The sequence below is a fragment of the Dermochelys coriacea genome, chromosome 2, assembly GCF_009764565.3.
Source record: "Dermochelys coriacea isolate rDerCor1 chromosome 2, rDerCor1.pri.v4, whole genome shotgun sequence".
NCBI lineage: Eukaryota > Metazoa > Chordata > Testudines > Dermochelyidae > Dermochelys > Dermochelys coriacea.
In genome coordinates, this window is record NC_050069.1 from 212,515,790 (window position 1) to 212,587,878 (window position 72,089).

At 42.6% G+C, this 72,089-nt stretch overlaps 1 protein-coding gene across 1 annotated transcript; it reads left to right on the forward strand.

Moving 5' to 3' along the window:
- The first annotated feature begins 2,317 nt into the window (after positions 1-2,317).
- MACC1 (MET transcriptional regulator MACC1) lies at positions 2,318-59,144 on the forward strand. The gene is made up of 5 exons (XM_038390987.2): positions 2,318-2,512; positions 29,694-29,817; positions 31,576-33,620; positions 38,604-38,792; positions 53,044-59,144. Exons 2-5 carry the CDS (start codon positions 29,703-29,705, stop codon positions 53,254-53,256), a joined length of 2,562 nt encoding a protein of 853 aa, XP_038246915.1. The 5' UTR covers positions 2,318-2,512; positions 29,694-29,702; the 3' UTR covers positions 53,257-59,144.
- Positions 59,145-72,089: the final 12,945 nt, after the last annotated feature.

Consider the following 72,089-nt stretch of genomic DNA (forward strand, 5'->3'; position numbering starts at 1 on the left):
CATTAATAAACTATATGGCTGAGCTTATGTAGTTCCATAAGGTATTTAGCTGTCACCATGATGAATATGGCATTGGCAGATTCATTCCCTTCTAGGGCTCTATCTCAGTGTGACATTCTGAATGAGTGGGGTTGAAAAAGAAATGAGTGAGATTTTAAATGTCTCACTGGAAAATAGGAACATTTTTTTCTTTGCTGGAGGGAGACACTTTAAAAATACATTAAAGAAAACCCTAAATGAGGGAGTTACCCTCCCCGAGGGCCAAGTCTTCTGACCCATGTAAGTAGCCCATGAATGCAGTGGAATTGGTGCAGCTCTGCTGAGCGGGGAGGGGCAGGACACTAGTGCAAACTGTGCACTGTGCACCTATCACAGACGGGTGGAGGGGAACTTGTGGGAGGCAGCATGGTCATGGGATCTAGATGCAGTTTCAATAGCTAAATCCCTCTCCTCAACTGCTGTAGCAGACTCATTAGAGGAAGAATGGTTTTATGGTTAAGACAGTGGACTGGGACACAGATCTGGGTTCAATTTCTGGTTCTGTCGAGCGTTCCTGTGTGACGTTGGTGAGAAAGTATCCTTTTGTGTCTCCATTCCCCATCTGTGAAACAGTCAGAATGCTTCCTCTCTCTCTCACCCCCTTTGTGTCGTGTCTATTTATATTTTAGAACTTGGTGGCAGGGACTGCTGTGCCTAGTACATGAGGCTGTGATTGCACTAGGTGCTGCTGGAACACAAATAAAAAATCAGGATGGGAGATTTACCTCCTCTCTGATTCATGCCAAGAACCCCTGTTCAAAGACTATTTACTTGGGCTCTGGCCAGGTGCAGGATTTGGACCTGAGTGCACTGAAATATGGTAGGTACATTCTTCCAACTGTATGGTTGTGTGTTGTATCCAACGATGGCTTTGCAGCAACACGGGTTGATACATGAATGCCTGTACATAAAGTTTTAAGTTAGAATACCATTGCACACAGAGGCAATCTCACTCTCTCAGTTGCTGAAGTCAAAAACCAGTGACAGAAAAGGTCGCAATGACAGGAAACATCATTAGGTGCAACGGATAGCCATAGACATCTTTGTGCCTTGCCAAACTTTGTGTATGACACATAACATGGCTGCAGTGCTTTTCCATCTGTTGGACTAAAAGTTATCCTCTGCCTGGTTTGCCAAAGCACACCCTTGGAGTGTGGCCACTGCTGCATGCTAGCAGCTACTTGGAGCCACAGGTGAGAGCTGGGTGTGAAGTGAGGACTAATGAAAGAAAACCACTCAAGCGTGTGACTGCTCTGACTTTCAGTGGCACAATGTCTTCTTCTGAACACCATCACCCCAAGTTCTTCCAACCAGAGGGTGCGAAGAACTGATTTTTCAGTTTGTATCAATTAAAACATTTAAATTAATTTTGGGAAAACCTAACAAAGAATTTGTTTTAGAGATTTTTGGCAAATCAAACAGATGGTTTCTGATTAAACAAAATGTGTTTTGGTTTCAAGCTTTTCTTACATTAATTTTTTTTTTTAAACTATAAGGCTTAAGGAAATTTTGAAATGAAAAGTCATTGCAAATCAAAACATTTCATTCTGACTTTTTCAGAATTTTTGTTTTTTGTGACAAATAATGTGGCAAAATCACATGAATGTGTTAAATGTTGCAGTGCTGCCAAATGTGCATCTTTTACCAAAAAGAGTTTCAACTGAAACATTTTACTCATCTCCACATCTAATAAAGTCTCCATATATTAATTTGTTGCGATGTTGTATGAAATTTTACTCTTGGAATCTTTACATCTGTTTTGTCAAGGAACATGGGGTCAGAAAGGCTCCATTCTCTTTCCTGGAATATATTTCTGTATTTCCGCCTCAGTTGATGACTAAAGGTTTTGGAACCACCCTTAGTTGAGGTCATTCAGTAGCTGAGAGTGTATCTCGCACAGATAGACGCAGAAGCTGTTAGCAGGTTTGTGCTAGTTTGGATATTGTATTATTTGAAGCTAATTGTTTTAAAATTCAACAATAGCGCTTTATCCCAACACTCCCCTTATCTACCCCTTCCAGAGAGCTCTATATACCTTCAGCATGGCACAGGAGAGTAAAAAAAAATAGACAGAACGTCTTCCAAATGCACAAACTGAGCATACATTACTTTCCCTTTCCCACTTGCTTCTTTCTCTCCCTCCCTAAGGTGAGACTCCAGCAACCAGACCTGCTCTTCTGGTTTCAGGTATAATCAAAAATAAACTGAAAGCAATTATGGGTAATGTAGTTTCTGCTTTCCCCATATCTGTTTAAACAGGTGGTGCTAAGCAGCAGAAGGACTGCAAGTCCCAGAGGGCACTGCTCACAAGCCCTGAGATCCAAGGTGTGTGTGGTGCAGCTAACCTAACCCTGTTGTAGTGACATTCTTCAAAGCCAGCACGGAAATAGGCATGCTTTATACATTGCAAACCTCCCAAACAATGTCATAATTTGGACCTGAATGAAAGCAGTTGCTGCTTGCTTCCATAACTGTAAGTGTTTTGCTTTTTTAAAATTAACTTTGTTATTGTTATTTCTATTTTAAATGCTGTGAGGTGCTTGGATATTAGGGTGGGAAGATACTGAGAACCTAGAAAGGTGCATGAAAATATTGGGGGAAGATGGTACAATTTTATAAACCAATGTGTTATAGGAGGCTGTTTTGCCTTCATGAATCCGATGGAGTCAAGTCATTACTCAGTTGTTAGTCTTCTAATGGTCATAGCCAAAGTCTGTTGGAGTCAATTGAAAGACTCATGTTGGCTTTAACAGGCTTTGGATTAGAAGTGGTTTTCAAACTTTTTGTATTGGTGACCCCTCACACAGCAAGGCTGTAAGTGTGACCCCCCCCATATAAATTAAAAACGGAGGGGGGGATTTAATTTAATAGGGGCTTGGAGCTGTCAACCCCACAGAGTTGACAGCTTGCAACCCCCATGTAACCATTTTGCACCCCCCCCTCACATTTGAGAATCCCTAGTTACAAACCCGAGTCAATAAAGTTTGAAGAATCCCAGAATCATACTGATTAGAAACAAACAAAAAAAATCTCAGAGGCCAAAAGGACTGCAGTAAAGAAAATGTATAGATATGAACATTAAGGAAACGAAAAAATCTAAAAGCTAAATATCCTCAAGAGTAAAGAAGGAAACCACTGACAGAAAATGAAGGGATATTTGCATAACTAAAACATTATGAGTAGAGCTGGTCAAAGTTTCTGATTTCAATTAAAAAATGGGTGGGGGGAATCAATTTTTCCATAAAACATTTTTGAACAACTATAGAGCCTATCAAAAATTAATAACAAAGTTTGAATGTTGGTGAAAATACTAAATAAAATATGAAAATTTTGATTTTTTTACCAGCTGTTATTATGAAATATTGAACAGCAATATGCACTTGGCCTCCCAAATATTTCTAGAACTAAATACCCTATCTTTAGTGGTTTTTAGGAAGATAGTTTGTCCTTTACAACAGCCAATGCCAGATACTTCTGTAGAAGGTGTAAAACTCTCATGTTCTATCTACTTGCACAGCACTACACCATGGGGGAAGCATTGGGGGAGTTAATGGGATTTTAAGAGCTGGTAATCATTTTGCTTTAGGGTCTAAACTATTATTTACCTGAGCAACATTAAAAAATGGACTGGCACTGGCATTGTGGTTATTTACCACAATAATATCCTGTGGCACTGTGTTAACCAGGCTAATTATATATTGGATTCAAAATCCTATTATCTACTTAAATGTGTTGTCTTTTAAAGTTTAATGTTCTATTGTCCTTTTATTAATGGAAAACTAAATGGGAGCATTTGACTGACATTTTTCTCTGCCATTCACACTTCTGTATAATTCTCTGTCAGAACTCCTCTCAGTCCTTTTTCCACACCAAATAGTAGTTCAAATTCCCCGAAGGACTACATTGGCTTATCCAGGTATAAATTCTTGCCTTGATCTCTGTGGTCAAATCTCCACTCTTGAACTTCAAGGGCCCACAGGGTGGGGAAACATGAGCTCACCCAGTAACAAAAATGGATGTCACTGACTGAAAAGATGCTTGATCAGTCCTGAGCTGCCAGACAGTCCATCTAGTTAGCAGCTCTCCAGAGAATTTTTCATCAGCACAGCTCTTGTGGAGCACCAGTAAGAATTCAAGCTATTGCCCATAATGGAAAACACAGAGGGATGAGGGAGAAAACTCCCCCTCAACTCTGACAGTATATCTTCCTTGAGATGCATGGAGCTCTTACTGTCATGACTAAGGCTATGAGTACGTCACAGAGGTCACGGAAGTCACGGACCCCCTGCATCTCCCAGCCCTGCAGGGTAGGGGGGGGATACCCTCTCCCAGCTTGGCAGCTCCCACCCTGCAGGGCTGGGGAGACCTCCTGGAGCTCCCTAGCTGCCCCCAGTGGGAGACCCTGCAGATCCCAGCTGCAGCGGGAGACCCTGAGCTCTCAGCCCTGCAGAGCAGCCAGAAATCAGGTGTCCCTGTGGTCAGGTGTCCCTCACAGCCACTGGGCAGGAGCAGGGGGGCTGCAGCTCCCTGCCCTTACGTGCTGTGGGGCAGGGTGCTGGACCCTCCTTCCTTCCCATTTTGTCATGGATGTTTTTAGTAAAAGTCAGGGACAGGTCATGGCTTCTGTTAATTTTTGTTTATTGCCCATGATCTGTCTCTGACTTTTATTAAAAACATCCATGACAAAATTGTAGCCTTAGTCATGAAGAACTGTGTTCAATGTCTCTTTAAAACAGTGGTTCCCAAACTATGGGTGCCGCTTGTTTAGGGAAAGCCCCTGGCGGGCTGGGCCGGTTTGTTTACCTGCTGCATCTGCAAGTGCGGCCGATCGCGGCTCCCACTGGCTGTGGTTTGCCGCTCCAGGCCAATGGGGGCTGCAGGAAGGGCGGCCAGCACATCTCTCAGGCTGCATCACTTCCCGCAGCCTCCATTGGCTGAGAACGGCGAACTGAGGCCAGTGAGAGCTGCGATCGGCCGAACTTGCGGACGCGGCAGGTAAACAAACCAGCTCGGCCCGCCAGGGGCTTTCCCTGAACAAGTGGCACCCCTAGTTTGGGAACCACAGCTTTAAAATATCTTCTGATATGGAAACCTCCTCCCTCCACTCTCATCCTTTTTCTTATATGTTTCTGTATGTTTTCTGCTTTTGCTCTGTGTTTTCTGAAATGTCCTTCCCAGAAACTGAACTCTACAGTGAAATAGGGCTATACATCAATTTGTCTATAATGGCTCTATAATGTTTTCCTTATTATTTTTGTCCATTTTCTAATACAGCCTAACATCTTATTCACTTACACATTGAGCAAATACCCTCATTAAATTGCTCATAATGACATTTTGACTTTTCCTGAGATGTTACAGTTCATTCAGAATCCATCAGTGTGTATCAGTAATTTAATTTTGTTGCTTTCAAAAGTGCCTTTCTAAGCACTTATCTGCTGTGAATTTAATCTTCTGTGTTGCTCAGTTACCTAGTTGTGTTGGGCCCTTCTGAATTACTCACCTCTTTTTGAGCTTTAATTAACCTAAATAATTTGGGTCATCATTAAATATGACCATCTCACTTTTCTCCTTCTCTTCCAGAGTTTAAAAGTATATGTACATTCTGAATAGATGTAGATACATTGAGTAACAAGCCCAGGTGCTGGGGCATTCTACTGTCAATAGAATTTCTTAAGATAAAACAAGGCCCAGAATCATTAAATATCAGAAGTTTCCCCAAAATATCACTCCACTATAGGATCCTCTTAAAACACAAGGGCTGAATTCTCAGGTGAACTGGAACAGGTCCACCACCTCTCACATCCTAGATTCTAGGAGGAACTGAGCTTTGGATCAGCCCCTGGCACAAGTGGGAGCAGCCTTTGGCATAGCATAGTCAGCCTTAGCCTTTCCTACCCTATATATTGGGATGGAGGACATAATTGACTGTTCTGGCTCTATGCTAGCCTAAGGGTATGTCTACACTGCAATTAGACATCCACAGTGGGCCCATGCCAGCTGCCTCATGCTCAGGTTGTGGGGCTGTTTAATTGTGGTGTAGGCATTCAGGCTCAGGCTGCAGCCTGAGCTCTAGGACCCTCCCACCTTGCAGGGTCCCAGGGTTAACTGCAGTGTAGACATACCCTAAGATTCCCCAATAATAAGCCTGAGACATTGTTAGCTACCCCATTTAGGGCAGCTTTAACTTCAGAGGCATAAACAAGGCCCAGAACAGGTTAAGGGCCCTCTTCCTGATTCCAAAATCTACCACCCTCTACCTTCCACATAGCTCCAATCCAACTGCCAACCCCCTAGCTTCTGCCTAGCTCCTCTCTAGCCCCCAATCAAACCCCCTCCCTGCTCCTCCTGAATCCCCAGGTCAAGCCTAGCTACATCATAGTCCCAATCCAGCCCTCCCATCCACCAGCTCCCGACTTAGTCCTCTTTAGTTCTGCTCCAGCTGCCCCAACTCTCCCTCAACTCCTCTCTAGTCCTGTTCTGTCCAGCCTTCATCTCCCCCAGCCGCAATCTATTCACCTCCCTGAGGCTCTTTTAAGTCCCCTCCTGCTCCATTACTGCCCTGATCCACCCCTGTCAGCACTGTTTCAGGCCCCCACAAGCCCTCCCCCCGTTCCCCATCAGTCTCCTCCCGCTCTGCTCCAATCTCTCCCTTCCATCCCTATTCCCCCAGCTATGGAGCAAACTCCCACAAAGCTCCACTCCAACTCCCTTCCCCCGCCCTCAACACCTCCGATCCAAATCCCCAACTCTACCCAGTTCTGCTCCAACCCCCACAGTCACCCAGCTCTGATTTAGTCCCCTGCCAACCCTCCCTCTCCTCATACAAAGCAGCTGATACTTTTACCTTGTACTCCATCTCTATGGGTGCCCCCCACCCCTGCTCATCCCCCATTGCTGTGATCACCCTCCAGGCGTTCTCTGTGCATCTTTGCTGGCAACTCATGCCCAGGGCTGCCCTGGTTGGAGGGGGCCTCCATTCCCAGCCTCCCCCCTACCCTGGGGGACCAGTGAGCCCCACTCTTCCTGGCAGCCCCTCTGATAGGACCCCGATAACCTTGTGGTCTCTGGCATGACTGCACTACTTGCACCATTGTAGTTACACCACTGTTTAACTACCCCATGTACCACAGGAGAATTTCTCAGCCATTCTGTATAGTGAAGATAGATGAAAATAAATAATTCACGTTCTCTGTAGCCTCCATATCTTCACTGATTGTTCCCTACTCTCTGGTGGTCTAAAAGGTGCTGAAAGACTGTTGTACTTAAAAAATGGAGTTTTGCCTATCCGTAATTGAGAATCCCTCTTGCCTTCTTAATATCCATTTTACAGTGACCTATTGCTTCACTTGTGTGTGCTTCAGTTTCATTTTACAGTTTTTAAAATAAGGAACTTTTTTTTTTTAAAGTTCTTATGTGCCCCTCGCTACTGAGATATCCAAACACCTCACAAGCTTTAATGTATTTATCCTCACAACAGCACTGTGAGGCAGGGAAATGCTATCATCCCCATTTTATCCTGAAAGCAGGTAAAATGGAGATGGACTCCGGAGATTTTGGCTCAATTCCTGGCTCTGCCACAAATTTCCTGGTGACTCTGGGAAAGGTATTTAATCTCTGCATGCCTCAGTCCCGGGGAGTACATGAGCATATAATACTTTCCTGCCTGAAAGGGAAGACGAGGGCAAATTCATTAATGTTTGTGAGGGATTCAGGCACTTCAGTGATAGGAGTCTAATAAGTACTTACAAAGATACATTTTCTACGCTGCCTTGGTTTGCCTCAAACTCTGAATAAGGGATCATTTTTAGTTACATTTGTCTACTATCTTTTAGCTCACACTGTAAGCAACAGTGCCTGTCCACGAGGAACTGCATTGAGGCAACCAACTGATTTCATAGACCTCAGAACAGCTGCCACAACAGCTTGATCATTTAACACTTGGAAAAGCACTATATACACATGCAAATTATTAGCATTACTATATTATTAATATTTTGGGTCACTATTGATATGGGCTAGAATCAACTCTTCAATCTATCAATGACAAGCTCTATGTCCTCGTGACAGCCCCCTGACTCTCACAATACCAAACCTTTGGATATTTTTCAAGGGCAATAAATTTATATAAACATTCCAGCATCAGCAGCACTGAAGCCTCCACAAGATTATATAATTAAGGGGAAGCAGTTTCACCCATGGACTAATAATTTAGAGAAAAATTTGTTAAGGAGCACTTTTTTTTTAACATGATCTCCTCCAACACCAAACATCTGAGCATAAGAGAGGAGCAGGGTGGATGAACTCATCACAATATGTGCACCTATACCCCAGGATCCATTAGTCCCAATTTAATAGTATTTCCCTAAAGGCAGTTGTTGGACAAGGCTTAGAGTCTAGATTCCTCTATTTTATTCACAGAACTGGTGCAGTTCAGATGGCGCAAGCTGCCCTACATCATCCAGGGGTGAAAGTTCAGTGATCTGAAGGAGAACAGGGTTTAGTCTCTGTGCTCAGTCAATCCTCCTCCTCCCTACTGAGATTATTGAGTCTGCTTTTTTTAATGTCGACTCCTCACCTGGACTGGTGACCTGTTAGAAATGAGTTAGCGGTCTCAAACAGCCATCGTATTGAAACTGAAGTCAAGGCAGCCAGACAGATGTGAAAACCTTATTTCCAATTTCCCAAGCTGTCCAGTCCACTCACACAGTTACTCTAATAGAAGAGCTTTACAGCCATGTAATAGGAAACAAGCTCAGATTTTAATCTATTTTAAAAAATATCACCTGGCCTCCTATAGTAGGACAATTATGCTTTTGTCCAGGTTTTTTTTTGGGGGGGGGGGCAGTTGAGGGTTCCCTGCACCTTTAAATGAGCTCTGGTATTGCTGCTAGCTAAATTCAGGCAGAAGAGCCTGGCTACTTGGGAGGGGATAAGGAATTTCCTCTGTAAATCTACTCCCTGGAGATCCCCTCTATGTAGTGACTATCTACCATTCCCAATGAAGCCACAGGCCCTGTGATTGAGACAGGGTAGTAGCGAACGCTAAACTCAGCATTCAGTTTGCATGCCAATGGGAGGCACTGTTTTCTTAAAGAGTAAATTTTTGAATCAGATTTAGATTCCACTGGCCACACCTTAAAATCTATCGTTTATTTCAAAGGGAATTTTACACATGAATCAATAGTAACACATAACTACAAAGCAAAGAAGACCCACAGAATGACAACAAATTTAAGGCTGAACCATCCTCTTTGATAGGGAAGTTCTATACCCAGTTATCAAATATACTGTTTACAAGTCGCAAGAAATTCTCTTTAGTACAAGTTTCTTTTCTGTATGCTGCATTTTGCCTGAAACAAACAAGCGATCAGCAGGTTTAAGCTGAATTATGTATTCAAGCAAATGCATAAATACACAGATCCAACATCTTGATTGATTTGTCACTCCAAATCCCTTCCCCAAGCTTCTGTTATGTTTTCAAGCATGTATTGTATCTATTGAATCCTGCTTTATTCAAGTAGCACTGGCTACCTTCTTACAGAGTGCTGGTCACTGCAGAATTTAGGTGTCATACCATAGATATGTATGATACAAAGCAACACAATTGTAAGTTTGCTTTTAAAAATTGTCCATCTTCTTTTATTTTTAAATCAGTAGTGCTCAAAGTGCTTTACAAATTGGATTTTGTTTGCTAACTAGCACTGAAAATAGTCTGATTTTTTTTAAAAAGACTAGTTTTCATTGATTAGCAGCATTGAGTGGTAGTACAAATATGCTGGATTATATTCTCCATGGGATGTAATATGTAACAGCTCACCTAGACATGAATCATTAGAATTTGAAAGGCACTTCCAGGTTTAAAAAAAAGTAATTTTAAAAAATAAGTTTCCCAGTGATAACCACTTGAAGTAGCTTTTTCATTGATCCATTAGTCAAGTGCATGTGTGTTTGCTTGTATTTATTTTTTGGCAAAGCCTGTGCTAAGGCAGGGGGCTTGTTGATGTAGCAAAAGGCTGGTTTTATTTTAAAGCAATGTCGTTTTGAGTTTCCAACTGAAGCAATAGACTTAAGTTTAGCCTGCAGGTAATTGCCTGCTCTGGTAAATGTACATGCTAGCTTTGCTCAAGTTAGCATGTTAAATGTAGCATTGTGCCCATGGCAGTGAAGGTGGTGGCTTAAGCTAGTCATCTGAGTATGTATCCTGGTTATGAGGCAGGATTGTAGTGGTTACGGCTAGTCCAAGATGCCACCCACCCTGCCATGGGCACAGTGCTCTTATTAGCAAGCTAGCTCAAGCAGAGTTGGAGCATGTACCTCTCCCAGAGCTGGGAATTACATCTCTCAGTTGCCATGTAGCTACACCCTAAGACACAGTCCTGGCCTCAGTGAGTCTGCAAACTGCATGGATGAAAAGAAATGTTCTTCCACAGCACATTGGTAGGACTTGGGGGCGAAGGGTTGGGAGAAGATGTGGAATAGTGTCTTTCCTTTCTCTCTAGACAGGAAACATCAATCAAGATCAGCTGAATGTACCCCACACAATTAACTATTAGTAGCTCAGTGCTGTGTAGATGTACCTTTTGTATGTCTTTGTACAGGTCTCAGTGAGGACCTGATCCTGGTAGGAATGTTGTTCTTGGGGTTAAAGTACTGGACTGGACTCAAGAGAGCTGCTCTCAATTCTTAGCTCAGCCACAGATTTCCTGAGTGGTCTTTAAAAATCTGGCCCAAAATGACTTGTTCTAGTACTCAGCACCATTCTTCTCAGTTTAGGGGCTGTAGTAAAATAGCTACCCCAACACACCCCCTACTGGTTGGGGCACTGCAGCAACTTTTGCCTCTGTGCCCCCTACTGTCCTTCAGTCGTCTCCAGGCATAGGAGTGTTAAGGGATGTGGATAAAATGGAGAGAGTTCAGGGAAGAGTCACAAGAGTGATCAAAGGATTAGAAAATATGCCTTGTAGTGATAGACTCAAATATCTCAGTCTATTAGGTTTAACAAAGAGAAGGTTCAGGGGTAACTTTATTACAGTCTATAAGTATCAAGATGGGGAACAAGTAGTTAATAACGGCCTCTTCATTCTAGTAGAGAAAAGTATAACATGATCCAATGGCTGGAATTTGAATCTAGAAAAATTCAGACTGGAAATACAGTGTACATTTTTAACAGTCCAGAGTAATTAACTACTGGAACAATTTATGAAGGGTCGTGGTGTATCCATCGCTGACAATTTTAAAATCAAGATTGGATTTTTTTTTCTGGAAGATCTGCTCTAGGAATTATTTTGGGGAAGTTCTGTGGCCTGTGTTCTACAGGAGGTCAGACTAGATGATCATAACAGTGCCTTCTGGCCTTAGAATCCATGAAAACTCTCACTTTCCCCCTGTGCAGGTAATTCAGGCATAGGGTAGAAATTAAGCCTTAGAGATTTGGTACTGATCTCTGAATACCATTGAGATAAAAAGGTAATCTGTGTGCATGGACAGTGTTGATTCAGTGTACTGATTACTGAAAGAAACAGAGACAAGTTCTGCTCTCATTTACCACTGGTGAGTCTCCACTAACGTCAATGGAGTTCATGTGAATTTGCACCACTGTGACAGAACAGAATCTGACCGCATGTATCTAGTTCTGCATTTTCATGTTAAAATAAATTCAACAGTTAATCTTTTTGGCAAGATACTATGTGTATAAATAGGAATAACTGTAATGTAAAATAGCTTTGCAAACATATGTCTAGTCTAGATTAGCTGAAAGCATTATTAGTTGGCTTGTGTGTTTGCATTAAATAAGGACAAAGATATTTTTACATGGTGTCACTGATGCCTTGCTTACTTATGCTCCATGCTTCTGAAGCCAGTGGCCTAGTTATAACATGGTGACATAAAATATTAAATCAAGTTATAACTCAGAATATTACATACTCAACCTTTTATGGGTAGGGCTAAGTTTCTTTCACTGTATTGAAGCATCTAGATGGCCTATAGATATGTGATCTTAATAGCTTTACCACTTTAAGCAACGTCAGGCCTGGTCAATACTTGGATGAGAGACCTCCTAGGAAAATCCATGATTCTTCCAGAGTAAGAGTCCTGCCTAGCCTTCAGGTAGAGTAACTACATTCTGGCTGAGATTTCATTTTGACAGTGAGCTGAAGTGAGCTGTAGCTCACGAAAGCTTATGCTCTAATAAATTTGTTAGTCTCTAAGGTGCCACAAGTACTCCTTTTCTTTTTGTGAATACAGACTAACACGGCTGCTACTCTGAAACCTGTCATTTTGACAGTATTCTTCTTCACTGCTCATCTTAAAAAGTTGTGTAATGTTTGTGTGTGCTGTTATATAGTAATAGCTCTTCTGTCCTCCATCCACTGGAGGATCTTATGATTTACAAATATCCATCAGTTTAGCTTCATAGCTCCCCTGCAAGGTAGTAAAGACATGCCCATTTTAAGTGACTTGTCCATGATAATGAACTGTTACAGAGTGTCTGGCCCTTCCAAGGGAGATAAATCGGCTCACCTGTGATACAGCTGATTTGCCTCCCCAGGTGGACTGGAGAGAATGAAGCAAGTCATGTGACTAAACCAGGCCTCTGAGGGGGCTAAAAAGCAGATGCTGGTAGATAGGCAAAAAGGGTGGAACTGCTGAATGAAGCTGCTGGAAGAGTCTCCTGCAGAGGTTCCCCGAGAAAGGGAATTGTGGCTGGGGAAGATGCAGCTGAAAGTTTTTTGTTTTCTTTTTGGGAAGAAGGCAGAGCAGGCCTTGCATCTTCTCTAGCCGCTCAGAGAGCAGGAGGAGACAGTACCTTAGGAAGGAGTGATTGTGCCCAGTTTATGTCTGTATATGGAAGATTCTCTCTTTGTTTTGGAACTTTGTTTTAATAAATTCAGACCCCAAGAAGGGCTGTTATTGGAGTTGTGAAAGCTTTTTGTGTGCTCTTTTTTTTTTTTAAATAAATCAAGAGAGGAAACTGAGGCAGGGTGCTGCAGAACCTCCACTGGCCATCAGAGGGAGTGTATGTGAGAGGCAGCCAACCTTTTTACACACACATAGTCTGTGGCAAAGTCAGGGATACAACAGAAGACTCCTGACACTAAAGTTGCTTGGAAACCTTTTCAGTGGGACAGTTTTTGGTTGAAAACTACTGTTTTGTTCTGATGTCTAGATTAATTTTATATCAAAATATTAATTTTATTATTTGTATATATTATATTTAATATAATTAATATAAAAGTTTAAACAAACTGAAATGAAACATTTCAATGGTTCCAAATAAAAAAATGTTCAAAAGGTTTGTTTCTTGGGATATTTCAAAATTTTAGCTTTTCATTCTGACTGGGAACAATTGCTACCCCCCCCCACAACTGTTGGAATCTCCCACCGAACAGAAATTTTGAGTTCCCAACCAGCTCTTCCCAACATTGTTATTTTGGTGGGGATTAACCATTATACTGACCTTAAGTAGCTGCTGCATTTCACCCTAGAGCTGTTTGTGTCTGAGCTGGGTTACCTACCAGCAGAGTGTTTTGGGATTGTTCAGGCTGTGCTACACTGGTACTTTTATGGTGTAACAATAAACTAGTCCAGCCAAGGTGCTGCATCCTCTTCACAGACCTAACCTGCAAGATGCTGAGCACCTTCAATGCCTACTTCTTGCAAGAGGCCCCGAACTTGTTGAAGGATGAGGCCCCAAACATTTTGGTTCCTGGTTTTCAGGAGCCTACTCTACCTGTGAAGGTGGATTTACTGTGCAAATGTCTTGATATAGTGCAGGACTGTCTACAGTTGATAAAAAGCTGGAGAACAGATACTAAAAATCCAGTGACTAGGTTTAAGAGTTACTGATCTGCAGCCCTCATCTTCTGCTTGGGAGGCAGTAATTTCAGTCATGATGAAAAATAGTAAAGCTGTCTGACACAGAATGAATGAAGTGGAAAACTGGGCACATATTTTGAATTGAGGGTTATAAACCACAGCATGTTGAACCTGGCTCCTGAGAATTCACTGCGTGGTTATTCATAGTATCTAAGGCCAGAAGGATCATCAGGTCTGACCTCCTGTTATTTGAAATGCTAATTCACACAGCATTTTGGGGTGAGCTTGCTAACATTTTTGGCTCACCCCAAACTTCTCAAACTCCTGTCCAGTGAAGTCACTTTACTATGCACCATGTTAGTTTTAGGAGTGTGGCGCTGGTCAGCCAGATGATTCATTGGGAACTCACTTCATCCCAATTTAACTGACTCATTTTATACACAAAAGGAGGCTATTTTGCTGCCGTCATAATATTCCTTCTATTATTATTATTTTTTTTACTGTGTGGGTGAAATGCATGAGTGCAATCCCTCTCATTCTACCACTTCACTGGTTCCCTCTGCTTCCTCCCTCACAGTATTGCCTCCCCTGCAGTACATACTTGCTCTCTTACTTTCACTGTGTGTGAAAAAAGGAAGAAAGAAAGGGGGTTACAAGGACTCTCCTTACTTCTCCAAAGCTGGCTGCACACAACTTGGTTGGGGAAAAAGAGAACCAGAACTTCCTCCCAGGTTGGTGACACAGAAAGAAGCTGGGAAGGAGGTGGAGCTTTCTTGCTTGGGCAAGGATCTGCTGCTGCATGCAGTGGTTGCCAGAAGATGTCACAGCTGAACAACTGCTGCTCTGTCAGCTACTTCTGTTCTCCCATGGCCTCCTGAACTCACTAGAGGGGCTCAACAGAGAGCCCAGAGAGGAAGATTTGGCATCAGGGAAAAAGGGAAAGAACGGGGTTAGGACATCAGTCGGGATGTGTAGGAGCATGTGTGGGGCCAGGGTTGTTAGGAATAGAGTGATCTCTGCATGGGGTGGGGGTGGGGGCACTCAGAAAGGTGAGTAGAGTGGGCCAATCACAGGCATAACAAGGGCTTGAAGAGGGGGAAGGCAGACGGCTTCCCCGACCACCTCATCATATGAACCACAGGAGGCTTGTCATACCAGCACTGCTAGCTTTGATGTGAAACAGCATCCAGAGGAAGGGGTGTCACTGGGGCTCAGTGCTAAATGGTTTCACTGGAGGGCACAGATAACTCCCCCACTTCATGAGTACATTGCAGTTCAGGAATATGTTGGGGGGGGCGGGAATGAGGGTTGGTAGAGCACAGGGATATGAGGGAAGTGGAAAATTGGGGACATAGTGCCAGGAATATCCTTCCACTGCTGCCCCCATTTAATGCTCCCCCATTGTAGCCCCTTCATAACTGCTGCATAAAATTAGATAAGATGGGACATGAAGAGCTGTACAGAATGACAAATGGTATACAGAAGATAAGTCAGTTGATGCCAATTCCCTCTCCATCATGCTAGAATAAGAGGTCAGTCAATGAAATGAGAAGGCAACAACACTAAAAAATGTACTATATATTTTTGGAAAACCAAAACAATTTACCCCCATGGAATTTCTTGCTGCTAGATACCAGCTAGAGCGAGGCCAAGGTCTTAGTAAGATTCAAAACAGGACTGGAGAATGAGAACATCCACAATTAGATCAGGGAGGATATTTTTAAAATATAATAAGGGCTATGAGCCTTCGTATCTCAGGATATAAAACTACCACTAAAAGTCAGGCTTAAGGAGAAACTTCCCATTCAGGCAAGTATGTCCCTAATTGGCACAGTAGGATTTTTTGCCTTTCCTCTGAAATATTCGGTACTGGCTGTGATGAGAGAGAGAACACTGTAACTGGGTAGCTCGCTGATCTGATCTAATGTAATTTCTATTCCTGTGAATGAGCGCTAAAAAGCAGTGTTTTAATGAGAAGCAGAGAGCCAGTCGTCGCCTTAATTTAGTAGGAACAGACCAAAGTTGTGAGCAGTGCTTCTGGTAGTAAGTAGTTAAAAGCAGGATTCAGAGATTTCACGTGCTCTTCATTAAGAGAGTTTTCAGAGTAGCAGCCGTGTTAGTCTGTATTCGCAAAAAGAAAAGGAGTACTTGTGGCACCTTAGAGACTAACAAATTTATTAGAGCATAAGCTTTCGTGCCGATGAAGTGAGCTGTAGCTCACGAAAGCTTATGCTCTAATAAATTTGTTAGTCTCTAAGGTGCCACAAGTACTCCTTTTCTTTTTTCATTAAGAGAGAAATTGACAGTTTAACATGAATCCTGTATGACAGACAGAAGCAGATCTTCGCTTGTCGAAAGCTTGTATAATTGCTCCATGAAGAAAACACTGCTACGTAATGACGGTTCTGGTTTTGGTTTATAGAAAAATAACATGGATAGTTGCATTTGCTTTCCCTCCTCACCTAGCTTTGACACTAAAAATTCCATTTTTTAATTTCCGTCCTCCCCAACTGCAAAGTGTGTCAAAAATTAATAACTTTTCACTGGTGAGGTTTAATTTTTCTAGGAGGAAAACAAATGGATAACCAATCAGTCCTTTTATTAACAACATGTAGGCAGATCTTCCAAAGGAAGCCAAGTCTCATTATCAGAGAAAAGCCAAAACCAAGCATCCTTATAATTGTCATTCAGGGGAATAAGCAAAATGCTTGCTTTGTACAGTTTTATCCCCAAAGGTGTCACGGGGATAAGAGTTCTCATTTTGATACTGGGTTCAGAGTCTGCACTTCCAAAATATCAGTGATAAAAGCACTATTAAACAAGGTCTTCAGCTGAACCAGATCAATATACACAAACAGGCATCATTCTTTCTTTGAAAATACTATCACTGTCAGTCAAATATAGTAATCTGCACTGTGACTTCTCCCCTGTGTACATCAAGTAGTCAGTATACTATTAGAGTGACACATGTCACATTGTTTTCTTCTACAATTAGGGGCATCACCTCTTTAAACTGAGAACAGGTGAGGGCCAGAGGATTCTATAGGCCAAAAGCTTGAATTCCACTCCCATATTTAAGGGGACTACACTCCTGTTGCAGATGATTTTTTGACTGATGACATGTGATGGCATGTTGGATGTTCTTCCTTTCCACAAATGTGCCCTCCCCACAGTCCATCAGATTTTTCCAGAAGAGATTTTGCCTGGGGCACATTTTTCTTCTTCCCCACATTCAACTGTGATTTCGTCTTGGCTTGTTTGTTCAGTGACAGCCTCCTGGGAGTTTGACTGACACAGCCTCAGAGCTTTTTTTTTTTTTGTTTTTTTTCTTAAAAGAACAATTTTAATTAAAGAAAAGATAAAAGAATCACCTCTGTAAAATCAGGATGGTAAACACCTGCCAGATCTAATCCTTCTGTCCCAGCCACTGACTCTACTCTGCATTTGCGTAGAAGACCAACATCAGACTGAGGTACAGGGCACTACGCATCCCCAGAGTTCACTGGTCCTTTCTTCCTGGGAAATTTTCCTCATCTGGTACAGAGGCACATGGGACACAGGAATTCAGATACCTATATGTGAGTCCTGCTGTTCTTTCCTGAGCAATCAAACCGAAAGAGCAGCCCACCCATGCCAATTACCCTGACTGCCTGTCCTGTCCCTCCCTTTAGCAAGCCTGAGACGCCACCAGTGCACAATCAGGTGAAAATGCATGGTTGGAAACCTATCGCATTCCTAACCACATGGCGTTACACCAGAGGTGGATTTGCTCCAGGATTTACACTGCATTATATGTCTGTGTGTCAGGTGTGCATAGCTGCAATATCTTTCTACATCAGGCTACCATCTCTCTACTTGACAGCTGACATGTCAGTTCTGTGGAATGTCTGGTATCCGCCATCGTGGAAAGCTCAAGGCTATGTCCCATTGTGAAAACTATTGCAATTTAGGCCCAACCCTTGGCTGTGACAACTGTATGGTAGCAAGGCATGCTGCACAAGTGTGCAATGCATCCAACTTTAATAAAGATGTGTACAAATCGTAGTAATGCAAGGGTTAAAACCTCACTCTAAAAGTGCACTAAATTGCATTATCTTTAGTGTTTTAAATTTAAAATTGCCTGAAATGGGCAGTGAGTGACTGAAGCAGTGCCCTGTGTATAGAAGTGAATTCCGTGTCACCTTGTCTGCCACTCCAGGTGCTGTTCCGGCAATGACACATGGGAAGTTTAATTCTTTAAGATGATTGCTAGTCATGCATCACTAGGCTGGCAGGAATGTTTTAATGTTGAAATAGTCAAGATTTTTTTTTGTCCGATATGAGCAGTTAAATTACAAAGGTAATTATGTTTATGACCATGCAGCTCAGTGGAGTGCATAAATGTCAATCCTCTGTTGAGCTTACTGCTCAACCCAGGTTTGTCTTTGTTTGGAAAATGTTATCGTCTTACCCTGTGGGGCTTTTGTAAATCACACCAGATGAATTGATGAGTGGTAGGGAATTGTATAGTTTCTCCTGCCAAAATCCAGCCTTTGGGAGACAGGAAGCCCATTGACAGAGCTTCCCTCTTGATTTTGGGGACCTATAAATATAAAGAATAATCTCATCTTTCAGTTTTAAAAAAAATCCTCTAGCTTTTTTCTTTGACAAGTCAGCCTTGAGGACGTCAGTTGCTACTGTTGATATTGTGTCACTGTTTTTTCTCTTAAGACCACAGTTTATTTATGGGGCCGCACTGAGACCCATCCAGGGCTAGCCTATGGCACCAGCATGAGTCTCTTTTTGGGAAGAGTGCGGATCAATTCACAGTTGGGAAGGACTAGCCTCTCTCCAGAACAGCTAACATGGCCTCAGGGTACAGCTTACAGGTGTGAGAATCAGTGTGGTCTAGTGGACTAAGTGAGTAATATAGGAAGGGACTCCTGCACTCTAATCCTGACTCCATTTGTGGCTTTAGTCTATTTATTTAACCTTTCTACATATGTTTCCCCATCTTTAAAATGGGAACAATACTTACCTGCCTCACAGAGGTACTGTGCCAAGCAGTTAACACTTCCACACAAATGCTAACATTGACTAGAATTCACACAAAACCTTCCATTGGCTGAGATTCTCGCAGCCTCCATTCCTCCAGCTTGTTTGGAGAATTATCCAGTGGATACTTTTTTCCCCATGTTCAGGGACCTTAGGACAAGCACCAGGATTCCACTTCTCTTGCGCTAGGTGGCAGAGGTCTGAATCTTTACATTCGTCTACAGCACGTCACCACAGCATCACAGCACCCCTTCTTACATAAAATGAGTCTTAAATGTGAGGGGGTGAGCCACAGAATCACACCACTGAGCTTTCCCCGAATCCGAAGGCTAGCTTTCTTTGTGGGAATGGGATCTCGGTGAGTGGAGTTTGCTTAGTTTGGTTATGGGGAAGGGAGGCAATTCTCACCAAGAGAAGATGACTAATCTACCCATCTAAAGAACAGTGAGGCTTGTTATGCCTCCTATGAAACTTATGAGGAAGGCTCACATAAAAGCCAAGGAGAGTCACATCTTGGTTCGTGTCTATTTTCAACGATTTCAGGATGTTTTGGTGATGATCAGCAAATGGCATTCTGGGAGAGTCAGTGATAAACTTGTGGTGTTTGCTATTCTGCTAATTAAAAAAGAAAACACAACTATTCCAGCCACTTTAATTTGTCTGTTAATTGGCTCTAAATAGCAGGGATACAGTTCTTCAATCATACCACTATGCAATGTGACTGTCAATGTAGGTTATTTTTTTACCTGGTTGAGAAAAAAGTGCACCTCAACGTTTTATCCAAGCTCCTCCCCCCCCCCAAGCAATGTTGACAATTAACCATACTTTTTTAGGTTGCTGCACAGGTGTGTTCCAGAATCTAAGCTTTCATTTTACATAAATTAAGTCTCTAGCCCCTACGTTTAGGAAGACATTCTTCTAAATGTTAAGCAGTGGAACTGATGCAGAGGTATTTGCCTGAACCCGCAGAAAGCCTAAAATGCTAGCTCTGACAGAAGTGTGACTTGCCCCATTATTCGCAACGAGGCAATACATTACCATCAGAAGGTTTCAGAATTAAACCTCAACTTCAAATAGCCATCTGTGAAATAGTTAATGTAGGAACATGAAGCTAATGTGCTTCTCCTTCATAGTTGGATGTGGTGGTAGGGAGCAGTGGCTGTAGGTGGTGTGTAGGATTGATGGGATGGGGAAATGTGGAATTCAAATCACTATACCCTCAGATTCAAAGTCACCTCTTTCTCTGCTCAAAATGGAGAAGAAAGGTAAAGAGTCAGTATCTCTCTAATAGCTAAAGCCTAAACTTTGTCCTGTTCACCTGGCTGGGGAAGTAGACGATATAGTCTTCACCTCTCTCACTGAACAGTTTTGTGTGATGTTATGTCGATGGTGTTAGATATAGCGTTATGATTTAGTTTTAAGTAGTGAAAGGGTTAATAAATTAAAATCTTACAGTATGTGCACAGTGGTTAGCTAGATTCCATGTGAGTTACTGTGTTCCCTGGTATCTCTAGCCTAGAACAATAGAAGTGACACATTATTGCAACCAATGTTTAGTTTGGACCCGTGCTTGATTTGTCTGAAGATAGAGCTCTGCTGTCAAGCAGTCCCATAGTTGCTGAAGAAGTATGTTGACTTCCAAGACCAGTAGAGTACTCTGAATTTATTCTCTTCCATATGTAATAGAAGTTAAGCATTAAGAGAAATCAATACACAACATATATAAAACCAGTCTGAAGCCATTACATTTGCATCTCAGTGGATAGACCTAATGCCTGGGCCTGCCTATCAGCACTGTCATTCCCAGAAGTAATTAGAAGCTTATCAAGGAGGTTTGATCTTCATTCACTACCAGGTGATGACTGAAGTGAGTTAGCCTCATCTCTGTCATCTTTGGTTGCTTGTCCTGTCTCTGCACATGCCCAGACCTTCTCCCTATCAAAAAAGTCACAGATCTTTTAGAGTGGTGGTGAGAGAGAGCAACATGCTGATACACTGTGTAATGTGCTGAAAAGAGCTACTACAGGAAAGTGTTGCTGTAACGCAATCTGCTTTTGAAAAAAGGCCAAGCAGAGTTAAGTTTGAATAAAAGGTAGGATTTTAGTGTCTTGCTGTTCTAGAATGCGGATTTTTAAGATATTGACTGTGACTCTCAAACACACTATGGTGCCACTCAAGTGAACATACTCTGCATAGTTTTAAAAAAAGAAAAGGAGTACTTGTGGCACCTTAGAGACTAACAAATTTATTTGAGCATCTCTAAGGTGCCACAAGTACTCCTTTTCTTTTTTGCGAATACAGACTAACATGGCTGATATTCTGAAACCTGCGTAGTTTTAGGTGCGGAGTCAGTGATAGGGGCAGCTATTTTTTCCTTTATCACCAGTATTTTAACCGTGGCAGGACATGTTGTCTTTGGTAGCAATAATTCTGAAGAACTCACAATTTAATTTAAAAGGATTCAAAGATTTGTAGAAGCAGAACATCTTGCAAAACACCATGTGCTGAACAAACCACCTCTTTCTGTGTTCTCTAGAATTTCATGAATTTTTTACTTTGGGAATATTCTCTCTTCCTTTAATGCATTTTTTTTTTCTTCCCTCAGCTGTTACTATGGCAAGACTTTTGGAATCCCTGCAAGCTCCCAATTCAAGTCTCTTATGAGTCAGGTGATACCTTACTGTTAGGGCTAAAAGTATATCACCTACCAATGTGTCTTTTGCCCTCATACAGTAGAGAACCATTTTCCCTGGCTATCTCTCAGGTTCTCTCACCAATCACTTGCATGGGTTATCTCACCCCAACCTCCACATTTCAGTTCCTGCTCAGTACACACCATGTGCCAATACAAATAGTTCTCTGCACCATTAAATGTTTGTCACTTTATGTTTCACTTTGTATCTACAGTGAAATGCTTATCTCCCATTGCTTGCTACACATGATGTATTCTATCCAGTGGGTTGTCAGCCCCGTTCCCTCCTGCTCCCTCTACTCCAGCCCAGTTTGTTTCTCTCTCCTCAGGCTCCCACACTCAGCATTCATTCCTGCACGGTCTCTCCTCACCACCCTGCTGATGACCAATAACATGCTTATATCACAGGACTGTCTCAGTGCATTATGACAGAAAACTCCTTATAGAGTGCTCAATATAGCTCTTAGTTTTGAAAGGAGTCTTTTTCCTTCTGAGTGTCTGTTTTTACAGTCTTCATACTAGTCTAGTCGTGAATAATGAAGGCATCATATGGCTATTTTAAGGAGATCCCAAAGGGAATCTTTAGGAACTGGTTTGTTCCATTTGCAGTTTTTACTAGCATTATAAACAGACTGTATGTGATACTATTGTCAGATCCATGATGTCAGCATACTTCCACTGTGCATCATCTCCCCAGGCTTTTGTTTTAGGATGTATGGAATTTACAACAATTAGCCACTGTGCATCTGTCTGATTTGTGGTGATGTGTCTTGCTCTTCATTTATTTGGCTCTTAAACTTGTAATTGGAGTTTGACACGTCTGTCAACTCAGAGCTAAGTAATCACAACTAAGGCTGAAATGTTTAATACTGATTTTTATTTCTGTACTATAGACTTTTAGACCAATTTGCATACATAAATATGCTAATACTCCTAAACGTTGCACTGTCTGTGAAGTTTCTTGTATTTTTCTGTGCTGCTTATTTTGTGTTAGCTTGTGAAGCCCTTATTCAAGAAGTGCTCATGAATAGTTACTCACCGTGTAAGATATTGACAATCTCGCCCCTTAGTGAATAAGCCCTGGAGCTAACAAAATTATAAATTTAAAGTATTTTATGTTGTTCGAACATTTTGGGGCACAGATATTGTACAATAAAAATTAATGCACATTGATAAATCTATACACTCTTTCACCTCTGGAAGCTTTTCTATTGTCCAAAGTGTTTCTAGCATTGGCAGGTCATAGTATATTGGACTTTGAAATCACAGCATTCAGATTAGAAGATGGCTTTTAGTTTGCACTTCAATTCTGGCAAGATTTTAATAGAATCATAGAATATTAGGGTTGGAAGAGACCTCAGGAGGCCATCTAGTCCAATCCTCTGCACAAAGCAGGACCAACACCAACTAAATCATCCCAGCCAAGACTTTGTCTTAGAATGATAGAATCATAGAATATCAGGGTTGGAAGGGACCTCAGGAGATCATCTAGTCCAACCCCCTGCTCAAAGCAGGACCAATCCCCAATTTTTGCCCCAGATCCCTAAACGGCCCCCTCAAGGATTGAACTCACAACCCTGAGTTTAGCAGGCCAATACTCAAACCACTAAGCTATCCCTCCCCCAAGCCGGGCCTTAAAAACCTCTAAGGATGGAGATTCCACCTCCTCCCTAGGTAACCCAGTCCAGTGCTTCACCACCCTCCTAGTGAAATAGTGTTTCCTAATATCCAACCTAGACCTCCCCAACTGCAACTTGAGACCATTGTTTTTTGTTCTGTCATCTGCCATTACTAAGAACAGCTGAACTCCATCCTGTTTTGAACCCCCCTTCAGGTAGTTGAAGACTGTTATCAAATGCCCCCTCACTTTTCTCTTCTGCAGACTAAATAACCACAGTTCCCTCAGCCTCTCCTCATAAGTCATGTGCCCCAGCCCTCAATCATTTTTGTTGCCCTCCGTTGGACTCTTTCCAGTTTGTCCACATACATTCTGTAGCGGGGGGACCAAAACTAGACGCAATACTCCAGGTGTGGCCGCACCAGTGCCGAATAGAGGGGAATAATCACTTCCCTCGATCTGCTGGCAGTGCTCCTATTAATACAGCCTGTTAATGAGGGCACGCTTCTGACTTATATCCAGCTTCTCATCCACTGTAATCCCCAGGTCCTTTTTCTTCAGAACTGCCACTTAGCCAGTCAGTCCCCAGCCTGTAGAGGTGCATGGGATTCTTCTTTCCTAAGTGCAGGACTCTGCACTTGTCCTTGTTGAACCTCATCAGATTTATTTTGGCCCAATCCTCCATTTTGTCTAGGTCACTCTGGATCCTTTCTCTACCCTCCATCATATCTATCTCTCCCTGCAGTTTAGTGTCATCTGTGAACTTGCTGAGGGTGCAATTAATCCCATCATCCAGATCATTGATAGAGAAGTTGAACAAAACCGGCCCTAGGACTGACCCCTGGGGCACTCTGCTTTACCGGCTGCCAACTAGACACCAAGCCGTTGATCACTACCATCAAGCCTGACAATCTAGCAGCTTTCTATCCACCTTTAGGTCCATTCATCCAATCCATATTTTTTTTAAGTGCTAGAAAGAATGCTGTGGGAGACTGTATCAAACGCTTTGCTAAAGTGGATATCACATCCACAGCTTTCCCCATATCCACAGAGCCAGTTATCTCATCATAGAAGGCAATCAGGCAATGCAGCTCTCATTAACTGCTAGAGTTGGAGATTAACATTTTATGTCTTCTGAAAGCTGGGATTCCAAGCTCTATGTTTAAGATTTCTGGTATGAGCAATTCTTGATATAGAAGACATTAAACTCCCGTTGAAATTCTGGTGGAGGAGAGAGGGGAAAAAAGTTTAAAAAAGCATGAGGGTATTGAGAATTGTGAGTTTAAGGTTCAGTATTTCAACAGCCTCTCAGGTCTAGAAATAAATGCTTTATAACTTTGGAAAGCTAAGACTCCCATGTTATAAAGCACTTGTTCATGATTTGAGAGAGATATTTAACACTGTCAATAGTCCCCAAGTCTAGAACAGAGTTTTTGGCACACCTCAGACTAGTTTAACTCCCTCCGACCCCATCCTTTCTTAATCCCACTGAGTATTCATATCAAATGTAGTCAGGCAGTTCAGTTATTTCAGATGATTCTTATGTTAATGTAGCCAGTGCCCTAATCTCAAATAGATATAATGGACCTAACAACAGACAAGCAGATCTAACTCCTTTTATAGACTAAGAGCCTGATTCTCATCACATAGCAGCAGTGTAAATCAGGAATAGATCCATTGAAGTCAATGGAGATACGTCAGTGGTTGACAAGATAAAATGGAGGTGAGTCAGGCCCCAAATGTGTCTTGTAGTTTTGATTTCAGATAAGGCAGGGGAATCTGAAAGTGGGGCTGCTGTTCAGATGACAGGCAAACCTGAATGTCAGCAATGCTTCATTGCCTCTGCAGACATCAGTTTGGGAACAGATTGTCACCTGCAGTTTGTGGTAACTGCTGGTTAAAAACAAAAATGATGCTCTGAGCTTGTGATGAAGCAATCTGTATTTTACCATAGTATGTTACATCATGAAATGAAGTGTAAATTGAGTCAAGGCAGTGCCAATATCTCCCCTAGCATCACTTTCAATTAAAGTGTACTTGTGGCACCTTAGAGACTAACACGTTTATTTAGTCTCTAAGGTACCACAAGTACTCCTCATTCTTTTTACTGATACAGACTAACACGGCTGCCACTCTGAAACCTTTCAATTAATATGTTACATGCAGTTTCATAGCCAAACACCCAGACATGCAAGGCTCCCACTTTCTCGTAGCCACAGCAGAAAGTAAACACAACACATCTTGTCTGTGCAGATGTGGGGGAAGAAGAGCTGCTTAGCTGTCACTCTTGCTCCTGAATGGGGGGGCAGCCTGTAGTCCCTCAGCCCCCGAAGCAGAGCTGGCTTTATTATTTTGAGATAGGCCCGGAGAACGATTCTTGCCACTGCCTTAACCAACTGGCTCACGTCCGTCACCATCATCCCACTACACAGAACCAGCTTGAGGATTTGGAGAGGGTTAGTAAGGCGATCCTTAGCAATACAGACTTTCTATGTAAAACGAGTCTCTAGGGTATGTGGTGTATCTGTGGGTGTGGGTGTGGGGGGGAAGAGGGGATTGTTAGTTTTCCCCCAGCTTCCTATTGCTGCTGTGGAGCCCCGCTGCTATTTTTTTTTTTTTCCAACTATAGCACTGTGTTTACATCTCCAGGCATCTCTCCAGAAGGAAAAGGGATAGAACTTATGCTGATTTAACTGAAAACTGAGATTCCCCTTCATATTTCTAGCTCCCCCACCTCATGGTAAATATCACCAGGACTGCATTTGCTGTTCCTTTTAAAGGTGTAGCAAGATACCCCAGTCTACCCTGCAACCTCCAGCACCCAGGAAACACTACATCTTATAGCTCTCCTCTCTAGTCCTTGGGGCACTGCAGGTACTTCATACTCCTTTTGCCTTCCCCTGGCTCTCAAAACCTTAATAAGCCCATGTGCACACACACTGGCTCCCCAGACAGCAGAATCCCCTGACTGCAGAAGAGGGGTGGGATTAGCTCTTTAATGCATATCTTGCTTGCCTCCTTCATCTGGGTAAAGTTTATCTGGTTACTTTGGCCAGCTATGGCAGATTGCTAATACTGATCACTCAGATGGCATTGGAGAAGGAGCAGACCTATTGCAACCAGTGTAAAGAAGAGGGGGTGCCTGAATCTTGTCTCACTTATACTGGTATTAGGTCAGGATATGTCCATTGACTATAACGGGGGCGTCAGAGTGGCCCACCCAGAACACCTACCTGTGGCAGGATGTGGCACAACAGGTGTGACTGCCTCAGCTTCCCTCCTTCGGAGTTCCCAGTAACTCTATGCCAGGTTCTCCTGCCTCAGTAATACCTCTCCTGGTCTGGTTTATTACAAACATTCCACAATGTCCCCAAAGCATTGTCCATTTATCACCCGCTGTGCATGTTGTCCTTAAAATCCTAGGACATCTAGTTCCCTCAGTGCCCCACATGCCGTACTCTGATGTCTTTTGCCACTCCTGGCAGTTGGACAGTCCTCTGCTGTCCTTCTGCTGGGACAGCCACCCCAGCCCTTCCCACTGGAGTGCACTCCCACTCTCCCCACACAAAAAGAAAAGGAGTACTTGTGGCACCTTAGAGACTAACAAATTTATTAGAGCATAAGCTTTCGTGAGCTACAGCTCACTTCATCGGATGCATTTGGTGGAAAAAACAGAGGAGAGATTTATATACACACACAGAGAACATGAAACAATGGGTTTATCATACACACTGTAAGGAGAGTGATCACTTAAGATAAGCCATCACCAGCAGCAGGGGGGGAAAGGAGGAAAACCTTTCATGGTGACAAGCAAGGTAGGCTAATTCCAGCAGTTAACAAGAATATCAGAGGAACAGTGGGAGGTGGGGTGGGGGGGAGAAATACCATGGGGAAATAGTTTTACTTTGTGTAATGACTCATCCATTCCCAGTCTCTATTCAAGCCTAAGTTAATTGTATCCAGTTTGCAAATTAATTCCAATTCAGCAGTCTCTTGTTGGAGTCTGTTTTTGAAGCTTTTTTGTTGAAGGATAGCCACTCTTAGGTCTGTGATCGAGTGACCAGAGAGATTGAAGTGTTCTCCAACTGGTTTTTGAATGTTATAATTCTTGACGTCTGATTTGTGTCCATTCATTCTTTTACGTAGAGACTGTCCAGTTTGGCCAATGTACATGGCAGAGGGGCATTGCTGGCACATGATGGCATATATCACATTGGTAGATGCGCAGGTGAACGAGCCTCTGATAGTGTGGCTGATGTGATTAGGCCCTATGATGGTATCCCCTGAATAGATATGTGGACAGAGTTGGCAACGGGCTTTGTTGCAAGGATAGGTTCCTGGGTTAGTGGTTCTGTTGTGTGGTGTGTGGTTGCTGGTGAGTATTTGCTTCAGATTGGGGGGCTGTCTGTAAGCAAGGACTGGCCTGTCTCCCAAGATCTGTGAGAGTGATGGGTCATCCTTCAGGATAGGTTGTAGATCCTTGATGATGCGTTGGAGAGGTTTTAGTTGGGGGCTGAAGGTGATGGCTAGTGGCGTTCTGTTATTTTCTTTGTTGGGCCTGTCCTGTAGTAGGTGACTTCTGGGTACTCTTCTGGCTCTGTCAATCTGTTTCTTCACTTCAGCAGGTGGGTATAGTAGTTGTAGGAATGCATGATAGAGATCTTGTAGGTGTTTGTCTCTGTCTGAGGGGTTGGAGCAAATGCGGTTATATCGTAGAGCTTGGCTGTAGACAATGGATCGAGTGGTATGATCTGATGAAAGCTAGAGGCATGTAGGTAGGAATAGCGGTCAGTAGGTTTCCGATATAGGGTGGTGTTTATGTGACCATTGCTTATTAGCACCGTAGTGTCCAGGAAGTGGATCTCTTGTGTGGACTGGTCCAGGCTGAGGTTGATGGTGGGATGGAAATTGTTGAAATCATGGTGGAATTCCTCAAGAGCTTCTTTTCCATGGGTCCAGATGATGAAGATGTCATCAATGTAGCGCAAGTAGAGTAGGGGCATTAGGGGACGAGAGCTGAGGAAGCGTTGTTCTAAGTCAGCCATAAAAATGTTGGCATACTGTGGGGCCATGCGGGTACCCATCGCAGTGCCGCTGATTTGAAGGTATACATTGTCCCCAAATGTGAAATAGTTATGGGTGAGGACAAAGTCACAAAGTTCAGCCACCAGGTTAGCCGTGACAGTATCGGGGATACTGTTCCTGATGGCTTGTAGTCCATCTTTGTGTGGAATGTTGGTGTAGAGGGCTTCTACATCCATAGTGGCTAGGATGGTGTTTTTAGGAAGATCACCAATGGACTGTAGTTTCCTCAGGAAGTCCGTGGTGTCTCGAAGATAGCTGGGAGTGCTGGTAACGAAGGGCCTGAGAAGGGAGTCTACATAGCCAGACAATCCCCACACATGTACACTCACAGCCCCTCTACTGGGGGAGCATCCCTCACTCCCCCTGGTCCATTAGCCCTCTCCGACTCCAGCTCTCCAGCATGGAGACATCAGTAGGTAAGCCTCTCCGCTGCCTTCACAACCCTCTCTGGCTCTCTGCTTCCACTCTCCAGGTCAGATGTCAGCAGGCAACTCCTTCTGCTGCTCTCTAGCCTTTAGCCCTCCAGCCTTGGCTCTCTGGCTTGGGGAAATCAGCCAGCAAAGCAAACCCCTCTTGCTGCTCTTCTGCCTTTCCCCTCCTACAGTCTCCTGATCAATGGCAGTTCTCCCGTGCTGAGCTCTTACTCCCAGGTAGCTCTCGCCTTCCTTTTCCTGACTGACTCAGGTAGTTCTGACTCACCTCTCAGCTTCTCCCTGATCCTTTATAGTCCCAGGTGCTGTTAATTAAAGTCCCAGGCTTTTAATTGGCCAGACTGAGAGCACCTGTTCTGGCACAGGGGCGCTGGACCTGCTTCATTTACAAAGGCCAGACACCCAGTGACAGGAGCTTGCTTCTGATTTACATTAGTGTTGACTAAGAGGAGAATCTGATCGGATGTCCACTCCAAAGAAATGCATAAAAAGAACAGCTGAGCAGAAGTGGGGGGGGAGGGGGAAGCTGGTTATCTGAAACTGGCAGGGGAATGGACAGATGTGGCTTTTCATTTTTAATATTTTTCTATTCATCCTATCTCCAAACAGGGATTGGGATGGTTATGCAAAGAATAAAAGCCTTATTTTAAAAATATTTTTCCTTAGAGACACAGTAAATTGAAATTATTGGATTTTTTTGTGTGGCAATCAGCCCCAATTCAGCAAAGCACACTCATGACCTATGGGACATAACTGCTTTACTGGATTGGGGGCTTAATGTAGTGTTTTTACTTTTAATTTACATATTGGGGCTCCAGTCCTGCAATGTGATGCACATGGGAAAACCCCTGCACCCAAGAGGAAATCTCAAGGTCTCCCACATGTTTTATTGTAGGATTGGTGCTCAAGTATTCTTCAGTAGCTTCCCCTTTCTCAAACTGTACACTCACTAACATACCCTATTGTTTCCTAGGAGGAAAAAATGTCTGCTAGCAGAACAGCTTCCTCTCACGCTAGAGAGATAGCACGGAGTAGATCCGAAGAAACTGTGATTGACTTGGATGAGAGAAAACCTTCAACAAGCTGCGAGTTGTCAGGTCTGTTAATATTTATTACAATGGGCCAACACACTTGTTTCTACTCAGGCAAAACTCCCATTGGTGTCAATATCCAAGCAAGAACTATTCTGCTCATAAGTATGTTGCCTTAAATACAATGGGACAGCTTCTCTTTTGTATTACGTTTCCTCTGCAGTACTCAGACAGCGTGTAATGGGCCATATTCCAATTCCAATGCCTAGCAGAATGCTCCCTTGGTATAGGGGAACTCTGTGGTGTATTATTGTACCAGATCCAGGTCTGCGTTACTGCCATCAGTATAGGGGGCATGTCAGGGGAGAGAGAAAGGGAGTATAGGATCTATTAAGGATCTTACATCAGTGGTGCTACTTTGATATTTGTCTAGCAGCAGCTGTAAGTACCACTGGGGCCAGACCTCATCCTGAGAATCAGGAAGCTGTAATCAGCTCCATCGCACCCTATGCCACTCCTCTCCTATGCTGAATGAAGCTGGCATGATGACTGCTCAACTTGCAAGAATTAAAATAACCTTAGGGATGGAACAGTAACCTGTAGGGAGGGACAACATTAAGGGAGGGGCATGGGTGTGCTGAAAGAGAGAAATAAAACCAGGCTGAGCTGCTGCTTTCATTGGTTTTTAAATAAAGATAAAGGAGCTGCACTGGCAGGCTGTGTATGGGGAAGGAGGAAGAATCCCTTCGCCTGCTGTTTATATTATTTTCTGCATGCAGAAAACTTGTATAAGGCAATGGGAGTTGAAATCACTCCGTCAGTTCCTTGCAAGGGGTGATGAGCATCTCATGCAATAGAGTCTTTAATCAGCATATGCTGTCATCATGCAAATTTATTCATTTGGATTTTGGTTTTATATGAGCTCTAAACAAAAGGTAATTAACTCATAGATCCATCCTTAACAAATAGATATAAGTAAAATAGATTTTATTGCTAGCAATACATATTTCAATCTGAAAGGTTATTTAAATTATTGTCAATATAGGAAACAAAGTTTTTCTACTTTTGACTCCTTTTCACTATACAAATAATCAAATGAAAAATTCACTCTTTAGTTGATTCCAAATTTAAAATGAGTAGTTGAATCTATAGTGGTGAGAGTTATAAATTGTTACAGTGAAAACATCAACACATTCTTCTGAGACTGAAACCAAATGAAATTAACAATAAGATGTAGGAAGATCTTTTTAAGATGTAGGAAGAAAGGGAATCCTGAATGTTGTATGATCTTTTCTACAATGTGTACATGGTAGTTTCCAAAATGTAAGCATCAGCCACTGTATTTCTGCTCACAGAAGCCACTAGGCCAAAAATGCCAATGATCTTTCCTAGTGGACGACTTTCATTAGAATACACAGTCTAAGGATCTGCTCCTGATGGAGCTCAGCATCCTCAACTCCCATTAATATTACTGGGAATTGTAGGTGCTGCAGATATTCCACACTTTGCTAAATCAGGCCTTATTAAAAGAACTAATTTATTGGGGTTTTTTTTGTTAATTTTGCTTCTTTAATCCTAATTTTAATCCTAACTCATGATTGACACTCTGTTGGTTAAGTTTAAAACCTTAAAAGCAATATAAAGGCATAAACTGACCCTGCATGTCTTACAAGCTATACAAATTTTAACTTGGGATAAATTTAGCCCTAGTGTACTGTAACTACATCAATAGGTTTACTGCAGAGATGAATTTGGCCCATTTTGTCCAATACATAGGGTTTGGGTATGGATAGGAATAATTACCTCAATTTTTTTTTTAAACAGATGACAAAGCGAATAAATTGCATTCAGTCATTGACTGGCCTGAGGTGTTCAAACAACATGCTCATACTGTTTCCAAGACTAATCCTTTCCGGAATGATCTGTCAGCATCCAACCCATTTGTATATGATGTAGCTCAGTTAAGTAACAGTGACAAGAACAGTAAACACATTTCTATCTTAAAAGAAGACCCCTATCTGTTCTCCAGAGATTCAAGCAACAGGGATTCTTTTGATTCATCAGGTGATGAGCTAGATATTGATCATCTTCTAAGAAAGGCTTCAGCAGGGAAATCTGGAAGATCGAAGAGTGTCTCTGAGCTTTTGGACATTGTAGATGCCAAAAGATTTGATCCTGACAACACATCCTCTGGCCAGATTTTAGCTGCAGACATGGAATGGCTTCAAAATGACCGTGAAGCCTACAAGATGGCTTGGTTGAGTCATCGACAGCTGGCCCGATCTTGTCTAGATTTGGATGTGATGAGTCATAGTCCGGGATGGGCACAAACACAACCTACAGAAACTCATGTAGTTTGTAAACTGAATCATGAAGGGGGTTCAGTGCAGCTACCTGACTCGGATATTGCTGTTCACATCCCTGAGGGTCATGTATCACCTGGGGAATTCCAAGAGGTTGGTTTAAGGGCTATTCTGAACCCTCCCCCATCACTTAATCATGATCTTTCAAGCACTGTGAGCCCATTGATAGAACTTACTTTAAGTAACCTCAACACAATGGAAGCCATTTTACTAGAAATGAAAATTGCAGCTGAAGTGAAGAAGGATCCTTTCAGTCAAGTTATGACTGAAATTATGGGTTTTTATAGTCTCAACAAAGACGGTCCTTTTGAAAAGCTACACAACTGCTACATTTACAAAGATACCATACAAGTGAAGTTGACAGACCTAAGTCATGTGATGTACACAGTGGTTGCAGTACAAGCAAACCCAATTCAGTCTCTGGCTACATCTGTTTGGGAATACATCTACAGAAACCTCTGCATTGGAATTTATGGGCCCAAACATATTCATCCTTCTTTCACTGCTGTTTTTACTGTTTTTGGTCATAACTACATTCCAGAAAAACTCACAGTTTGTGACATTAAAAAGGGAGGAAAGAGCATGCCACCAGTGGTGTTTAATCTGTGGGGAAAGCATATGTTTTTACTTGACAAGCCACAAGATATAAGTGTTTCTTTGATATCCCGTGATCCTGATTTTGAAGTGAAGATGGAAGATCAAAGCAAAGAAATTAAAGAAGGGCAGTTGAAAGCAGGTGAAGTTGTGCACCAGCAGTTTCCATTTTCTGTACTGGGAACTGGGGAAATGCATTTGTTCACTTTCCTAGTTCAGATTAAGGGCCCAAACAACAATCTAATGACCCAGTTCCCTATTACAACTCCCGATCCAGCTCCAAAATTAACTGGGATGACTAGTAAGCCAAACCGCTTACAGAAACGCAAAGAAATCAAATCTGCTCCTTTTTTATTGACACCGACAGTTAAATACCCCAAGTTTCAAGATAAGACTTTAAATATTACCAGTTATGGAGTGGCCTTTAAAACTGTGCTTCGTCAAAGTAAGATTGACTATTTACTAGAGTATTTTAAAGGGGACACAATAGCATTTCTCGGTGAAGATAAAGTGAAAGCCATTGGACAAACTAAAGTTAAAGAATGGTATGTGGGAGTTCTTCGCAGAAAGATTGGTCTAGTGCACTGTAAAAATGTAAAAGTGATTTTAAAAGAACAAGCTATAGACATCACTGATAACGTGCTGCCAACCAGGAATCTTCTGGAACAAATTGCACTGCCTTTTAAGAAATTGACATATATCTATTCCTTAGTCTTATCCACGGTATCGGAGAGAGTTTACAACTGGAAAGCTTTGGCTGATGTGCTAGGATATTCACATATGTCACTGGATGATTTCAGTGAGGTACCAACAGATAAAGAATCAGAAAGAGTCGCGTATGTGGTAAAGAAATTGAAGGAAGATTGCCATGCTAACAGACCCAGAAGGCAGTTTCTTTATGAGCTTATTGTTGTAAGTACTGCTCAAGTGGACTCATCTGTTTTGTATGGGTAGTAAATGAGTACTGTTTACCAGTAATGATTTTAAGTAAGGATACTACATTAGTACAGTATTGTGAATCTTTGCAAGTATGAATACAGTAACTGAAAACTGTAAGCACCCAAGTTAAAAAATTTAAGCAGATACTCGACATAAATTAATACATTATTCAATACAAGCCACATAAATTTATGTTAATTGATCCAGCCCATATATGGTCAAAATTAGAAGAGTACTGCTCAGTAGAGAACTGGCTGGGATGACAAAAACCATGACTATGTATGAAAAAATCCCATTAAAACCCACACTTTCTATCACAAAAGTAGTGTTTTATAAACACTGCTTTATTAGGAACTTTTTTAAAACTATCAGTCCAGTCTGGATTTGAACCAGTGACCTACAAGGGAAAGCTCCATATCTCTTTACAAACCTAAACCTCTCATAAACTAGCTGCTTAGAATTTTTTTATATTTTTAAGGCAAGGAAAGCATGGTATATTTACTGAAGACTTGATTTTCTGTATAAAGCTACCATGTCTCACACCTTGATAATCCATGTAGTTGCTGCTTAAAGAAAGGCAATTAAGTCATTACAGTTATTTTTAGATGTTCAGATTTTCATGAGGAAGACTTGCAATTTGCTGAACAAGTCTTGGATTCAGTGATGTTTTTCTTCAAGAACTGCTGTACTTCAACCTTTCACGTGAATGGTTGAATTACAAATCTTATAATCCTCATGTAATCTACATCTGAAAATGTGCACATATACAACAATGTTTCTGTTACGTCAAGAAAAAGTGGAGTTGAGGTTACTGCCTGGGGCCCTTTGACTGATAAGCAGACAAGGCTTATTAAGGACCACGTTTTATATTTGTTATAATAATGGCTTTCTGATGAAGTCACAGCTGTGGCTTTTCTACTAAGCCTTCCCCCTTCACAGAGTCCCAGCTTCAGCCTGAGCATGAATATCTACCCTGCAATTAAACAGCTCCATAGCCTGAACAGCTAACTTGAGCCAGCAGGGGGTGTTTAATTGCAATGTAGACATACCCTTAGCCACTCCAGTACTGCAGACACACTTATAGTGCTACCTGACATAACTAATCCATTCCCTTTGAAAAGTCAGCATTCCAAAGGACCTCCTATAAATACACCACCCAGAGGCAATGGCAGCAGCTGCCACTTGCAAACTGAGTAAAGTTCTTTTGTCCCAGGACAGCCAACCTAGCAAATGGAGACAGAGCTGTGTGAAGATCTCATTATAAGACAGAGAATGTAGTATCCGTAGTATCTGGCTGGTGAATCTTGCCCATATGCTCAGGGTTTAGCTGATTGCCATATTTGGGGTCGGGAAGGAATTTTCCTTCAGGGCAGATTGGAGAGGCCCTGGAGGTTTTTCGCCTTCCTCTGTAGCAAGGGGCATGGGTGACTTGAGGGAGGCTTCTCTGCTCCTTGAAGTCTTTAAACCATGATTTAAGGACTTCAATAGCTCAGACATGGGTGAAGTTTTTCGTAGGAGTGGGTGGGTGAGATTCTGTGGCCTGCGCTGTGCAGGAGATTGGACTAGATGATCAGAATGGTCCCTTCTGACCTTAGTATCCATGAATCTATGAGAATGTATACAGGTGCCAGGATAAAACATCAGAGGACTAAGGAGATATCCTATCTGTGAATGGTGTACGATTTCCAACTCTGAAATGCCAATTTGGCTTTTTGGCTTTATAAAAACTACAGGTTTCAGAGTAGCAGCTGTGTTAGTCTGTATTCGCAAAAAGAAAAGGAGTATTTGTGGCATCTTAGAGACTAACAAATTTATTTGAGCATAAACTTTCGTGAGCTACAGCTCACTTCATCGGATGCATTCAGTGGAAAATACAGTGGGGAGATTTATATACACACACAGAGAACATGAAACATGGGTTTTATCACACATTGTAAGGAGAGTGATCACTTAAGATGAGCTATTACCAGCAGGAAGAAATAGATTGACAGAGCCAGAAGAGTACCCAGAAGTCACCTACTACAGGCAGGCCCCACAAAGAAAAGAACAGAACACCACTAGCCATAACCTTCAGCCCCCAACTAAAACCTCTCCAACGCATCATCAAGGATCTACAACCTATCCTGAAAGACGACCCATCACTCTCACAGATCTTGGGAGACAGGCCAGTCCTTGCTTACAGACAGCCCCCCAACTTGAAGCAAATACTCACCAGCAACCACACACCACACAACAGAACCACTAACCCAGGAATCTATCCTTGCAACAAAGCCCATTGCCAACTCTGTCCACATATTTGTTCAGGGGACACCATCATAAGGCCTAATCACATCAGCCACACTATCAGAGGCTTGTTCACCTGCGCATCTACCATTGTGATATGTGCCAGCAATGCCCCTCTGCCATGTACATTGGTCAAACTGGACAGTCTCTACGTAAAAGAATAAATGGATACAAATCAGACATCAAGAATTATAACATTCAAAAACCAGTCGGAGAACACTTCAGTCTCTCCGGTCACTCGATTACAGACCTGAGAGTGGCTATCCTTCAACAAAAAAGCTTCAAAAACAGACTCCAACGAGAGACTGCTGAATTGGAATTAATTTGCAAACTGGATACAATTAACTTAGGCTTGAATAGAGACTGGGAGTAGATGGGTCATTACACAAAGTAAAACTATTTCCCCATGTTATTTCTCCCCCCCCCACCCCACCCCCCACTGTTCCTCAGACGTTCTTGTTAACTGCTGGAAATGGCCCACCTTGATTATCACCATAAAAGGGTTTCCTCCTCCCCCCCCTTCCTGCTGGGTGATGGCTCATCTTAAGTGCTCACTCTCCTTACAGTGTGTATGATAAAACCCATTGTTTCATGTTCTCTGTGTGTGTAATATAAATCTCCCCACTGTATTTTCCACCAAATGCATCCGATGAAGTGAGCTGTAGCTCACGAAAGCTTATGCTCAAATAAATTTGTTAGTCTCTAAGGTGCCATAAGTATTCCTTTTCTTTTTATAAACGCTACAGTTACAGATACAATATCACCTATGCTACTTACGGGAAGGTCTTTTTAACATTTAAAATGAGATGAATCCCAGTTCTTCAACAGACAGAGTCCAGTGCTGCTCATCAGAGCATATGTAAAAATTGCATTTGTATTTTGGCAATATGTTAGACCTATCCAGCTAGCCAAAAAGTATGCAGATTAGACATCCTGGGCCAGACCCTCTGCTTTCCATTGTACTCACTTGAGGGGAGTTTACTCTGGATATGCACCAGCGCAGCACAACTTAGAGTCTACTAAATCTAATGTGATGGACAAAACCTATGACTCCCGTCCGGCAAAGAGGGCACAAAACTGTGGTAATACTGTCAGTTCTGCTATGTGGGAAGACAGAAGTCTGAGTAGAGGTCGGGGAAAGGGGGACGGACCAACCACTAGCTCCCTGTGGAACAATGTTCTGCTGTAGCTGTCTCCACAGCAATGCATCAGAGCATTTAATAGGCGAGGTGAGCTGGAGGAGCAGCAATATGGCAAGTTATTTTGTTAATATACTGATGAGCTGTCCAGAAAACCCTGAGAGAAGAAGGGCTGGATGCTACTTGGAGCCTGAGAGTGAGGTGGCAGTTTTGGGTCAGCTATGTCAATGCTCTTTGAGGTGCGAAGGAAAAGGAGGTTTCCATGCCCCCAGCCCCTCACAGAAAGCCTGTGTGTTTGTACGTTGGTCTGGGGATTCAGGATTTGGACCTTTATTTGTAACTTGCGAGGTTCCCCTTCCCTACACCATTCAATGCAACAAGCAACATACAAAGTTATTTATAGAGGCAGGAACATTAAAGCAGTAAAGTGAAAAATTCATAATGGTGCTTTATTTAGTAATCTGAGTGTTAGTCCTGAAATCCTTACACAGGCAAAATTCAGAGTGCTTTTAGTTGGAGTTTTGCCTGAGTAAGGACTTCAGAACCAGAGCTATAATCATTCTGTATGAAATTTGCAACTAGCAATGAACACTATTACTATTTGTGTCAAATTACTCCTGTTCATAAAAGGTCTGGCAGCACAGATCAGGGGTTTCATTCAGTCCCACAAAATGCACCCCATTGAAAATTTTCCCTCAAAACTGTTTTTAATAGAAAATTGGGTTTTTAGCAAAACAAAATTTTCCAAAAAGTATCAGCTTTCTGCAGAACATGTTGATACTTTTTCAAAAAAACTGAACATCTGAAAACCAAAAACTTAAATTTTTGGTGCAATATTTTGGTTTTTGGTATTTCACTGAACAGTTGATATTTTCCATAGATAATTTTCTGCAGAAAAAATGTTATTTTTCACCCTGCTCTAATCTAAGCCAATAAAAAAGCAGAAATATAATAAGTATTCATTTCAGGACTTTTCTACTGGAACCATTTTAATTTGCTTTGTTCTAAATAACACGTTTTGTTTTCCCTTTTTGTGTCCTTGTACATTTGAATCATAGTCAGCAAATTATCAGGTATTCAGAGGGATGAAATTAAAATGCTCTGGCCAATGTAATCAGTGATTTTTCTGGAAAAGAAGTGGAACAAGGACTGCACCTTATTATAACCATGCTCTGATTTCATTTTTAAAGTTCATGAAGCTAAATTTTTGGTCCCAAATATTTATGTTGGAGAAAGCTATTTTCCCTTCAGGATCCTCAAACTTGGCAGAATTCAACTGACACTGGAATGCTGAATCAATGGGGTGCCAATTTAATTTTTTCTTTAGCTTATGGGCAACTTTCCCATAAAAAATATTGGCAATCCCTTTTTGTACCAAAAGTGTAAACACGGTTACTTTTTTATAGAGAACCTAAAAAGGTTTAGCCTTACTTTAACGTTTGAAAAGATCTACTGGATAGTTACAGGAACAAACAATAATTATTTGCTCTCAAATATTGACCAAGCTGCTTGATTCTAAAAATTGTTACTGCAGGCACTTCTGAAGTTAGATTGCCAAGGATTAGTAGCACGTCTTATCCAGGACACTGTCCTTTTGACTTCGGCTGTCAAGCTTGGCAAATGCTGGAGAGAGCTGGCAGAAAGATTAGCGCGACTCACAAAACAACAAATTGAGGCTTATGAAGTACCTCATCGAGGCAGAAGTGGAGAAGTTGCCCCGGAGGTAAGACTTCCTGCTCTGTACTTGCACAGCCTTGCTAAAATATTTACAGCACATTTTTCTATGTGCAAATACTGTGTGAGCCTTTCTTCCCCATCCTTGTGCAGTCCACTCCTCCCTCCTCTGATTGTCTCCCTATTTAAATTATGAACTCCTCAGGGCAGGGACTCTCTCTCACTATTTGTTTATAGAGTGCCTAGAAATCTCAATAGAGGCCCTTGGAACTTTCCACTGAACAGCCCCAGCACTGTTTGTTCCACTTTTGCCTTACCTCAGTCTAAAATTCCAAAACCAAACAGAAAATAATCACTAACAACTACACAGGCAACTTAAATGTCCATCATATTTCAGTATCTGACTTGCTATAGTGCTTATTCTTCTCTTTCCTGCCCCTCCCCTCATCTGTTGACAACAACCCCCAACAACATCTGTTGACAACTTTATCTGTCAGCTCTCTGAGGTAGGGACAATAGGTCGGATTCTACTTTTTGCCTCCATGGATGTAAATCCATTGATTTCCATGGCGTTTCTTCAGATTTTCTTCTGTGTAACTCGGAGCAGAAAAAGAACTTTTTAATTTCTCTCCAGCGCCATGCAGACTTATGGTGCTATATAAATACTAAATAAAATGATAGAGAATAAACCATTTAAAGAGAAGTAGGGTGCCCATTTTCATAAAGCCCATATGGCCGTGCATGGTACTAAAATGAAAGATTAACTAGGTGACAAAAACACCTTTCCTTTGGTCTAAATTTTAAAAACAGCACATGCATTGTTTGTGGCAGTTGCCACACTGGCAGCCATGGAAAATGAAATCCTTAGGTGTCCTATGTGTAGAAGCACTGTCAGATATTGCCTTCTGGTCATCAGTGTATCTCAATCCTTTTTCTAGAGCAGCTGTTCTCAAAGTGTGGTCCACGGACCATTGATGGTCTATAGAGCACATGCTGGTTGTCCTCAGAGAGATTTGGCTCGGCACAAGCTGCTACCTCCCTTCCTTGTATCCAGATGCTCAGCAGCTAGTAATATACCAAAACTGTATTTTGTGTGTGTGTACTTGCTACTGGGATGTTCTACAATTTCAATTATGTGGGGCAATGACCTTCATGATTGCAAATGAGATGGTCCACGTTGCAGTCTCTAGGAAGTGAGCTCTACACTGTGAGTAAGATCGAAAGTCCCTTTTCCAGAGGGACTAATTCTTGCATTGAGAAAGTAGAAATTAGGTCGATTTTATAGAAGTTGATTCTTAGAAATTGATTTTATACAGTCGTTTGCGTATGTCCACACTAAGCACATTAAGTCGGCGGAGTGCGTCCTCACTACCATGGCTAGCATTGACTTACGGAGCGGTGCACTGTGGGTCACTATCCCACAGTTCCTGCAGTCTCTGCTGTCCATTGGAATTCTGGGTTAAGCTCCCAATGCCTGATGGGGCAAAAACATCATCGCGGGTGGTTTTAGGTACATGTCGGCAGTCGCCCCTCCCTCCAGGAAAGCAACGGCAGACAATCGTTTTGCGCCTTTTTTCCGTGTAGATGCCATATCACCGCAAGCATGGAGCCCGCTCAGCTCAGCTCACCGTCACCGCTGCTGTTGTGTCCTGGGTGCTGCTCTCAGCAGACGGTGCAGTATGACTGCTAACCATTATCCTCCACCGCTTCTGCTGCAGCTCTGCTCTCCTGCTCTTGTAAATCAGCTCAGTCTCAACAGCAAATTTCTCCATGTTGTCGTCATCCACCACTTCCACTGCATCTCTGCTCTCCTGGTGCCATGAATCCACCTCGCAGGTCCTCTCGTCATTCTGTATAAATATCTATTCTCATGGCATCCTTAGTCATCCACCGCTTCCACTGCAACTCTGCTCTCCTGCAGATGCCATACCACAGCAAAAATGGAGCCTGCTCAGCTTACCGCTGCTGTTGTGAGCATTGTAAACACCTCACACATTATCCTGGAGTATATGCGGAACCGGGCTAAGAGATGCCAGCATGAGGATGATTTTGATGAGGACATGGACACAGATGTTCCTGAAAGCACAAGCTATGGCTATTGGGACATCACGATGGCAGTGGGGCTGGTTGATACAGTGGAACCTGTATTGTGAGCCCGGCAAACAAGCAAAGACTGGTGGGACCGCATAGTGTTGCAGGTATGGAATGATTCACAGTGACTGCAAAACTTTTGCATGCATAAGGCCACTTTCCTGGAACTCTGTGAGTTGATTTCCCCCACCCTGAAGTGCAGGAATACCAAGATGAGAGTTTCCCTGACGGTTGAGAAGCAAGTGACGATAGCCCTGTGGAAGCTTGCTACGTCTGACTTCTACCAGTCAGTCGGGAATCAATTTGGAGTGGGCAAATCTACTGTGGGGGCTGCTGTGATCCAAGTAGCCAATGCAATCATTGACATTCTGTTATCAAGGGTAGTGACTCTGGGAAATGTGCAGGTCATAGTGGATGGCTTTGCTGCAATGGGTTTCCCTAACTGTGGTGGGTGATAGATGGAATGCATATCCCTATCTTGGCACCAGACCACCTTGCCAACCAGTAAGTAAACTGCAAGGGGTACTTCTCAATGGTGCTGCAAGCACTGGTGGATCACAAGGGATGTTTCACCAACATCAACGTGGGATGGCTGGGAAAGGTTTATGACGTTCATGTCTTCAGGAATTCTGGTCTATTTAAATGGCTGCAGGAAGGGATTTACTTCCCAGACCAGAAAATAACTGTTGGGGATGTTGAAATGCCTATAGTTATCCTTGGGGACTCAGTTCCCAATAGTTACCCATTGCTCCCCTGGCTCATGAAGCTGTACACAGGCAGCCTGGACAGTACTAAGGAGCAGTTCAGCTATAGGCTGAGCAAGTGCAGAATGATGGTAGAATGTGCCTTTGGACATTTAAAAGCTCGCTGGCGCTGTTTGCTAACTAGTCAGACCTCAGTGCAACCAACATTCCCATTGTTATTGCTGCTTGCTATGTGCTCCATAATATCTGTGAGAGTAAGGGGGAGATGTTTATGGTGAGGTGGGAGGTTGAGGCAAATCGTCTGGTGTCCGATTTTGAGCAGCCAGACACCAGGGCGATTAGAAGAGCACAGCAAGGTGTGCTGCGCACTAGTTTCATGACTGGCCAGGCTTCTGTGTGACAGTTGTGTGTATTTCTCCTTGATGCAAACTTGCCCCCTTTGTTGATTTTAATTCCCTGTAAGCCAACCACCCTCCCACCTTCGAAATAAAGTAACTATTGTTTGAAACCATGCATCCTTTCTTTACTAATTTTTTAAAAAAGGAGATAACTGACAAGGTAGCCTGGATGGGGTGGGGAAGGACAAGGCCACATTGCTTATTGTAGCCACACTACAAATCAAACTGTTTGAATGACAGCCTTCTGTTGCTTGGGCCATCCTCTGGAATGGAGTGGCTGGGTGCCCGGAGCCTCCTACCCGCCCCCGCCCCGCATTCTTGGGCATCTGGGTGAGGAGGATATGGAACTTTGGGAGGAGGTCAAGCGGTTGTACAATGGATGCAGCAGGGGTCTGTGCTCTTGTTGGCTTTCCTGCAGCTGCACCAGATGCTTCATCATGTCCGTTTGCTCCCCCATTAGCCTTAGCATCGCCTCTTGCCTCTGCTCTTCGCGCTCACTTAATGCCTTCCTAGCCTCTAACACTGAATGCCTCCATGCATTCAGCTGTGCCCTATCAGTGCAGGAGGACTGCATGAGCTCGGAAAACATGTAATTGTGAGTGCATTTTTTTTTGCCTTCTAATCTGCGATAACCTTAGGGACAGAGATGATGGGAGAGCCTGGAAACATTTGCATCTGGGGGGAGATAAAAAGGGAGAGTAAAATTTAAGATGATACATTTCTGAGAACAAAAGAGAGACTCTTTCACAGTGAATCAAGCAATTCACAGCAAACAGCACATGTGCTTTAGGTACAAGGTCGCATTTTGCCTTTTATATTGAGCACCTGCCGGTATGGTGGCACATCACAAATGGCTGGGCAACAGAATTCAGTTTCCATGCAGCCATGGTAAGGCAAAGGGTATGCAAGGTTGGCTTCTTATGCATAACATGTGGGAATGTTTTCAAACTGCATCGCCATCCTTTCCCATAGCAAGCAGTGGGTAGGGTTTCACGTTTAAAAGGAGGGGTTGCAGTTTTTGGGTGGATGTGCAGCACACATCTCTCCCTACCCCTCCGCGTGGCTATTCTCTAGGATGATCCCTTTTAGCCAACCAAAACAGCCCAGCATCAGCGGGGTCCTTTTACAGTTCCCTTACAAAAATTCCCCTATTTCAACCAGGTGACCATGAATGACATCACTCTCCTGAGGCTAACACAGAAAGATATAGACCAAATGTTGCTTGAATGTGATCAAAACCCAGGACCATTTGCTTCCATGCTTTGTGCTGCAATGATTCCAGAATACTTTCAGAGTACCTCCAGGAGAGCTTCATGGAGATGTCCCTGGAGGATTCTCGCTCCATCCCCAGACATGTGAACAGACTTTTCCAGTAGCTGTATTGGCCGCGAATGCATCCCAATTCTTCAGTGCAAATTAAACATTAAACACTACTTCTTTTAAATCCTGTACTGTAGTTACAAATGTGCACTCACTGGAGGTGCCTTCTCCAGCTACAGGATTGGGGATCCCACCTTTGGAGGGTATTGGCTCCAGGGTGATGAAAAGGTCCTGGTTGCCCGGGAGAACGGATTCACCACTTGCCTGCTGCGCATTCTCCTCCTCTTCCTCATCCACAAAATCCTCCTCCTTGTTGCGTGAGACTACCCCCTTTCAGGTGTCCACGGAAAGTGGTGGGGTAGTGGTAGGGTCCCCTCCTAGAATGGCATGCAGCTGATCATAGAAGCAGCATGTTTGGGGCTCTGACCTGGAGCGACCATTTGCCTCCTTTGTCTTTTGGTAAGCTTGCCTCAGCTCCTTAACTTTCACGTGGTACTCCTGTGTGTCCCTGGTGTAGCCTCTCTCCACCATGCCCTTTGAGATTTTGGCAAATATATTTGCATTTCTTCTTTTTGATCGGAGTTCTGCCTGCACAGATGCTTCTCCCCATACAGCAATCAGATCCAGTGTCTCCCTTTCTGTCCATGCTGGGGGGACTGCATGGTCTCCTGTGCTGCTGAGTTCGCCACACAGTAGTAATTTATGGCCTATTCAATATATTATTTTTCTTTTCCATTTTCACTACCACGGAATCAGTACATCTTTAAGAGATGTCATCAAATTGTCATTTTTATATTAAATGATTTCCCAAAGCGGAATTCAAAATCTACGTTATTTCATTTGAACTAATTATGATGATGTTTTCGCATCCAAGCAAATCTGACACAATGCAAGTAATGTTGGGAGGTGTAATAAACATTTCTCACTAGATTCACTGTCAACAACTGAACATGCACTTAGTGAAATGTAATAGTTATCTTGTTCCCATTAAAAGTGTAAGAAGAATGCCCTTTGGGTTTTCAAATGTATGCTGCTGCTCTCATTTGTATGGCTAGGCCTATGCTTCAACACTGGCAGACTGTGACTTTGATAAGATACATTTCAAATTTTAGAAGGAAAATTGCATTTAGTTTGCAGTCTGCATTATACGGAGAATATTATTTGACACAAAAAGGAACTAAATTGTACAACGGTCTTATTCCTTCTCTGGCTATAGTGACATCATGTAGAGACACTAGTCAAACTTCGATGCAGATCCCAGTAATATTAAACTGTCACTATGAAACATCAAATGAAATATTTACTGCAAACAAATAGCTGTCCTTGTTTAGCAGGGATGGGGGGGAGGGCGCACGCGGGGAAGCGCATCAACACACACACACACATTGTGTTGGCTCAACACCCACGTCTCTTATTTTCAAGAGATTTGTATATTCTTGATGTTAAACTACATACAAAATTCTCTACTGTGCAGCGATGCTGGCTGCTGCAAACATAGTGTAGCTACTTGGAACATAAAAATAACATATATTTTTTAAAAAAAAGAACATTGTAGAAAAAGCTACACCCGTCTATCATTTTGTTTTAATCATTTATTTATTGGGATGAGTATGGATCCATCCTAGATGACTGTGTATTAAAAAAGGCAGCATACAATATTTTAAAGGTAAAAAAGCAAAGATATCTAGCTGGAAACGGTGTCAATCCAAAAAAGACTTGCAACCCACCAGAATGTAGGACTAAATCCAATTCTTCTTAACACCCTTATTCTTCTATAATCAACTCCTCATGAAAAGCCTGGGGAACGAGAGGGGGCTTGCTAAAGGTTCCTTCTCTAAAAGTCAACAAACTTAGGGTGTGTCCAACTGTCACATGGTGAAAAAAATTTAAAACAGTGGCCTCTAATTTTGTGCTCACAAAATTCTATATGCATACATGGAATTATACATATAAAAATCAGAGGTCAGGATAAAAATGTACTGTCATTAACTTCAGGAGGTGCAGGATTTCACCCTAAGTATCTTTACAATATTATCACAATCTTACAACTTATTTTAAAATGATTGCTAATACTCATTTCTTAATATACTTCACAGATATCAGAGACTCCTGATAAAAAAACACTGCATTACAACCTGGAGTCCTCACTCATAACTAGTTTCTAATTCATGACTGTAACTGGCCCAATAACTGGACATGGGGTGGGGAATGATTTGTGAATAATAATTGGACAATTAACAGGAAACATTAATTGAATCGATTATTTGCTGAATACTATTTAGCCACCTGTAACATTGGCTAGATAATGAAAAAAGCATCAATGTATTTAAATTCAAAACTAATATTCGTAATGAATAATCATTCAGGCCACTTCAATCCATGAAAGATCATCTCTCAATATATGACCACTTAGGCCTGATTGACATACAAATAAATAATAATAATGATACCTCTTACAGCTCTTGTCATCAGGACAACACAAAGGAGATCAGTATCATTATTCCTATTCAGAGATGGGGAAACTGAGGCACCAAGCAGTGAAGAGACTTCCCTAGGTCAGCTGACAAAACTACACTAATTAAAGATGTTATTTTAAAACTGGTTTAGTTCAAACCAGTGCAACGCTGGGTGTGGACACTCCTCAGCTGATTTAAAAACCTGGTTTATATCAGTTTAGTTAAACCAACATAGGCATTTTTAAAGCAATGTATGTCCACACAGGATTTTGCATTGGCGTAGCTGAACCAGTGCAAGCTTGTGCGTAGACAAGACCTTATTGTAGTTTCCTTAATATCTCCTTGTAATGGACCCTATCCAAGGGCTTTGGCAAAAAAACATGTTTTGTTGTAAAGCAGCTGCTGTGTGCACCACATTTGTTCAATTTAACTTTTCAGAGTGAAAGATTAGCTATTTGTTTTCCTCCCCTCAGTGAATTCTTGGGCACATACACAATGAGTTGGTGTTCTTTTATCATGATTACAGTTTAGTGAAATTGAAAGGCTCTTTCTCTAAAACTTTATAGGACTGCATCTTATTAATGATCTTATATGGATTGGATTGGCTGGATTGGGTGGCTGGATTGGATCACTTTGGTTTTTAGATCCTGAGAACTTTTTAAAATATTGCTTGGAATCTTCAGCTTTCCAATTTGATGTGAAAAGTGCAAGCTAACTCTCAAATCATTTTAACGCTCCAATTAACACATTCAGCTAGTAGTAGAGATGGCCCTGAACTGGAAAACATTAAGCAGTAATAGTAGTAAAGATTTTTGCATGCAGACAGCAGCTGAGTTAGTAACTAACAAATTCATTACAGAGTTAATTTACACAACCGTTTTGAACTTTTGCCACAGTGTTTGATATACAGGCGTGTATGGGATAAATCTTCAGCTATGTTGGAGGAGAGCTCAGCACAGCTGAAGGGAAGGAAAAGGCAAACTGTTCTCTTACCCACCTTTCTAACAATCCTTTGGCTGCCCAGGGCCAAACTAGCCTCTGGCACAAGTTGGGGCGGCTTAAGGGCTGGTCTATCATTGCTTGCAATGCTGCCCTTCCCTTCCCTCCCCAAAGCTAATGAGGATTACTGGGTACAGCATGCTGCAGCCCCATCTTTTTAACCTTTCCCACACTCTGGCCCTCCACCTAGTCCAGAGATGCTGGCATAGAGCCAACATAGCTAACTGCACAGCTAATTCACATCCGATGAAGTGAGCTGTAGCTCATGAAAGCTTATACTCAAATAAATTTGTTAGTCTCTAAGGTGCCACAAGTACTCCTTTTCTTTTTGCGAATACAGACTAACACGGCTGCTACTCTGAAACCTGCACAATACCAGCAATTCCCTTACATCATGGGAATCCCCAACTGCCCACTGCAGCAGCTTTCTGGCTGCTTTTGCTACTAAAGCATCAGGAATGCAGCAACTGTCTGGCACGTATATGATTCTGCAATTATGAGCTTCTTAGGATAGCTATAAATAAAATAAGAGTATCTTTATTCTCATGATGATGTTAATAAATTCGTTTCAGCATGTTAGAGCATATGGTCAGAGGAAAAAATAAAAACCCAATTAAGATTTTTTACCTGATAACATTGTGCTAGGTTGGTTTAAACCTCATTGAAACTGTGTGTGTGTGTGTGTGTGTGTGTGTGTGTGTGTGTGTGTGTGTGTGTGTGTGTGTGTGTGTGTGTGAGAGAGAGAGAGAGAGAGCCGTCTTTCATATGGGATAAATGTAGGAAACAATTAATGGACTCAAGAGACCTGGATTCAATTCCCAGCCTTGCCACTGGCCTGCAAGATAACCTTGGGCAAGTCATGCCTGCTTTCTGTGCCTCAGTTTCCCCTTTTGTAAAATGGCGATAATTTGAAAAGCACTTTGAGATCTGCTGATGAAAAGCTCTGTATAAGAGCTAGGAACTGCTATTACTATTATGAACTGGTTTCAGAGTAGCAGCCGTGTTAGTCTGTATTCGCAAAAAGAAAAGGAGTACTTGTGGCACCTTAGAGACTAACAAATTTATTAGAGCATAAGCTTTCATGAGCTACAGCTCACTTCATCGGATGCATTTGGTGGAAAAAACAGAGGAGAGATTTATATATACACACACACACAGAGAACATGAAACAATGGGTTTATCATACACACTGTAAGGAGAGTGATCACTTAAGATAAGGCATCACCAGCAGCAGGGGCAGGAAAGGAGGAAAACCTTTCATGGTGACAAGCAAGGTAGGCTAATTCCAGCAGTTAACAAGAATATCAGAGGTTTCAGAGTAGCAGCCGTGTTAGTCTGTATTCGCAAAAAGAAAAGGAGTACGTGTGGCACCTTAGAGACTAACAAATTTATTAGAGCATAAGCTTTCGTGAGCTACAGCTCACTTCATCGGATGCATTTGGTGGAAAAAGCAGAGGAGAGATTTATATACACACACACACAGAGAACATGAAACAATGGGTTTATCATACACACTGTAAGGAGAGTGATCACTTAAGATGAGCCATCACCAGCAGCAGGGGGGGGAAGGAGGAAAACCTTTCATGGTGACAAGCAGGTAGGCTAATTCCAGCAGTTAACAAGAATATCAGAGGAACAGTGGGGGGTGGGGTGGGAGGGAGAAATACCATGGGGAAATAGTTTTACTTTGTGTAATGACTCATCCATTCCCAGTCTCTATTCAAGCCTAAGTTAATTGTATCCAGTTTGCAAATTAATTCCAATTCAGCAGTCTCTCGTTGGAGTCTGTTTTTGAAGCTTTTTTGTTGAAGTATAGCCACTCTTAGGTCTGTGATCGAGTGACCAGAGAGATTGAAGTGTTCTCCAACTGGTTTTTGAATGTTATAATTCTTGACGTCTGATTTGTGTCCATTCATTCTTTTACGTAGAGACTGTCCAGTTTGGCCAATGTACATGGCAGAGGGGCATTGCTGGCACATGATGGCATATATCACATTGGTAGATGCGCAGGTGAACGAGCCTCTGATGGTGTGGCTGATGTGATTAGGCCCTATGATGGTATCCCCTGAATAGATATGTGGACAGAGTTGGCAACGGGCTTTGTTGCAAGGATAGGTTCCTGGGTTAGTGGTTCTGTTGTGTGGTGTGTGGTTGCTGGTGAGTATTTGCTTCAGATTGGGGGGCTGTCTGTAAGCAAGGACTGGTCTGTCTCCCAAGATCTGAGAGAGCGATGGCTCGTCCTTCAGGATAGGTTGTAGATCCTTGATGATGCGTTGGAGGGGTTTTAGTTGGGGGCTGAAGGTGATGGCTAGTGGCGTTCTGTTGTTTTCTTTGTTGGGCCTGTCCTGTAGTAGGTGACTTCTGGGTACTCTTCTGGCTCTGTCAATCTGTTTCTTCACTTCAGCAGGTGGGTACTGTAGTTGTAGGAATGCATGATAGAGATCTTGTAGGTGTTTGTCTCTGTCTGAGGGGTTGGAGCAAATGCGGTTATATCGTAGCGCTTGGCTGTAGACAATGGATCGAGTGGTATGATCTGGATGAAAGCTAGAGGCATGTAGGTAGGAATAGCGGTCAGTAGGTTTCCGATATAGGGTGGTGTTTATGTGACCATCGCTTATTAGCACCGTAGTGTCCAGGAAGTGGATCTCTTGTGTGGACTGGTCCAGGCTGAGGTTGATGGTGGGATGGAAATTGTTGAAATCATGGTGGAATGCCTCAAGAGCTTCTTTTCCATGGGTCCAGATGATGAAGATGTCATCAATGTAGCGCAAGTAGAGTAGGGGCATTAGGGAAGCCATCATGTGCCAGCAATGCCCCTCTGCCATGTACATTGGCCAAACTGGACAGTCTCTACGTAAAAGAATGAATGGACACAAATCAGACGTCAAGAATTATAACATTCAAAAACCAGTTGGAGAACACTTCAATCTCTCTGGTCACTCGATCACAGACCTAAGAGTGGCTATACTTCAACAAAAAAGCTTCAAAAACAGACTCCAACGAGAGACTGCTGAATTGGAATTAATTTGCAAACTGGATACAATTAACTTAGGCTTGAATAGAGACTGGGAATGGATGAGTCATTACACAAAGTAAAACTATTTCCCCATGGTATTTCTCCCTCCCACCCCACCCCCCACTGTTCCTCTGATATTCTTGTTAACTGCTGGAATTAGCCTACCTGCTTGTCACCATGAAAGGTTTTCCTCCTTCCCCCCCCTGCTGCTGGTGATGGCTCATCTTAAGTGATCACTCTCCTTACAGTGTGTATGATAAACCCATTGTTTCATGTTCTCTGTGTGTGTGTGTATATAAATCTCTCCTCTGCTTTTTCCACCAAATGCATCCGATGAAGTGAGCTGTAGCTCACGAAAGCTTATGCTCTAATAAATTTGTTAGTCTCTAAGGTGCCACACGTACTCCTTTTCTTTTTAAGAATATCAGAGGAACAGTGGGGGGTGGGGTGGGAGGGAGAAATACCATGGGGAAATAATCACAGGTTTCAGAGTAGCAGCCGTGAAGTGAGCTGTAGCTCACGAAAGCTTATGCTCTAATAAATTTGTTAGTCTCTAAGGTGCCACAAGTACTCCTTTTCTTCATGGGGAAATAGTTTTACTTTGTGTAATGACTCATCCATTCCCAGTCTCTATTCAAGCCTAAGTTAATTGTATCCAGTTTGCAAATTAATTCCAGTTCACCTGCGCATCTACCAATGTGATATATGCCATCATGTGCCAGCAATGCCCCTCTGCCATGTACATTGGCCAAACTGGACAGTCTCTACGTAAAAGAATGAATGGACACAAATCAGATGTCAAGAATTATAACATTCAAAAACCAGTTGGAGAACACTTCAATCTCTCTGGTCACTCAATCACAGACCTAAGAGTGGCTATACTTCAACAAAAAAGCTTCAAAAACAGACTCCAACGAGAGACTGCTGAATTGGAATTAATTTGCAAACTGGATACAATTAACTTAGGCTTGAATAGAGACTGGGAATGGATGAGTCATTACACAAAGTAAAACTATTTCCCCATGGTATTTCTCCCTCCCACCCCACCCCCCACTGTTCCTCTGATATTCTTGTTAACTACTGGAATTAGCCTACCTTGCTTGTCACCATGAAAGGTTTTCCTCCTTTCCCCACCCTGCTGCTGGTGATGGCTTATCTTAAGTGATCACTCTCCTTACAGTTTTCAGAGTAGCAGCCGTGTTAGTCTGTATTCGCAAAAAGAAAAGGAGTACTTGTGGCACCTTAGAGACTAACAAATTTATTAGAGCATAAGCTTTCGTGAGCTACAGCTCACTTCATTTGCATCCGATGAAGTGAGCTGTAGCTCACGAAAGCTTATGCTCTAATAAATTTGTTAGTCTCTAAGGTGCCACAAGTACTCCTTTTCTTTCTCCTTACAGTGTGTATGATAAACCCATTGTTTCATGTTCTCTGTGTGTGTGTATATAAATCTCTCCTCTGTTTTTTCCACCAAATGCATCCGATGAAGTGAGCTGTAGCTCACGAAAGCTTGTGCTCTAATAAATTTGTTAGTCTCTAAGGTGCCACAAGTACTCCTTTTCTTATTATGAACTGGATTGCTGAAGCAATAGGAGCCTTCACCTAAAACATAAAGACAGCCAAGGCTTGCCAGAAATAGGGCTATGTGGATGGAGGGGGTTCTCTGGGGATTGTTTGGTAGAGGTGTGTGTCTCTGTGAGAGAAGTAGCAGAAAGCCAAGGACACAGCCACAGAAGCACTGATGCTCTTGAGAAAAGGTTGAGCGAGAACTTTTGGGCTAAGTGCCAGCAGGAGCTGTGAGCAAAGAAACTGTCTTTGCTGTGGTTTGATTCCTGCTGTGTTCAGGGAATCAGTCCTTTGTACAGCCTTTGTAAATAAATGGGATTGCATCAATCTTCAATTTCTCCTCCTCAGGAGAACAACCCTCAGGACCCTCAAAATTGGCTAGCTGGTTTGGTCAAAAAGGAGTAACAATATCCTACAATAAAACCCTATTAAAGTGCAGGAATAGTCAGAAAGTACCATTTTGGTGTAGCCTTTCTCACTCCACAGATCTGTATATACACAGAGTCCTATCTGCTTACTGCAGCTTTATATTCCCATTAACACTGCAGAACCGATGCACCTCTGGGAAAGAGACTTGGATTCCATCCTGCCTTATGCACCAGCTATGCAATTGCTAACTAAGTTCCAGTTGCAGAATCTTTATTACTGATGATGATCAGGAAGCCAGAGAGAACACAGCCCGACTTTCACAGCCCAGGTTAAGTTTGCAGAAGTAGCAGTTGGAAAACAATTTTTTATTTGTAAACCAAGCAAATGGAGGGAATTTGATCTAGAAGTCCTTCAGAGATGGAGCTTCCCTCCCCCCGAGTGTCTATCAGCACTTTAAAAGATGTAGGGACAGATTGTCAGCTGGTGAAAATTGTCATAGCACCAATGACTTCAAATGCCTCATAAACTCTGCTTGTCATGAACTAAATGTTAAGGAATACTTTAGAAGGGGTACTATCAACTTGAATTTTTTTAAATTAATAGAAGTTGATGATAGATTATATGTCCTGATTTTTGGTTTTAAGTTTTTATAAAGGTTTTTCTACTCCCTTGCTGATAGTTATAAGCATCTTATAGGCAAACCTTTACGCACGAGTGACTTCAGTGATTCTAGGATCAAAGCCACAGAGAGCAAAATTCCAAATATGCTTAGGGCTACCCCTTCTTTCTTCTTTTCTGGACACTTACCTGCCTACTGTCTCTTCAGTTTCAGCCTTTCTGCTGCTCTCAACCTCTGGCAAAGCAGGTATATAAGCTCCAATCTGAGCAGTGCATGAGGGAGACACCATAATTCTGATTCACAAGACAAGTGCAATTGATCATCAACAGAATAATGAAGTTCACCATGTGCAAAATACTGTTGAATGCATACATTAAAGTGAAACAAGAAAATATTTCTCCCCATCTTTTCACTGTTAGTGATATTTTGCATTACTTGTAACTATACTAGGTACAAATTATTCAGACAGATATATGGTTGTCCATTTGATAGATTCGACATTTAAAGGGACGGTATCATTTTATTGCTACTTATTTCACTAAAACGTCCATATCTATAGAAAAGCTGACAGCATGTATGGGACATTGCAGTTTTTATCTGAACCTGCTTTACATGAGAAAGTACTTCAATGTGTTCAAAGAGCAAAAGTTAATTTGTTTCCTTTTCTATAACTTTTTAATTACTATACCCTTATAGTAGATCTAGAAAGCCATTGTATGTTGCTTTGTTTTTTCCTAATATTAAAAAAAAAATTCTTTGCAGATGATGTGGAAACCTGCATACGATTTTCTGTACACATGGGGTGCTCACTATGGAGACAGCTACAGAGATGTGTTACAAGACCTGCAGTCGGCTTTGGACAAAATGAAAAACCCTTTGACCAAACAGTGGCGAGAGTTAACTGGAACTTTGATTCTAGTGAACTGCATGGAGATTTTGAGGGCAAATGCTTTCCCCAAGAAGGAGGAAGACTAGAATCCCAAATTCTTTTATGGACTATCTATTGGAAAACTATGGTGCTGATTTTTATACTCTTCAATTATTTTTAGGACCCTAATTTTTGAAAAGAGAACAGATCCTTTCATTTTAGCGTATTTTTTCTGCACTTATATGTGTTTACATACAGCACAGACTATATGGAACACAATTTACCTGAAGGACCCTCAGGGCCTGCAGAATAATATTTTGAGGACCATGCAGGGGAGAAATTGGAGTTAGGAGGTAAATTAGGTCCTTGAAAAGATTTTAATTCCATGGACCAATTCCTAAATGAAAAATTCACAAGACTACAACTCTAGCTTCTAATAAAGCCAACTTTTTATTTTGAGATCAATTAAGCCCCACATGTTCTGGGCTGCTCTGATAGTATTCACTCAGTATGCCCAAAAATTTCAAAAGTGACAATTTGGGCTCCAATCCTGCAACTTACAGCACATGGATCAGACATTGAACTCATGTGGAAGACCCATTGGAGTCAATGAGATTCCGTGCAAGCATAGAGGATGTTGTGAAGGCCAAGACTATAACAGAGTTCAAAATGGAACTAGATAAATTCATGGAGGACAAGTCCATCAATGGCAATTAGCCAGGATGGGCAGGGATGGTGTCTCTAGCCTCTGTTTGACAGAAGCTGGGAATGGGAGACAGGGGATGGATCACTTGGTGATTACCTGTTCTGTTCTTTCTCTCTGGGGCACCTGGCATTGGCCACTGTCAGAAGACAAGATACTGGGCTAGATGGACCTTTGGTCTGAGCTGGTATGGCTGTTCTTATGTTATGTTCACACTGCTGTGCCTTTTCATAATCAGTTGCAGTATTGGGGGCCTCACTGCAAGTTTCTTGGGTTTGGTGTGTCCAGAAGAAGATACCTGAAAATCAGACTGAAGGTGTGGTGAGCTCTTGTAACTCCAATGGAAGTCAATGGCAGTAGAGCTGGCTGGGAAACCAAATATTAGTTCCATGAAATTTTTTGGAATTTTTCACCCCAAATCAGGATGCCTGGAATCCATCAGGAGTTTCTTGAAATTGAACCTTTTCCACAAAACACTGCAATTTTGATGAATAGACAAATTCTGCCAAAAATATTTTGTCAGAATTTTTTTAACCGGCTCTAAACAGGAGCTCAGTACTTCTGTAAAGGCCAGGGTGTCTTAAATTGGACACCCAGAGAGAAGGGCACCCAAATTGATGGCCACATCTGGAAAAAACTGGCATATTTATGCAGAAATAGCTCGCTATTTTTTGTACCACCAAGTCTGTATACATGATGCACAGTGGAATTTTACTAATCTATCTTTTGCATGCTCCCCAAAAGGAGTGGAATCAGATAAAAAAGGCTGATTCATACCAAGCAGTTATCAGAATGGTGGCCACATCATATGATCCTGTATATAAGCCACTGCCTCTTATATAGCTATTTTGAATGGAAAAGAGTGGATTGGTGGGTAGAGACAGAATGTATATGCCATTATTGTAAATAATTTTCATCTGTGCCATTACTGAGGGAAAATGGGAGAGAGAGGCAGCTAGTATTTTGTCAAGAAAGATATGTGCTGGTCCTATTGGTAACAAAAAGGGTTTAAGTTAGGTTCATTTATGATTTATTTTTGCAGCAATTCATACTTGCCTGATTTCCACTGATTACAAGCTCTGAAATAACCTGGCATAGATACTCTCAAATGAAGTCTGACCAGTGGCCAGAATCAAGCTGCAGTAAACATGGCACCGTCTTATGGATAACACTGGTTTGTGTAACAACCCCAGTCCAACCAAATAATTCCTGGTAAACGGGATGGCATTTAAAACAAAAAAACAAACTTTTGTTAGCAGGAAGGTAGCGGTAAAAACAGAAGCAACCTGCAAATAACTCAAAGAGCATCTCTGGTAAAGGAGCACCTGAAGGCTCATTTGGATAAACTGGCAAACTCACTACTGGCAAACTCACTGTTTGCCAGCAGTGGTCTGGTTGAAAAGCAAGCCTGAGAGCTGGCAATTGGAGAGACAAAGCCAAGTTCTACTCAGAGCTGTACATGAACATCTCAGGGCACAGCTGGTTCTTTAATTGCTTCATTTGAGAGTAAAATTCTTTTACATGATGAGTCTAGAACAAAATAGCACATTTACATTTTTTCTCCGTAGGCCTTTCTTTAACAAGTTCCATTGCACAGTCTCTAGGTATGAAGAGCTTTGGATGGGAGGATAGGGCACAAGCCCAGAAGACCTTTGCTAAATACTCAAGGCCTGATTCCCTTACTTATACTGACTTTGCACTCCTGTAATGCAGTTGGCTTCAGCAGAGTTACTCCTACTTTGCCCTAGGGTGAGCAAAGAATTGGGTTCACTAAGTATTAATGCAAAAAAGCATCTTCTGTGGTGATCGAAGGAATGAAAATAGAATTTGAATACACGGACTATGTAGTGTAGCCTTCTTTGTCCCTAAGAGGCATTTACACCCACACTGTGCTGGATCTGTGCAGTTGCACAAGGAATTGGGGATAGAAGGCACCGCCGAGCTTCCCCATTGCCTTGCACATCTATGCAGGGGCCAGCTATTGTTCCCTGTTAGTACCACAGGTGGCAATGACCCCCCTAAGCAGAGGGGAGGAAGGGACGGGCCATGGCCCATGTCCTCTTTCCCTCTTGCACTGATGAGGTGTGTGAAAATGCACACAATATCTTCTTAAAGAGTAGTGAGGGGCTCCTACATTGTGGAAGGAATCTGGTTACATCTCCCAGAATGCCTCCTGGTGTCCCTATTTCAGCATGGCTCACTGCCAATCCTGCTACAGGACAGATTTCATTATGGTGCAGTGGTTGACTGAGCCATGCTCAATGTCTTTGCTACTGACTGGGGTGAGTAAGTACTTTGCTACTCCTTACACTCCCTAAAAGCAGACTGACTTGACTCAACTACACCACTCCTTGCACTTCACAGTGCCTTCTTATACCTAGAGATGAATATGCCACCTGGACATAACCCCTTCTTTGATGTCAAGCTCTGTTCAGCTTCTCTGCTATTCCCCTGGCAGCAACCACCACGTAAGTCCTCTTGCATCTACTTCTGCTGCACTGCACATATCTCAAATTTCAATGCCATTTTTTGCATTTCTTCTTATCACTAATGTCAATGCTGTTGCTTTTTCCTCAGCAATAATAATAATAATAATAATGAAAAAGGAAATCATCAGAGTTGCTTCCCAGGTAGAAGAGCTAAAAATGCAGCCATGAGCTATGAGTTACCAAATGGCCACTTCAGGGTTCCAGCTGCTTGGTTCTGTCAAATTTAAAGGGCCAGCCCCGAAAAGAGGCAAGCTGGGAAAAAAGTTCCTGTGATAGGGCAACCCTGCACTACAGAGAATTCACAGTGACCAGGAAATCACTAAGGAGCATGGCTTGTTTTGATGTTATTCCTACTATTGCTATACCATCTGCTCTGATTTTAGCCCTGCACCAGCAATGAAGTGTGACACTCTCGAACTAGAGTTGAATTTGGCCCAAATTATTTAGCAAAATACTGACTTATTGAGTCAGTCAGTTCCTCAGTTTGTGATATTATGTGATTGGCCCTTGAAGTTTGTTTATATTCAGTCCAATTAGATTGTGCTCTGGGGCCTGCAGCTGTGGCCTTTATTTGCTAATTCCACTTTCATTTTTGCTTTGTACTTCTCCCCGTATGAATGAAATGTGCACTTGTGCAATACTTCTGTTTACTTTAGCAATCTATGCTCAGTGTAAAATAATACAGAATAAACTCCACATTTTATTGCTCAAATATTTTAAACCACAAAATGCCAGTTGTAGGTTACTGCTGAGAATGGAAACAGCTGCTTTCAGCAGCAACATAGAGTTAGGAGCACATGACTTTGGTGAAAACTCTCTTGGTCTTGATTTCTCTTGAGGGGAGAGGAGAGGAGAACTGCTCTCCCATGAGCCAGCTCACATACCTTCTTAGGTCTCTGTGGGGAAGGATGAAATCAACAACCTCTCCCTGCTCCTGGGCGAGGAGAAGAAATCCCCTCCCTAGTTACCATCCTTCAAAGACCCCAGCTTTCCCCATTTTTTTGTTGTCATTATTGTCTTTGAGGAATGAGAAGTCTGGGGATGTTAGCCAACTCCTTTCACCCCTATAGTCTTCACTGGAAAAGAGGCTTTAACCTAGCCTCCCTTATCACTGGGCAAAAGAGTTCAATATTCCACCCCCTTTTGCAAGGAGAGGGTCCTATTGAGATGGGGGCCTGCCCCATCTGGGGGTGAGAATGGGGATCAGTCCTACTGTATTGGCCCTTCATAGGGCAGACACTCCCACAGTGCAATGGACTAAGGGAGACTCTTCCCAGATGACTCACACAGCAGCAGGTTCCTCCTGAACCTGGGAGTCAATTCCCTTAGGCCAGTGCTGAAGTATTTCTGCCCCCCGGTTTTTAATGGGCCTCTGCAGCAGGACAGGAAGGAGTGTTTCACAATCCAGCAGCTACAAGGTAAGGGGTCAGAAGACAAGTTATTCGCCCTCAGAAAATGTTCTCCTTGAGCTGGGTGGGAAGGCCTTCTTGATGATTCCTTTGAAAGCAGAAGATTAGGGAGGAGAAATCAGATTGCTCCATGAAGAGAACATAAGTGAGCGGACTAGGCCACAAGCCATTCCACAGAAGACATCATAGATAATAGAATAGTAGCACGGTGTATGATGTGGGTGAGTATTAAGGGCCCAGCCATCTTCATCCCTTCTCTCTGGGGACAAGAGAAAAGGACAAGGACCTCCACCCTCCTTTCTGATGAGGTCAGAGAAGTGAGTAAGACTTGACATGAGTGGTTTTTCCAAAAGGATTGGGTTTGCATTATAATGCAAATTCCTATTGTAAAACCTTAACGGTTTGAATAGTAAAGCTGAAGGATTATAGAAACTCAAACTCCACAAGCTTCTCTCCCCCCAAATAAGATTGATGCTTACATATTTCTGAGCTTCCTCTTAGTAAGTTGTCAGGTCAGCTGAAATCTTCCATACTATAAACATTTTATTGTTTAGAGTCATAGTGTAAATATTCTATTCCAAACTGAATCTCACTGAGCCTAGTTCTCTGCTGCCTTGCACCTTGTGTAGTCGTTGACATTTATGCTAAATGAGAATAAAACACTACAGTAAAATGTTACATCCACTTGGCTCCAGTATAAATTTCAGCACAAGGGGCAAGTGAACAGAGAATCAGCCCATAGGGTTTAAAAAATAGAACATGTGCCAGGGAGACAAGGTGGGTGAGCAAATATCTTTTATTGGACTAACTTCCATAGGTGAAAGAGACAAGGTTTTGAGATTACACAGAGCTCTTTTTCTTGTCTGGGAAATGTACCTCACACACGTTTTTCCTCTAGTGTCCTGGGACCACCACAGCTACAACACTGAGAACAACATGTACCAGATGCACATTCTGAGCCTGTTTTCCTCCTTCCACGCCAGTTTAACTCCCATTAACTTCAATGCAGCTACTCATGATTTTCACTAGTGTGAGAGGAGAATCAAGCTATCTGAGTCTTTGAAGAAGTTTTCACAATAATTTTAGATCCGTAAAGCCAGTGCTAATCAGATGTGAGTAATAATAACCAATTTTTTTCTAATAGTTTACTTGCAGTCAGTACAGGTTTGAAAATAGGTACCAATTATAGGAATAAAGTCCTTCCGGTATTATTCTTAGTACAGAAAAATTGTGATTTTGTATTCGTTAACCATTTCTTTTTTATCTGAGCTTTTTTTAAGAAACAATTACAGTATGTATTTTTAAACCTAATAAACAAGAAAAAATGACTGCGTACACTGGAATATTTGCATTGGATCAACAGGATGTTTAAAAAATGGTGACAGGGTGAGAGATTGCAGACTCTTTTAGTAATAGGGGAATGACAGTAATACTTCATCCTTTAAAAAAGGAAATACTCTGCACCTTCACCTCTGTTGGTGAAACATACTAATGTTTTTGCTACTCAGTTAACAACTATAATTTGTACCTCTGACTATAAGCAAAAATACTACTTCCTGAAACAATAGAATAAATGTAATATTGTAGACAGGACTCTGTGTATGCCATGAAATTTGCTGTGGAATCCACCTTTACCACACAATTGTGCCCTAGCATCTCAGATTTTGTTAACAAATATATGTTGCTGGTCCACATGGTTTTGAAGATAACGGCAAATGTGAACCAAGTGTAAACCAAAGATGTGTTGTCTTCCTGACTCTGCGAGGTGCATGAAACAATAGTTCTGTGTGGTGTGAACTGCCTCATGCATCACTAGCTCAACCCTGAAACCTAATTATGACAATTTTAAAATGTCATTACTTGACCAGTTTGTTGTTGTTCATTTTAGCAGACATATACAGCAAGTTTGTCTACACCTCAATCCTAAATGGAGGTGAAGTATTTAATTTAACCAATAACACAGGGACTACTGTACTATATATAATATACATAATACACACACACACACATACACTCCACAAGCCCGTTTCTACACAGGGTGGAGGTATGGTGGACTCAGGTTAAAAGGCGAAGATGAAATATAAAATACATTCAGTTGCATCACATCGTTTTGAACATTCTTTATGGAGTCCCCATAATTTGCTCTTCTCCATGGGGGAGATCTAAGCTGGTGAGACAAATCTGGAAGGAAATCTCACGTTGGAAAGCCTAGTTCTTAAACAGTTCTGATTATGAACTGTGATGCTTTGGTCTCATTATGGCTGTTGGGTTTAGTTGTGGGTGCTGGGTGGTGTTGGTGGCCTCGATATACTGGAGTTCAGAGTAGATGATCTAGTGGTCCCCCTCTGGCCTTAACTCGATGACTATAAGCAGCAGTGCAAGTAGGGCAGTCCGGTCCGGTCCGCCATATCAGCAAGATATTTCTAGCTGGTATGGCGTACTGGAAAGATGCTTTAACATTGTTTTCAGAGATACTGTCTCCAACAGATGGTCCTTTTTGGAAGTGACACCCCAAAGTGACATGCTAAATACAGTTCCTCATTATCTCATTTTCTGAAGCACAGCACTTCCACTGCATTGGACTCACACACGGGCCTCCAACCATGGTAGCTGCATTTCAAATAGTTATTTCTCAACTCCAATTATTTCTGGCCTAAGGGTTGTCCATTAACTTGGAATATTGCTTCTGGCTCTCTCCCATTGAATGTAGACTGGACTCATTAGAAGAAACGTGGATAAGCCAAGGCTGACCTGTCCCTGCATTATCTCAGGCAATGATATAATGAGAGACTTCACTGTATCTATTAAAATCCTAAGAATACAGCAGTTATATTGTCCTGTATTCTGCTGCCTTTCTGTTACTGTTTCTGTATGTGGTTGCACTTTAAGAAAAATATCCTCTGCCTCCTAACAAAATATTAAATTCCCTACAAAAAAAACCCTACACACACACACACACACACACACACACATAAATCCCCTATGTTAAAAACCTTACATTCAAAACATTCATTTCCCTCTCTTTTTAAAAGGAATTTAGTATTCCCCAGTTCCTTTCCTCCTCCTTTCTGTGCACCATTGGGATGCAGGATTTATTACAAAAGGAGAGTATTTTGTGTCAGTGCTTGGTTAAAATATTGGCTGTACATCCCTGAGATTTATAATAATAAGAAAAGTATCTACACCAATGCTTAAAAGAAGCCAGCGTAGTCCACTTTTCTTACTGCATGGCAGTAGGCAGTGAAATAAAATGGTGGTGGTAATAACAGGACTCCCAGATGACAAAGATTCATTATGGCTTACCAGAAACTTGCGAAACAACCGGATTTTGGAGGAAATTATCATTGACATATTTATTCTCTCTAGGAAATCACCAATTAATGAGGAGAACCAGACTGACTCTTCATCATACTGGAGACATTTTCTTCCTTCTGTGTGTCACTTAATGGAAGACACCCTATGGATTTTACACATACTTGCAGTAAAGAAAAAATATAGGTACCTTTTTCTAACCTTGTGTGACTGCCACATGATTCTGTAAAATATTAATCTGTGGCTAGTACTCCCTTCAATCAAGTCAATTAGCCTGAACTTTGGTATAAGCTGTTACAGTAACCCACACTGGGTTACTTCAGCTTGCATAATCCTGCTTGTGATTTTATGTCTTATTCATGTTTTGCAAGTACCAACAGAGCAGTAGCCAATAGCCACTAAAAAGACAGCATGATGAATCTCAAACTTCCTTCCTTGTCTATCATTCTGACTGTGTCATGTCCCTCCCCTCTTTTAATTCCTCTGCTGGCTCCCTCTTCTCCGTAACATTCAGTTCAAGATTTGTATTATTAACATAAATGGCGTACATGACCCTACCATTCCCTCTTATCCATCTTTTTCTTTGATTACTGTCCTTTGTCCCACCCCCACCTTATACCCGTCCGTCCCCTTCACATCATGCATGCTGCTGTCTCATCGCCCTGTTAGCCCTACTCTCCCACAGCCATCCCCACACTTTCATCCAGAGCACCCCGATACATGGGACACCCCTCTGGATCTCATCCAACTCCATCTTGAAGACCCATATTTACCATGATATTTATAAAAAACTAAATCAGTTACTTATTACTTTCATGTGTGTGAACTGCTCACCTACGCAGAGGGAGGAGATAGAAAGTTGGGAAGAAGGCGTGGCTGGACACGGGAACTGAAGCGGGGATTGTTGTACAAGGGAAGATGAAGGACTCGGTTACCAGCAGGGGACGGGAATTGAGTTTTTAAATTACAAGCAAACAAACATGAAACTAGCACCAAGCACTGTGATCATGTTGCCTATATGTCATATCCTTTTCCATCTTGGCCTTTTCAGATTGTGTTCTCCTTGGGGGCAATAGGTTGCTCTGTGTTTGGAAAGTATCTAGAAATTTTTTGGGGGCTACTGCAAACTAAATAAATAAGTCAGTGCCTTGTCTAATACCACCGAAGATACCTGCAGTGGCTGTGTTCGTGTGTATGCAGCTGATTGCGAGAAAGGCCAATATAATATTGAAAATAAAATACAAAATATGACACCCCTAAACTTCTTACAAAGGAATATAGTTTTTTAAAATAGACATGTCCCAAATATTTAAGGCCAGATTTTCTGCTGATTAAAATTAGTGCAACTCTACTGAAATCAATAGCTCTATGCTGATTTATAATAGCAAAGGATCTGGCCCTTAGGTATTATTATTTATGCATTATTACATAATGCTACCTTATCCCAAGATGTCTTGAGGTAGTGGAATAATACAGGCTGCAATGCCAAACTAACTGAAAACAAAGGAAAAATAAGTACCTCTTCAGTTTTGATTTAAACAGGGAAAGAACAATAGGAACTAGTTCTTGAGCTTTGTAGTCCGCTGCTGAAAAAACAAAGCTGGTGCAAAGTCAAAAGGTAACCTAGATCAATATTTAAAAGGACTTTAGTGTTATTTATATTAGAATCCTCAGTCAGAATCAGAGTCCCATCATGCTAGGCACTATACAAATTGAGGGTGAAATACGGTTGACAAGAGCCCTAGAAGCAAATATGGAATCCAACTATAAAGTGTCCTATAAATTATAGGACACTTATAATGCATCCGATGAAGTGAGCTGTAGCTCACGAAAGCTTATGCTCTAATAAATTTGTTAGTCTCTAAGGTGCCACAAGTACTCCTTTTCTTTTTGCGAATACAGACTAACACGGCTGCTACTCTGAAACCTATAAATTATAGTAGTTTCTCTCTCCCTGTCTATGCAGAAAGGTCACAGATGTCCATTAATTTACAGCTGTCATATTTCTTTAGATCATCACTGTGTTATTTCCTTGCCATTAGCCATGTGATTCTGCAACAGTGATTTGAGCACTGTAGATTTGATTCGAATCTAATTTAGATTAGTGGGATGTGTGTGCACATATTATATATATGTATGTATATGATAGAGAGACATCTAGTGGATTGGGTTTAGGACAGGGATTCATGAGTCCTATTTCCAGTTCTACACTGATTCCTTCTGTGGCTTTGCACATGACACCTAGGACAATATTTTCCAAAAGCGTCCACTCATTTTGGGTGCCGAGTTTGACCCAGCTATCTCAAACCAGGCACCCAAAATTAGTGAACTTTTTTTTAACCTTCTGCTTGATTTTTTTTTAACCCATTGCTTGATTTTCAGAGGAGCTGAGCTCCCACAGCTCTTCCTGTGATCAACAGGAGCTCCAGATGGAGCCTATAAAATGGTACCTCTAAAAATGCCACTTCTTTAGGTATCAGCATATGTATTCAGATAACTAACTCTAGGCATCCAAATGGAAAGTGTTAGCCTAGGTGTCTAAAGTTGGGCACCCACAAATGGATGCACCCAGTGATGAGCTGCCAAAATCTTAACAACCGGTTCCCTATAAAAAGTTCTGATTTAAGGGATGTGCCCCAGTATGTATTTTTTGTACCAACAGGGTTACCATATGTATTTTCCCGAGAGGAATTTTTAAATTATAAAAATTCCTCCCGGACAGCGATTTAAGAACCAAAAAGCCTGACCTGTCCAGGAAAATACGGATGTATGTTAACCCTGCCTAAAGTTCTTTTTTAAAAAGATGGGCCTGAACTAGAAATGAGCTCCATTTCACATGTTTGAGTCCCCGCTGGGGGTGTGCTAGGGTGACCAGATGTCCTGATTTTATAGTGACAGTCCCGATTTTGGGATCTTTTTCTTATATAGGCTCCTATTACCCCCCACCGCCATCCTGATTTTTCACACTTGCTGTCTGGTCACCCAGGGGCTGGCTACGAGCAGGGCAGGGGGTGTGTGCGGCAGGGGTTGGCTGGATACAGGGCAGGGGCTGGCTGCAGGCAGGGGGTGTGGCAGGGGCTGGCTGGAGACAGGGCAGGAGGTGCGTGCGGCAGGGGCTGGCTGCGGGCAGGACAGGGGGTGCAGGGGTGGCTGGAGACGGGGCTGGCTGCAGGCAGGGGCTGGCTGCGGGCAGGGCAGGGGGTGTGGCAGGGGCTGGTGCGGGCAGGGCAGAGGGTGTGGGGGTGGCTGGAGACGGGCTGGCTACAGGCAGGACAGGGGGTGTGTGCGGCAGGGGTTGGCTGGATACAGGGCAGGGGCTGTCTGCAGGCAGGGGGCGTGGCAGGGGCTGGCTGGAGACAGGGCAGGAGGTGCAGGGCTGGCTGGAGACAGGGCAGGGGGTGGCTGGAGACGGGCTGGCTGCGGGCAGGGCAGCTGGTGTGGCAGGGACTGGTGTGGGCAGGGCAGGGGGTGCGGGGGTGGCTGGAAATAGGGGCTGGCTGCAGGCAGAGGGTGCGGCAGGGGCTGGCTGCAGGCAGGGCAGGGGGGCAGGGACTGGCTGTGGGCAGGGGGTGCAGGGGTGGCTGGAAACAAGGGTTGGCTGCAGGCAGAGTGGTGGGTACTCACGGGGAGAGCAGCAGGATGCAGCCCACGCCCAGCAGAGCAGCCGGGGACCCACCAGGCAGCATTGGGAGCCCCAGGGCCAGGGGAGCAGCGGCAGCAACAGCGCTCGTGCCCAGGGCCAGGTGGCAGCCCCCGGCGGCCGGAGCAGGAATTATATCACTTCCCGGTTGGAGCCCATCAAAGTCTCAGCACCCCCTGCAGAGAAGTGAGTTAACAACCGGTTCTAAAACTGCTTCAAAATTTAACAACCGGTTCATGCGAACCAGTGTGAACCGGCTCCAGCTCACCACTGGCTGCACCCCTATGTTAAAGGCCACTTTTGAGAATATTAAACTGTATGCCTTTAAAATAAAAATAATAACGTTTATACAGCAACCTCACATGGCTATTCAGAACGTTAAATAGTAGGCCAGATCCATAGCTGACGTAAATCAGCCTATCTGCATTGATCTCAATGGAGCTAAGCTGACTTATGGCTTACTTTTTTGTGGTTTGAAGATGCTGGCTGCAGCCATGCTTCTATTTTAAGCAGTGCATGAACAGAATGATCACCCTACTCCACTTCCTAGAACAGAAGTGTACTCTGCAGCCTTGTTAAAGCTGTGGAGATTGTAACTGGAATTTTATTGCAAACCCCAGCGCGTACTCAGAGCCACATTATTATTGGTTTGTTGGTTTTGGTAAGTAGAACTGATGTGGTTACACTCCGTTAGGACACAAACATCTATGACACAGACTAGGTAACGAACTGCAAAATGTCCATCTGATGTCAGCTGCAGAAGGCCAAGAGCTCAATACACTTAGATGCAATTTGAAATAATGCACCTTAGAACAGAGCTCACACTATCTTCACTTATCATTTTTCATTAACATTCAGTTTGCTTTGCTATTAACTCCTTCCTTTCCAAAATATTCTCTGATCTGAAGCCCAAAACAAGGGGACTGTTTTTTCCCATGTTGCTTCTTACTCGTATTTCTATTAAAATTTCCTTTTATAGGTGTGTTTAGTAAATTAGCTTGAACGACATTTAGGACAGTCACCGAGCAGTGCTTCTCCCCAGCTCCAAAGCATGCACTGCCACACCCAATCTCAGTCAAGGAGGTTTATTTCTTTAACAGAGGTTATCAAGCCAATAGAAAACAGCCTTAACTTCATCCTTGGTCAAAGAGCCACCCCTGTCAGGGGTCTCTGGCACCCCAGCTCTTGGCAGCCCCTTAGCCTCAGTCAGCTCTATTCCATTCCTGGAACAGTAGCTGCAGGGCAGCTTCCCTAAACCCCTGGCCCCTTGCCCTAGGGACTAAATACAGGAGCTAGCTCCATCCCAGCATGGCTTTCCCTCCCCAGAGCTTAGCCTGTCTCAGTTCTTTCTCCTCCAGCTGCCCACTAGCAGCCCTTTTATAGATCCAGATGTAGCTCAGCCCTTTTAATTAGCTGGATTGAGCTCACTTGCTCTGGTCCAAGGGCTCTGGGCTTGGTCTAGGCCCAGGGACCAGCTACCCTGTGACAAGGACTAACATGAAAAATGTTGGCATTTACTTGCTCTCCTTACATGAAGGATGGAGACTATCATTCTCACCAAGGGTGAAATTCACCACAGGCCGAGGGCAAGCACAAAACATAGGCATTACTTAAGGCCTATCTTGAGGCTTTGGTTGGTGCCTAGCCTTGTGCTCCATTTCCGGTACAGGAGTGATTTTTACTCTAGGTGTATGTCTTCCTTAGCTTTTACTTTAGTACTAATTTTAGGTTGTATCCTTGTGGTCTCACTCTCCTTTGTGCATCAATACTTGTCTGGCATTAGACAAAAGTTAGAATTACTCATAGGGGCTTATGCAGAAATCCCCAGCGTTGCCTTACAGGGAAACAAAGGACAACGATAAAAGATGCACATTTAAGAATACTTTCAGTGTGCTGAATTTGGAGGGGGTGTAGCGTAACCTTTAAGATCATTTAATTATAGTTTATTTTCACACCACAATGGTAACAGTTGTTCAGTCTAAAGGCAACTGAGGGATGTTAAATTGTGCATGATACCATATGGCTGTGGGAAAGAAGTTCCAGCAGAATTAAAATTGAATGCCTAGTTCAGTATATCTTTTGTAAATAGCCTATATGACATAGGTATTTTACCTGTGTGGATAGAGAGTAGACATTTTTGCAAGATGGTGGGCCAAATTTTCTGCTGGTGTAAATAATTTCAGTGGAATTTTGCCCATTTACATCAGCAGAGAATTTGGTCCTCTATGCCAAATTGTGAAAATCAGGAGTAAGTCAGCTGAAGTCAATGAGCCAGATTCCACATGGCTTTGAATCTTGTGTAACTATTTATACCTCTGCAAAGTGGATCCCAAATGCAACTAGCTCCGAATGGTAACATTTTACACCAATTTTGCACAGGTGTTGTCAAGGTTCCTTCCCCACTCTGAACTCTAGGGTACAGATGTGGGGACCTGCATGAAAGACCCCCTAAGCTTATTCTTACTAGCTTAGGTTAAAACTTCCCCAAGGTACAAACTTTTACCTTTTGTCCTTGGATCTTATGCTGCTACCACCAAGCGTGTTAAACAAAGAACAGGGAAAGAGCCCACTTGGAGATGTCTTCCCTCCAAAATATCCCCCCAAGTCCTACACCCCCTTTCCTGGGGAAGGCTTGATAAAAATCCTCACCAATTTGCATAGGTGAACACAGACCCAAACCTTGGATCTTAAGAACAATGAAAAAGCAATCAGGTTCTTAGAAGAGAATTTTAATTAAAGAAAAAGTAAAAGAAAAACCTCTGTAAAATCAGGAAGGGAAATACCTTACAGAGTAGTCAGATTCAAAATATAGGGAATCCCTCTAGGCAAAACCTTAAGTTACAAAAAGACACACAACCAGGAATATACATCCCATTCAGCACAACTTATTTTATCAGCCATTTAAACAAAACAGAATCTAACGCATACTAACTAGATTGCTTACTGACTCTTTATAGGAGTTCTGACCTGCATTCCTGCTCTGGTCCCAGCAAAAGCATCACACACACAGACAGAACCTTTGTCCCCTCCACCCTCCAGCTCTGAAAGTAACTTGTCTCCTCATTGGTCATTTTGGTCAAGTGCCAGCGAAATTATCCTAGCTTCTTAACCCTTTACAGGTGAAAGGGTTTTGCCTCTGGCCAGAAGGGATTTTTATAGCACTGTATGCAGAAAGATGGTTACCCTTCCCTTTATATTTATGACAGGTGTCAATGACTATACAAGGTTCAAGGCCAATGGAATTATCCCAGTCTCAAACTGATGCAAGCGAGAAGAGAATCAGGCCCTTCATGTACATTGGCTAAACCACTAAAAGTTTCAGAATAGCAGCTGTGTTAGTCTGTATCCACAAAAAGAAAGCTTATGCTCAAATAAATTTTAGTCTCTAAGGTGCCACAAGTACTCCTTTTCTTTTTACGACTAAAAGTTGTATGTCAAAGATTGTGATCATACTTTTTTATTTAATATTCATTATTTCTGTCAGTTACCATCTTGCAGTAATATTGCATCTTTCATCCAAGGGTTTCAAAGGGTTACATGATCTCCCAAGGTCTCACAGCACTATATTGGCAGAGCTGGGAGTAGAATTCCCACTCATCCTCCTGCTTTTATCTGCTAGTATCAGGGGACTGGAAGGAGTTATATGGTGAGATCACCTAGTGCACTGTAGAGTCTTTTAAATGCTAACTAGGTAGATCAGAGGAGCTCAGCAGAAGAGTTACTGAGTTCCTCAGCTCCAGAGGAGGAAGGAGCAGCATTGGTTTCCCCAGAAGATGCCACCAGAGTGAATCAGAATGGTGGAGATAGATCAAGCAGGCTGATCCCTATTGTTCCTAGCAGAGTAAGCACTCGTAACAAGATGACAACACTACAAGAATAGGAGAACATAGGGCTTGCTGTAGGAGGGGACTATTTGTGGACAGAAGCTCCCAGATCTTGGTTGGCACTTTCCATGGTTGAATAATTCAGACAAGTTTTAGTTAAGCATCTAAACTATTATATGGCTATCTGGTGGTCTAATTTTAGTGATTGGCTTTAATGTACAGGTGCTTGGCAATGTTTGTGACCTGTGATATTCAGGAGGCTAGATCAGATGACCTAGTGATCCCTTCTGGCCTTAAACTCTATGACTCTATGAACAGAACTTAACCCCCCATGTTTAAGATGTCATCATCGCTAGTTTGTGTCTAATATAGTTCCACTTCTCCCTACAAGCAATATTAGGCTCTCTCGACATATGGAGGTCACAAAATCTCTCACTAGCACAAGGATCTTTATATGCCTTTTTGAAACACAAGGTGTGAAACTGCCTGTTAAAGACTGCCAAGAATAGCAGTGAAAAGATGCATCACTGAAGAATTAAATTACTTGGGAAAAGTTGGACTCAAGAAAACTTCAGAATACAAGGAATGGAGAAGGCATGTAACTAGCCTTACAGCCGTGAACTCTGTCACCATACTAACAACCATAGTCACACTCACTGGAGGAAGACTGGGGGACATGGTCCCCCACTAGCTTTCAGCCTAGAGGGGATACCAATGTCTTCTCTCCAATCCCCCCAGCTTTCAGCTGCTTGATGGGGATGGAACAGAGAGTGGTGTCTGCTGCTGCCAAGTGCAACAGCCTCAACAAACCTTCCACCTGCCCGCTTCCAAAGGACTGACTGGTTCTGCCAACAAGGTTGATCTGACCCCTGCTGGGCAGAAAGGAGTCTGCAGCTGAGGCTCCTGCGGGAAGCCGGCCCACTTAACACCCTGCGTGGGTTTCTTTCCAGACAGCTCCCATGGTCTGAAATGTAACCAAGATCTGCCCCCCAGGAGCAGTGGGAGTTTCTCCCTTGCTTCGCAGAAATGTGTGCTTCATGTCTCAGTAAAGTGTACAACATATCCTGGCAAAGACAATGGTATTGAGAGCTGGTCAGAAAAAATAATCAAACCAGTTTTCTGTCAGAAAAAGCTGTTTTTATTAAAATGATTTTTTTTTTGCAAAATAGTATTGATTTTGATGAAATTTTGTTTAGAAAAAAATTGAAAAAAAAAAAACGTATTTCCACAATGTTCCTTTTCAATGTTTTCAAAATGAGAATTTTTGACTTTTCATTTTGAAATGACTGTTTTATTTCAAATCTGTTTTTTGAAATAAATAATGTTTCAAAACTAAAAAAGGGTTTAAAAATCAATACAAAACATTATGAATTTGTCAAACAAACATTCTGACTGGCCCCAAATGCTTTTTTTTGGGGGGAGGGGAAGGGTCGGGAGGAGGATTTCATTTAATGAACAATTTCAAATTTTGGCTTTTTGTCCTGATGTGGGGCAGAGACATGTTTGAAAACTTAAAATTTTTGGCAAGACAGAAAATCCATTTTGCGATCAGCTCTAATTGTATACCCTCAGTCCCAACAAGCTGAAGTGTAACCATTCCTGTTTTTCCCTTTGTTGAGATTCTCTGGCCCAGTTGAGCTACACTCAGTCCAAGGCTGGAAGTCGGAGGTTGGGGGAATGGATCCTGCAGACACCTTTGCAGCCCTCAAATCCCAGGAAAACTGGGGTTGTATCTGATCCCCAGTATAAATTACGCAGCCCAAAGAGAACACATTATGAAAATCCCAGTGATTTATGCAGCAAGTACAATTCATATCAGATGGTAAAACTGACTGTCAGAGCATCTAGTGTAATAAAGACTGCTTTTTCTACTTATAAATATCTTTAAACTATGAGCAGACCCATATATAATCTCATATAACAGATGTAGTCATATTTTAACTAGACTGGAACACTTTAGGTGATGTATTTCTTCTACTGGCAGTACTGCAGGAATTTCAGTTTTTCAAAATTATCACTGACATTTTCCACTAAATGCCATAAGCTTCCTAATGGGACCAAAATAATGAGCTGAGTTTCATAAAAACCAGACTCAGAATTGGCTATCTTTAATCAGAGCAATGAGTCAGGATTAAGAGAGAGAATCGAAACAGTCAGGTGTATCTCAAAAACACCTCTCCAGAAAAGGACCCAAAGTTCTCTGACCTAGTTTAGCTCACTTCTTTATCATACTAAACTTTATAATTATACAGGAACCACCTGGGGAAGTTTGAGGATTCCTTACCTTGGGCCAGATTCTAGTCCTGGCTCCAGCAATGCAAAGCAGCCAAAAAACCAGCATAGTGGCTACCTCTCAATTCCCCTTGTGCAAGGAAAATCCGTTGGTAGCATATACTTGGTACCATAGATGCTGACTCTGTACTGGGTACTCCGCAGGCTGGAGCACCCACAGAAAAAAACTAGTGGGTGCTCAACACCCACCAGCCACCCGCCGATCAGCTGTTTGGCAGTGGGCACGATGTGATGGGGGGAGCGGGGGTGGGGAGAGGCCTAGCAAAGGTGGGTTGCTCTCAGGGGGAGGAGCAGAGTGGGGGCGGGAAGAGGTGGGGTGAGGATGGGGCCTTGGGGTAAGGGGTCTTGGGATAGAGGCAGGGTGGAGCACCCATCCAGACAGAAGAAAGTCGGCGCCTGTGGCTGGCCCAGTGGCTAGGTCAATGCTTGGAGCTGGGCATGTGATTCCCAGCTTGCATAGACATACTCGTGCTAGCTGTTATCCATCTAGCGTGCTAAGAATAGTACTGTAAGCAGGATAGCACAGGCAGTGGTGAGCAGCGGCAGGTGGGCTTGTAATCAGCACAGGTAGCCCAGGCCGCGGTTAAGCACTACCCATGCTCCCCTGGCTATACTACTGTTTTTAGCATGATAGCTTGATGAGAGCTAATGCAAGCATGTCTATGTGAGCCGGGAATCACTCCCCAGCTCCAGCTGTAGACAGAACCATTTTGACTCTCCACTGGTGTAAAAAGGCCCTAGAGGGCCTGGGTGAAAAAACAGGTTAGGGGAACCCAATCTCTGGCCCTATAGCCCACAAACAATTCTACCCCAGACCCTCACTCACCACTGCATGAGCAGTCTGACCACTCCCTGGCACACACACATACTTAATATTCTGCTGCTGTCCTTGGCTAGTGCAGCTCTTCCCAATCCTGGTGGCCCAGTCGCTCCACTTGCTCCCAGTCGCTCCACTTGCTCCCATCACCTGCCTTGGACTCACGCAGCATGGGCCAAATTCGACTGATGAGTGGCATTGTGACCTGGCACACAGGGTCATAATGCCATTCAGGTTTGGCCCGACACCCCCTCTGTCTGACGGAGGGGCCAAATTTGAGTGAGGCATGTTGTGACCCCGTGAACCAGGTGAAGTGCCGGTGTGCTGCTCCATCTTCTTGGGCCCCCATAACCTTGTGGGCCTTGGCATGACTGCACCTCTTGCACCACTGTAGCTACATTGCTGTGACTCTCCATTCATCCTCCTCCCCCATTCTTGGCTCCTGGTATAAGGT

Excerpts from the sequence above, each read along its gene's own strand:
- MACC1 (XM_038390987.2), top strand. The coding sequence starts at position 29,703 with ATGTCTGCTAGCAGAACAGCTTCCTCTCACGCTAGAGAGATAGCACGG. Across the intron at positions 29,818-31,575 it reads AACAAGCTGCGAGTTGTCAG|ATGACAAAGCGAATAAATTG; the intron begins GTCTGTTAATAT and ends TTTTTTAAACAG. Across the intron at positions 38,793-53,043 it reads GTGGAGAAGTTGCCCCGGAG|ATGATGTGGAAACCTGCATA; the intron begins GTAAGACTTCCT and ends AATTCTTTGCAG.